At 40.0% G+C, this 72089-nt stretch overlaps 1 protein-coding gene across 2 annotated transcripts; it reads right to left on the reverse strand.

The window, feature by feature from the left end:
- Positions 1-3984: 3984 nt before the first annotated feature.
- Positions 3985-22233, reverse strand: mtpn (myotrophin). Of its 2 annotated transcripts, XM_041977734.1 has the most exons (5): positions 21863-22233; positions 14896-15009; positions 14491-14574; positions 5210-5319; positions 3985-4274 (listed from the first exon to the last, which is right to left on the reverse strand). In XM_041977734.1, the coding sequence occupies exons 1-4, from the start codon at positions 21932-21934 to the stop codon at positions 5233-5235; spliced, it is 357 nt and encodes a 118-aa protein (XP_041833668.1). In that variant the 5' UTR covers positions 21935-22233; the 3' UTR covers positions 3985-4274; positions 5210-5232. The 2 variants fall into 2 exon arrangements, with proteins under 2 accessions (XP_041833668.1, XP_041833667.1); XM_041977733.1 differs by having other exon boundaries at positions 3985-5319; positions 21863-22231.
- Between the last annotated feature and the right edge of the window lie 49856 nt (positions 22234-72089).

Raw genomic sequence — 72089 nt, forward strand, 5'->3', positions numbered from 1 at the left:
ATTTAGAAAATTGATAGTTGGATATAAAACGACACCCCAGCACGTAAAGACGCACAATCACTTATCTGGCACTGCTGGAGACCAGCAAGACTTACTGCATGGCTCATGAGCCGGTTCTGACTGCCATGTGCTGTGCTCTTGGACCTCAGTGATGCTTTCGGAGCTCTGTGGATGGTCTGGGACCTCTGTGATGGTCTTAGATCTCTGTGATGCTCTTGAACCTCTGTGATGCTTTGGGCCTGGTGCTACAGAGACCACCAGGAGGAACCACACTGCCAGTCCCTCTGCAAGTGCTGACAACACTGGGTTTCTGGCAACAGGCACCTTCCAGAGGGAACCGGCTGACAGGTTGGGGAGATCACAGCCAACCTTCAGACGTGCTGGACGACACCATTGGTTCGTCCCAACGTTGCATTAACTTTCCTACAAGGGGGAGAACAGGCAAACAGAACAATGCAGTTTGCAGCAAAGTCCAGTTTCTCCGATGGAATCGCTGCTGTTGATGCACTAAAGCTGCAATAAGTATTGTGGCTCATCGGCCTGGGTCCACTAACTGAGGAGACCACTAAATACCGCTAAATAAACTGTTACCAAAGTCAGTTGTATCTGTACATGTTCATTTTAAAAATGAAAACAAAGGAATAAATGATCTGCATCCTCCTCTCTGGCGTGTCTTCCCTCTGACGGCGTTGACAGACAGGGTGAACATCACCCTGGAACTACTTTTTACACCGTACTGAACATCACCCTGGAACTACTTTTTACACCGTGCCGAACATCACCCTGGAACTACTTTTTACACCATGCTGAACATCACCCTGGAACTACTTTTTACACCGTACTGAACATCACCCTGGAACTACTTTTTACACCATGCTGAACATCACCCTGGAACTACTTTTTCCACCATGCTGAACATCACCCTGGAACTACTTTTTACACCATGCTGAACATCACCCTGGAACTACTTTTTACACCGTGCAGAACATCACCCTGGAACTACTTTTTACACCATGCTCAACATCACCCTGGAACTACTTTTTACACCATGCTGAACATCACCCTGGAACTACTTTTTACACCGTGCAGAACATCACCCTGGAACTACTTTTTACACCGTGCTGAACATCACCCTGGAACTACTTTTTACACCGTACTGAACATCACCCTGGAACTACTTTTTACACCGTGCCGAACATCACCCTGGAACTACTTTTTACACCGTGCTGAACATCACCCTGGAACTACTTTTTACACCATGCTGAACATCACCCTGGAACTACTTTTTCCACCGTGCCGAACATCACCCTGGAACTACTTTTTACACCGTGCAGAACATCACCCTGGAACTACTTTTTACACCGTGCTGAACATCATCCTGGAACTACTTTTTACACCATGCTCAACATCACCCTGGAACTACTTTTTACACCATGCTGAACATCACCCTGGAACTACTTTTTACACCGTGCTGAACATCACCCTGGAACTACTTTTTACACCGTGCTGAACATCACCCTGGAACTACTTTTTACACCGTGCTGAACATCACCCTGGAACTACTTTTTACACCATGCTCAACATCACCCTGGAACTACTTTTTACACCATGCTCAACATCACCCTGGAACTACTTTTTACACCATGCTGAACATCACCCTGGAACTACTTTTTACACCGTGCTGAACATCACCCTGGAACTACTTTTTACACCGTGCTGAACATCACCCTGGAACTACTTTTTACACCGTGCTGAACATCACCCTGGAACTACTTTTTACACCGTGCTGAACATCACCCTGGAACTACTTTTTACACCATGCTGAACATCACCCTGGAACTACTTTTTACACCACGCTGAACATCACCCTGGAACTACTTTTTCCACCGTACTGAACATCACCCTGGAACTACTTTTTACACCGTGCTGAACATCACCCTGGAACTACTTTTTACACCATGCTGAACATCACCCTGGAACTACTTTTTACACCACGCTGAACATCACCCTGGAACTACTTTTTCCACCGTACTGAACATCACCCTGGAACTACTTTTTACACCATGCTGAACATCACCCTGGAACTACTTTTTCCACCGTACTGAACATCACCCTGGAACTACTTTTTACACCATGCTGAACATCACCCTGGAACCACTTTTTACACCGTGCTGAACATCACCCTGGAACTACTTTTTACACCGTGCTCAACATCACCCTGGAACTACTTTTTACACCGTGCTCAACATCACCCTGGAACTACTTTTTACAGATGTTAGGTTCTTTTGGGAATAAATTTAAAAATGAGTTGATGAGATGTGGAAATAATTGCATTGTTTCATTGATATTGTAGAGTCTCAACCTTTTGGAATTGGGGATGTAGATTACTTTGAAAAGAATGTAAAATCTTTTACATTTTAGATAGTTTTACGGTCATAGTTGAAGGTCCCAAGTCATGTTATCTTTACTCCAGAATCATGACTGGCAAGTTTTCCTCCTGCATTACAAATCAACATAAAGAAATTCTCTTTTGTACCCCGACTTTCCTGGTGGCCCCTCCATTTCATAAGCAGCTAACAAAGCCATGTCCGATTCATCATTTCAATTTTTCTTCTTCTGTGAGCAGCAAATAGTGACTGAATAAGTAATTTGCTGCTTATTCAGTCACCACAACCTTATCCCTGCATGGCTGAGTGTCCCCCCCCCAAACCGTTACGCTCTGGAAGAGAAAGATGTCCACCTGCAAAAATAACATCTACATTTAATTCCCAAGACTGTAACCAGAATCAGGCTAAAAATGGGCACTTTGTTGTGGAGAAAGAACTAAATTAGATGGAATAAAGAGAATGTTTTACTTTAATATCTTATTGGCTCATCGGGTTGGGAAAGGATGATTCTCATATCTCTTGTGTTTTTCATGAAGGCCGATCAACTCACCCGTCATATCCATGTGAGAAATTCAACAGTAGTTCATGATTACGTCCCATAATTTCAGATATTTTCTAATCAATGTACCATTTTGGTACAATCGCACGGCTGCACCTCTGTTATCATGAAAGATGAGTTTCATTTGTAATGCAGCACTCACACAAAATGATTGAACTGCCCGTGACAAGCGTCTGTGTGATTGCCATCGTTTCTCTTGGGCGTTGCACCACCGACTGGCTTATGACATGAAGCTTATTTGAGGCTGGTGAGATCTTCTTGGAGTTCAAGTCAGTTTTTGATTCATAATCTCAGTCTGAGGCAGATTGAGAGGTTTTTTCTCCATATTTGGAAAATAGTTGCTCAAGTTCACACATGGTGATTAGATTTCTCAGGGCTATAAAAATAAAAAGTAGAAAATTGTCAGCCAGCCAGATGCTCCTTGTACTAGAAAATAACCATTTCTGCTTTTTTTTTTAAAAGCCATGGAAACCAAAGTAGTGTAGAATAAATGAGGTGGAAAATGGGAAACTTACACTATCCTCTACAATCTCTGGCTGTATGTTCTGATCCTGTTTTTTCTTTTAAACCACCTTCGAGACTAAGCTGACTTTAGCTTGCAGACTGACAACCTGATGAGCTTTACACTAAAACGTCTGGGAATCAGGCCCACGGCAGGCAGGTTGCCATCATCCTGCCGCTAAGCTGGACTCATGTGCTTCACCTCACCCAACAATTCGATAAAACAGGAGAGAAAGACCCTGCAAACAAGTCAGGAGCTAATGACAGTGCTGTGTTCAGGATTAAACTCATTTGGGGGACTGCATCACAGGTAATCCTGTAATAATTGATCTGTCACTTCTGATGTACTCGGATCATTTCTGTTAAGATGGTGGTACGTGTATCGTTCATTAAAATGGTATTAAGATCATACTTAAAAACATTTGAACAAGCAGCCAAATGATGTCAGTAAACCCATCAAGGTACATCGCTGTAATTCAGGTAAAAGAAGCATAATAAAGTCTTAGTATGAATAAATGTTAATAATAGATAATAATACATTTTTTATTGACATTTTTATTGGTTTTTACAGACTTTTGTCACAACAAAGTCAGTGAGAGCATCTTTTTGTCTGTTACATAGTAGTAATTCATTTGAAAGCAAACAAGAGGACAGTGACCATTTTCTAGCATAAAAGCAGAGGCAGTTTTAACATGCAGCAAAACAGGCAGGGTGTCGAACCAAATCCAAGGCAAGCAGAATATCAGCAGTCCCCGCGATCAAGGTTCCAACTCCAGTTTCCCACTTACAACGCCATGAACCCACCCGTTACAAATCACTGACAGAAGCTGCAGCAAAAGAAATTTATTAAAATTAATAAAGAAAAAAAAGTTTTTTGCTCCGAAAATTCACTCTAGGGGGCGTGGGTTGAAAAAACAAATTTCTAGAAGTCCTAATCCTATTATGTGCCGTTAGCATCGCTTTCAAAGGGATTCAGTAACATTTTAAAAAGCAACATTCAAGTCTTTCTAGTCAGCCAGCATGGTGATTGGTCAAAGAAACACAACAGGTTTAAATGTGTTAATGATATGTGAGTGATAACAGGGCCAAGAAGAAAGAAAACCCGACCTCTTGATCGCTCCGACCCAATATTTCCAAAGTTCCAAGATGGGACATGAGGAACAGTTTGGGCTATGTAAAAAAAAAAGAAAAAAGCAAACAAGGAAGAGGCCACGCAGAATGAAAGGTTTATATACGGAAACTTCACAACTTTTCCTTTTATTCTACCAGTACAGCACAGTGCACCGACTGGTCATGAGATCAAACCCTGGCCGCGCAATGCTTGTACTGAAGTTGTAAAAAATATTAACACAGCTGATTTTTAACCATTTGATTACTTTACAGTTCCAAAAGACTGAAAAACGTTGTGTAATTAAGTGCTAAGCTGGCATTAAGGTCAGAGACTGATTTCTAGTCTGAACAGTGTTTTAGGATCCAAGTTGAACAGCTCTCCCTCAGTATTTGGTCCCTAAGGGACACTTTATAAGTCCTTAGTTAAATGGCTACAGACAGAGGCCAAATGAAGAGGAAATCCTATCCCAAAACTCGGAGAGAAGGGAACATAGAGGAAAAAAAAGGTAAAGGAAAAATCACCAGACAGACTAAATGAACCTCCAACAAACAGACAAAAGCAGTTTTAAGACAGAGGTTGATAGGGTAAAATAGGTGAGTCCGTCTTCTGTCTTCTGGACCACTGCGTCCATCTGTGTGCCCGTTCACCCACCTGTCCAGCCACACTGTTTTGTCTCACTTGAGCAGAGCCTTTATGGCATCACTCTCAGCAGCTTCAAAGGCACTGATGCCGTCCGGTCCTTTCCGGTCTTTGTCAGCTCCCTGTGGAGGAGGAGAAGGGACATGAATATTAAAAATGCTTAATAGGCGTCAGCTCCTACTCACATCTGGTCAGAGGACACAGTGAAGAGCAGAAACCTGTAACCATCTCTGAGACCTGTATTCAACCATTCCCACATATTAAAACCAGCCACAGAACCAATCTGAACTAAAATATTTATTCTGTGTTTTCTGGTTTTCTCATTCCACCACAGCAGGAACTTATCTGAGATTAAAAAACAAAGATCCGGGTTTCCAACACGCATTAAGGTGCATTAGCTTAGCTCTTCTTCAAGGAAAGGGATGCATACCTGTAGTAAGCTGCTTCTTGGCAATGGAAATACTTCTTTTAAACCAGCTCTTTATGTAGAGCATCAATGAACCTTTGGGTCTGAAGTTCAATTTACTGCAGAACCACTTCTGGTCTAGACTCTGGATTTAGAAGCCTCTCATTCTGGCTCTACCTGTACTGCCTCTAACTCTGATTACAGCACACCTCTGCTGTGGCATCGCTTTGAAAAAGCTTGTTTCATACTCTGGAAGAAGCGAGAGCTTTGTTCTTGTTCTTGAGGCCAGAAGAACAGGAAGTTTTCATTGGTCCGGTCATCTCAAACCCCACGAGCAGCTTCGTCCGCGATGGGGCGGGGTTACTGCAGAGGAGATGTCTGTGTTTGTGCAACGAACAGCTGACCGGGTTATTTCATACTTAGTGAGAAACTTCGCCCGTGGCAGGGCGGGGCTGTACACGCGGCGGTGTCCGTGTCTTTAAACCCCACGGGTTGAACACTGTTACGGATGCCTGTCAGTTTTCCTAATGACTCCCTCTTATTTTGCATGCAAATGTCTGTGTGGAGATTGGCTCTGCTCGACACACCTTTGCTTCCTGCCTGCTGAGGATTGGCCAGTACTGACACGCCTTCACCTCCTCCCTCCTGATTGGATATCGGCCGGTCCAATCCCTGCTTCTGCTGTCACCCAACAGGGAATAAAGGACTGCTGCACTGCTGCACCTACTCATTCATTGGCAGCTCTTTCCACAAACAGTCTGTCCTTGGCTTGGAACTTGATTGTTAGGTGTGCTTTGACTGGTGGTGGATGTGAGTAGCAGGATTAGTTTGCTTTGAGTTCCTCCTTTTTGCTGATAGTCTGGCTTTTCTTTCTCTTATGTTTGGTAAGAAGTAAAACATTTTTGGCTTCTCTGGGTTGTAATTCGTTAGGCTATAGTTAAATGTTAAAATGTTTGTATTTTGTAAATAGTATTTCTGGTTAAATAAGTTTAGTTACTGGAGCTGCTTCACTTTTTGTTTTGTTTTTTTGTACTGGTACATGTTATAAACAACATGTTAAACTGTGTTTTGATTTAAGCAGCTTCGCCAACCTCAACACGTGGTCCACCACGCTTGTGTATTGTTCCACATTTGCTACATGACAATAAATTTCAACAGCTCCGTTTTTACTTGTCTGCATTACTCTGTGTCACGTCGCATATCTCCCAGCAGCGCTGGGTCATAACGCACGTTTACGTACTTTCTCACCACCTCGATCAGCTGCTCATTAAAACTATCCGTTCAGCCTCGCTTCAGGGGAAACGCAGAAGCAACAACTTTCTGCTGAGTGTGTGATGGATGGAAAAACCTCCTCACTGGGTATAACACCCCTAACCGAGATGGCGCGGTTAAACACAGCTAACAGTGCCACTCAGGGGCAGGAAACAAAAGTTCTTGGCCTGTAAACCTGCTGATTGTTGGCACAGCAGTCTATAAATAATGTAAAAAAAGGCCCCTGTTATTCTACAAAGGCAACAAACACAAACTTTCCCTTTTAATGTTCTCTGACTCAGTCTCTTAGGGCTCACCAGTCCAGAACAACACATGCAAAACACAGTGAAAGACGCCACGGCGCAAAACCATTTCAACTCCGAGGGATCCAGAATCGATGTGAAGGAGTTGTGAGCACACACAATCATTTGGTTACTGAGGACAGCAAACTCCCTCCTCAACAGACAAGGCAATACAAGAGCGGGAATGAAAAGTCGCCGCATTGAATGCGCTTGCAGTGACAACAGATTTAACAGGCGACAGGACTGAAGGGGCGTGCAGCGGAGAGACGTCCTTTTGTTTGAGCTGCCAGCTTCAGCCTCTTTGCTTGGAGCTTTCAGAGCCAAGGCAGAGAGAGTTTATTGTTGCGTGGAGAAGCAGGGCATCGACAACAACGTGACCCAGTTCAAGTCCCCAACAGCATGACGCAGTGTGGTTCAACTCGTTTCTCTGGCTCCAATTTCCATGCTACAGGAGCAAGAGAGCATTTCCCGGGCAAGGAGGATTTACCAGGGCCCAGTAACCTGTCAGATCCACATCTGTAATTGGAAAGGAGATGAAAGACAAAGTAGGAGAGACTTTCCTCAATTCATAACATGCCTCTCATTTCTTGGAAGCATGCATCTGTCAACACTCCAGCTCCGTTCGAGCCCTGTCATGCAGCTGTGAAGCGTGATGACTGGTGGGCCCTTGTCCCATTCAGCTCTGAATAAACCCAGAAACATTAAACATTATTCATACAGATGGTTTCAAGGTTCAACGAGTCTTTGTCGTCCCTGTGGGGTACTTTGCTATGCAGCAAGCAGTAAAACAATTATCTGTGCATAATCACACAGAAAAAATGAATAAATAAAAAACAGAAAATTAAGCTACTACAGAGAAATATGGAGAACTAACTATTAAAAGTTTGAGATTTATAATAAAGAAAACTTGTTAAAGCTGCAGGTGCTTCAGAGTAATTCATCTTTTAAGACTGTGAATAAATTCACTCTGATAATGTTTCCTGATACGAGCTGTTGCTTCAGCTAAAACACTGAACCACAGTAAACACTGCCATAAGGGGTTTCCAGAGTCAGTAAACATTTCTTACAGCTGCTCCACATCAGATACCTGCTAACTAATCACTGTACTCTACTCCGCCGAGGGAAGGTGAGACCAACACAAAGCTCCATTTCTTTCTTTTTCCTCCAGCTCTGGGGAAGTCATTAGTTTGTGTTCTCTATGTTATGTATGTTGCTAAGAAATCTAACAGTAACGTCCAATCAGGAGCAGCCAAAGATCAACCAGTGAGCAGAAAGTTCTATGTGTGTGTGAAAAGAAGAAAAATAATGCTCCTCTATGGCTGGAATAAAGCCAAGAAGACGTTTCTGATGCACGGTGGCGCCACAAAGCAGCTGAGCTGGAGTTGGTTTAGTGAGGATAGCAGGTAAATAGTAGCAGGAATAACTGGAAATGAGGAAAAAGTGGAAACATGGAAATAGTTTCTGTTGTGTGTTTGTTTCAATAACAATATTTTTTCTCCTGAAAGCCAAGACTTGAGAGAACGATGAGATGAGAAAAGGCTTGGTCACTGTTGGTCTGTGTGTTATTTCTACAAAGTTCTGTTAGTAATAAATTCTGCTTTCTTCTTCTGGTCGACCTTTATGCTGCTAAATCTATTCATACATTCATTTTACATCATTTTACCTCCCAATCTGACAGCTGAGAAACATCATGTCTGATGCTGGCTGCAGTTAAAAGGGTTGAGCTCATACGTGCATTTTTACATTGGAAAAAAGGAAAAAATAGGCAAACAAAAAACAGCACAAAATGACAGTTTTAAGGGTTAAAAGAGAATCCTGAAGACCTACGACAAATTCCATATTCATACCACATGTAGGCATCAGTAAAAGTCTAAATAATGATTCTGTCATATTTGTGTTACTGTTTCTCGGGATACACCACGCACACCGCCCTGCTCAGTCACACACTCCTGACACCACTTACAGTAATGAGCTTTCCTCAAGTTGAATAATGACCCCTCATGAACACCTCACTGTCCAAACATTACCCAGTCAGAGAGAAGCTGGTGGCCACCGACACACAGCCTAATGAATAAGAATAGACTCCCAGGGTGTCCGCAGTCAAACTGAGATGCATCATCATCATCCTGGATTATGGAGCCATACAAAGCAGCACAGGGTCAGTAACGTAATGCTACTGACCTGCCAAAGTGTCCATTAAGTTTTCATTATGCCACTGCTGAACAGAACTGAAAGGTCTCTCAGGTATACGCTCAAATGTTGGCCATGAGCTTCGGTCAGAAGGTATTTGCAATGCAACACTTACAACACTTACTGACCTTTTCCACCGTCCAGCAAAAAGGGAAGATCAATATGTGTATTGAGTAGATTGTCAGATAGGCTCTGCATGAGACACAGCTTTAGTAATACATCTCTAAAGCTGCACCAAATGAATAAAAGAGTGAATAAATAATGTGCAGACATGCGGTCAGTGTGAGAGGGAGAGCCTTATTACGCTGAGGTTTTCCAGTCATAATGGGATGATAGCTGCTGTGTACAGGGTCGCCGCCCTCTTTATCTGATCAACTGTTGTGTGCCGAGATCGTCCGTCACAGTTACACCGTGTACGTGTGGGAGGCCGAAGTTTACTTGGCTGTTCTGGACACAATCAAAAATAAATGATGTGACCTGCTCCCTGCTGTGTGTTCAGGAAGCGACGCAAAAAGGCAAGACAACTTTAAAATGAAAAGATAAGGACAGGAATTGGCTTGATGTAATAATACCACGTTTCTTCCCACTCATGCAGAGTTCCTCATAGAAGAAAAGGATGTTTGTGTAATCATGGGTGTGTCCAGACTTAGATTTAGCTGGCTGGAATCTGCAGACTGTGGTCCGTATTCACAGCCAGGATCTTACAGCTGGGTCACCTTTTGGGTTAGAAAAGGAAGAAAAAAAAAAAAGCTCTTGTGTAATTCATTACCACCACCAACAGCACACCGTGCAGTTGGTGGTGGCAGGTGTCAGCTCCCATGATGCACTAGAAAACCAAGCGATTTTTATCTGCCAACTCAACAGTCACAACCGGGTATTCTCAGGGGGCTCCTTTTATTTACTGCAGTGTGGTGGCTGCAGCCGTGGACACAGCGGCACGGACAATGCTGTGGCTCAGGACAGTCTACAAGCTACACTAGATGCATTAAGATCTGGTCCCTGTGGGGACATTTTGGCTGCATCTGGGTGTTAATTCTTGTTGGTGCTTAGGCAAGAATTTCGAGAAAAGCACTACAGCAGGTCTACTCAATGCGGTCCTACGAGGGCTACAATCCAGCAGGTTTTCCATGTATCCCTGCTTCAACACACCTGAATCAAACTGACCTCTTGAACCCTAGGGCTTTTGGAGGTGTAGTTCGCCTGAACAGACCTATCCAAATGAAATAAGCAATAACTCTGTAATATTCAGGTCAATATACATAACCTTGGTCTCAATGGATGGGTAAGACCCTATGGAATATAAATCCAGTGTCAGAAACATTGTGAATGTTAATATGTCTGTGCAAATTGTGATCAACCATAGGTAAAAATAAAAAAATGATCCTCGCCTAATTATTTATTTATTTTTTTTTACACAGATGAAAACATCATGATAGAAATCATTCTGTGCATAAAGATACCACTCAGCAACTCCTTGACTACAACTGTACAAAGTTTCATGAGAACAGAACAAAGCTCGTAGCTTTTATGCAGGTTTTAGTGTGGATAGGACCAGTGCTGTGTCTGTATTTCCTCCAGAGCTTCTAACACGGTGTATTTGGTTTTTTGTAATTTCTTGGACATGTTTATGGCTTTTATCCTTCGTTCTAAATGGATAAAAAGTCAAAATGAAGCAAAGAAATGAACGCTGTTCGATTTTCGCTCTTTCCGGTGCGCCCACGTGCGTAACTGCAGCAAAATGGCAACGATGCTCCTTTGTTTCCACACAAGTATTTATACCTGACAGATAAAGTGTCGTTCATGTGTAAGATATCGTTGGAAAGCTCGTAAGATGTAGAATTTGACCAAACTTTATTTACACTGCCAAGACCCACAACAAGACAACAAAATGGCTGTGAATGGGTGCATATGACATGTTAGCGCATGACGCAGTTTTACGATTATAAATTACTACGCTGTGAGTTTTGGTCGAAGAAACGTGTGGATAGACTGAAAATGACCACAAAAAGGTAAGAAAATAAAACATATCGCTGTTTGTGAGAGTATCTTTGGGGTTTGGTGTATTTGGTGATAAACATGCTGTCTGATAAGGCTGCTGTGATATGCGACGGTTAGCTTTGTGTTTGTTTTGAGACTGACGTGAGGTGCTTGGTGAATATCTTTTCATGCTTGGTATCATATGAAAGTGCAGCTTTTCTAGTTTCATTTGACACCCAACATGTTGGGGTGGAGTAAACGGATCACGTGTTGTGTTGCATTTTGTTTCGGGTGTTACTCGTTATGGTGGCGCTGTTGTTTGTGGCATACGTATTTTAAAGTTATTAAACAAATACTTTGTTGACTAAATGCACTTGGAGAGTTGATTTAGTGGCATTAGGTTTTCTTCTTTCAGACACATTATAAATAAAATATCCTTATATCACTAAAGTAACTTTTTTACACACATGAACTTGTGTTTACACCTGTTGGACCCACCGGTGGGTCCGTCGGGCTTAACAGGTTAATAAGTCATTGTGCAGAACTTGATAGGCTGTTGCCCCCGTAGGAGAACTTGAGTAGCCCTGCACTACCCATTACCCAAACCCATTAGTTCACTTCAATCCTGTTCTCCACTATAATCCCAGGTCAGATGAGTGATGGCGTCAACTCATTTCTTAAGCCACTACTGGCTTTTTAAGGTCTACCAAGAGTCTTTCGTTCGCACAGAAGATGCGGTTTTTGTAAAGCTGCCCATCCAGCATGCAGAACTGCTTCTAACCTTTAGGATAATGATGGGTGGACACTAAACATGTGACTGGTAGCAAGGAGTAGTATTCAGGTTTTAAACTCAAATACCTTAGTGAAACGTGGAAGTGTGGCAAGATCCAAACTTAAACCAAATCATGTACAATATCAAATTTCAAGAAATTCACAGACTACATTTCAGAGCAAAAAGTTTTTTTCCTTTTACTGCTATACTCTGAAGTGGTCACCTTAGGCACCGATACCCCCTCCCATTCCTCCTGGACATGGGAATGCTCTCTGGATGTCACATTCTGACCACTTGCATTTTCAATTTTGCCAGATGAAACATTGAGAAGACAATTTTCTCTGACATTCACAGGGTCATGTGCCATGAATTCACCCTGCAGGATGAGACTGTTGGAACCATGAGTTATGGTAATATTGTCAGAAACCTTAGGGGATAACATTTGGAACAAGTGAACTGTGGTACATGTCACTGTGTGCTCACAAAAACTATTAAAAAATGTACAGGTTTTCTGGCCTGTTTGCTAGATCTGCCTCCTTATGATTCTTCCTCATCCCCAAAATGAAAAATCAGCTGGAGGTGTCATCACTTCATACCCTGAAGGTGATCCAGAAACAGTTGCAGATGTGTGTCATGTTGCCTCATGAAACTGAGTTAAAAAAGGTTACTGGTATAAATACCCCAGCACAGAATGGGACACCCTTTCATTTAAACAGATGCTGCCATGCTAAGATTTATTATGCATGACCTACAAGCTTTTCTTTAGCAATTTTCAGCAGCAACATTGGAACCTCAGTGTGAGGTAAATGATAAACTGCAATGGCTGCAAACCATTACATAATTGTCTGATGGCAGTAATCTAAGATGGTCACAATTATTGCTTAATCATTTTGATTAACCTGTGCAGAAACAGTTAAAACAAAGATGTATATTTACACATTTTCTTTTATCAGATACAGCAGATTGGCACACTTTCAATAATGTCATCTCTATGTGCCCATCTTCTGCTGCTCGTAAGGTTTTGCTGCTAAACTGAAACACAGGGATTGTTTTAGCTTTTTACAGATCCAGCTGCTAAGCTTTTGGATTGTGGCATGTTTTTTCCTACCCAGAGATCACTCAGAATACTGAATCTTAGACAATATGACAGCCAAACAACCAGATTACAACTTTGTGTGCACACATGCAAGTCAGCGTAGTATCAGCATCTCTTCCTGCTTGCCAACACTGTGTTAGCAACTTCTACAGAAAATAATTCGGAGTGTTGAACTGCTGTCTGCTTTTTCCAGTTCATCTTTGAGCTAACAGTACTGATGGCCGGCTCAGAGCAGCTGCCATCTGCATGCTGATTGCTTGAAAGATTTTCCTGGCTTATCACTACAAGCGCTTCCTGGGACTGTGGCGGTGTTTGTAAAAGAAAAAATAAATAAAAATGGGGGCTTGATGCAGCTGACTGGTTAGAAGAATAATGCCTGCAGCAGGAACTTAACTTACCGATGACGAATAAGCCGGAGTTATGTTTTCCTAACCCGAGACTGAACTTGTGAAAGCCCACTTCCTCACTTCTTTGTAAATGTTGTCAAACTAAATTAAAGCTAGACTGAGACAGCTATTTAAGGAACCTTTCATTTACACATGCAGCTGCTCAGTTATTCTTAGAAGATCTAGACCTTTAAGAGCTAAGTTTTCTCTTCAGTTTAAGTACAGTGAGTAAAAGGTCCCACTGAAATATCATGTATGTTAAATGGCAGAGAAAACTTAGACACACAAGACAAATGGCTACTCTGACACGGTCCACAGAGACAACTTCCTTGCAGTTAGGCCCATCTAAACTTGGCAAAGAAGAGCACCAGCAGCCCACATGAGCAGATTTTTTTTTACAGTTTCCTCTTATTACGCATCAACTTGAGTCATTTAGTCAGGTAAGAAGCATCAGTGAGTCTGGAAGAGAAAGTTTCGCCTGTAATAAAACCAGCACGGTGGAAATCTGTTTTCCATGGCTGGATAATGCTGGCTGGATTGGACCAGCTGTGCCTGGCTCTCTCCTCACAGCTGGCTTTGATCATGTGACTGTATCTCTGAATGTGGTGGGGTTTGAAAGTGTTCTAGAGCTTAACACCTGAGGAAGGTTTAAAAGATGGTGCAGATGGCTGTGCGCTCATGAATGACGTGGTTACACAAAAACAAGTGAACAGCAGCAAGACTGTGTCGCACTCTATGAACATTCCAGCACAGCCTCCATAGGACCGCGGTAAAGGGCCTTTTGTCCAGCGACTTACCTCATCAGCACTTATGAAGCATCTGACACATCAACATGCGCTGATGAGTGAAAGACACCACAGACCGCGGGTGTGCAGATGCATGAGTGAATGCATGTGCCAATTAGCGTACAAACCTTTTCTAGCAGGATCTTGACACATGAGAGGTGGCCCTCAAAACAGGCAGAGATCAGAGGAGTGAGCCCATGTTTGTCTGGAGCCTGCAAGGACAGCATGTAGGAAGAGTTAAGAAAAAAGCACTTCCTTAAAAATTTTCTCTTTAATTTATATGAGGAGGTAATGAGTACAAACCATTACATGGAATGGCTACAGGTCCACCTGTAGCTAAAACACTAAAATCTATTACAACTAAATGTGGAGTCTAGAAAATTCTTACACTTCTTCAGTCGTCATGTCATAAGGTGTAATTTCAAACATTTGAACAATGAGATAACACAAGAAAGGGAAACAGCAAAGTTCTGTTATTTTTGTGGTCAAAGCAAAAGCAGTCAGTATGCAAATGAGACTGCTGTGTCCCTTACGTTGACATCTGCTCCCTTAGAAATGAGGAACTGCACCACATCCACCTGACCAAAGTCTGCAGCGTAATGAAGAGGCTTCCTCCCACCATCCAGGGTCCGATTTACATCCTCGGCCTGGAAAAGAGAAAAGCAGGATATGCTTACAAGGACCATAATGAGCAAACATTAAACCACCACTCTTAAAGGTGGACCCTCACTAATCTGACATGTTCACAATGTAAATTAATGCCATCCGTACGTTTCCCTTCATTTATTACATTCAACATTCAAACAGACGCATATTCACCATCCTTTCTCCATCCCCATAACACAAACCACACACAGACGAGCACCAGGAGACGCTCAAGTGATGAGACCTGTTGGAAGGCAATCAGCCTTTTAGTTTTGACTTTTCCCAAAACATTGCAGTATTCATTCATGATCTCCATAAAATCAAGCTGAAACATGTATTATTCGAGATGTTTGGTCTCCAAAGGAGAATTCAGAAGCAGAGGGACAGAGAGGTTTTTGTTTCTTGTTACACTAAAGCTTTATATTAAAAAAAAAAAAAACAAAACACCTGAGCATAGGATGACAGAGCTAGCTTGACTTTGTTATCCTGCAGCAGCTACGAGCAAATCTAATAACGCTGGATGCCAATAAAAAGGAAGGAATGAGCTAATAATAGCACGGAGAAAAAGTATACGCTGCTAGAATAACGCTAATATATTACATACACCCTGGACTTTAATCATAAAATCATGAGGTGGTGTCCTTACCTGGCCCTGATTCATATTTTATAGTTTCATGATAAAAATTTCTTATCTACTCTGAGTGAAATGAACACTGTAATTTTCAAGCTGCTACAGCTCCATCGGTGGGACTTGATCAGAGCAGACACACTTTATGTCGTTAATGTCTTTAAACTTGCACATAACAGCCCTGATTTAAATGACCTTGATATTGTGGATGCTTCCTCACGGAAAATGCTTTGTTTGTTTGTGACAACCATCTAATACAAAACAATAACATCAACCACCGTGCACCAACATCATCTGCTCACCTTTATCACAACCTCCACAGGAGGTCAAGTTCAACATAATGAAGACAATTTCTCATTTTTTATCCTCTCGCCCTGAACCCATCAGCAGGGACACAGTTCGAGCTGCAGCCTCTTCTAATAGCAGCTAAATGTTACCTTTAATGGCCAAAATCAAATTTTGTTTCATTTTCATGATTTTAGGAGAGAGGGAGAGAAAACAGACCTGTGTTAGAAAAAGAAATAAAATGAAAAATACTTTATTAACCCCAGGGGAAATTACAAAAAGCAATTTGAAATAAAAGACTTAGTTTGAGTTACAATGGACACGTCAGAAATAAGCCAAGCCAACTTTCTAAAGCAGTGTACACAGCTACCGAACAAAGCGGTAAACAGAAAATAACTAAAAGACCAAAAAGACAAACACTCCTTCCATGACTTCAATGCTTTGTTCATATACTTTAAAGCCAGATAAAACCAGATTGGTTTTGTGCTGCACGTCTAGACTGCACCAATTAGCATTTTACAAGCCTGGATATACTGAAGTGGATCTACATCAAAATCATTTTCACACGTCCTGTAGATCTTAAAATTTACTGTAAAGGAATTTTGTCTCAAGAGGAAGCCAGAGAGCACAGTAAAGGCTTCACTGTTTAACCAGCCAGCTCCCTTGCATTATGTTTGGATGTCTTCATAAGATCCAAGTTTCTTCACAGCAAGTGTTTAAATTTCACAAATGAAACACTGACTTACTTTACAATATTGATAATTAACCAAACAGTCATCATTACAGATGAATTGGCAGCTTCAATGAACAAATTCAACTTGCAGTAACCACACTGCCATTTCTGCAGAACTCTTTCTGCATCACGTTCTGCCTGCTGGTACTTTATCTACATATACTTCCGAGTATGTATGCAAACGATCAAGAGCATTTGCAGCCATGTCTCTGGGCTCTTAAGTTAGCTTTACACCGTTTTAGCCATTTAACAAGCCCCACTGTGCCACAGGCGCCTGATAATCTTGCTAAAACATCATGATTAATATGTAGATACTGTAAAACGACGCTACCTGCTGAATAGTGACTGATGTGGAACACAGATCTTAATCATCACACAAACTTAAAGAGGGTTAAACTCGGGCCGAATGATTAATCGTTTTAAAATCAAAATTTAAAACGCTGCAATTAGTAAATCAAAACAAGTGCGGTTAATTTACGTGTAGCATGGTGCCTGATCCTGGTTTCAAACTTCAAAACAGCGTCCACAGTTTAACAAATCCACCCGCTTCAGAGGTCATTCCTGTTTAACAGCAGGGTAACCAAACGTCCTCTTTTAGCGAGACGTTTCCTCTTTTTGAGATTAAAAACAGTGTCCAGCCAGGATTTCAATATTGTCAGATTTTTCGCTCTCAGCCTCAAAAATGTTTACATCAGATTTACCCACACTTACATTTTATTATGCTCCCTCTCACAGCTGCTCCGCATGGCAGAGCTGAGCAGAATAGCCGACATGAGAAGGAAAAAGGGAAGAAAAAACAAAAAACCTAAGAATGAGGACAAGGACAGCAACTGTCGAAATTGTGCAGGTTTCTGAGGAAAAACTATGTGTGTTTAGGGCATGTTGAGCGGTTGGAAACAAGTTCATAGCGATGCTTTACCACCGCCAACTGCTGTCTAAACCCGACGTTGGCTGGGAGTGAACTCTGAACTTAGCCCTGCCCACTCGTGCAGGAATTGACTTAACAACCACGGCAAAGTAAAAGACGCACGGAAGTATGAGGACGGCAATGTATGACAATGTTTGAAATGGATGGCACTATTTAAAGATGTAAGGGAACATAAATGGGCCTTAACTGGGCGTTTGTGCGAAACTGTGGAGAAAGTTTGGTTTACTCTCCTTCCTCATCCAACGTTTCCCAGCGAGAAGGTTCTACACCTTATAAACACGAAGCTAAGCTACATTAAAATGTGATGGCTACACGCAGCTGAGAACTTACGTCACATTTTCAGACCTCATTACAGATTAATTTTCATAAATGACTGAAAGACAGAAAACACCAAGAACAGAAAACTGTCCAACTTCTGAAATGTCCCGATGAAGTGAATAAAGATGTTTTACTGAGGGGAGAACCTCTTACAGATAATGTGTTGACAATGATTAAACCTACGAAGTATACTGGATCGATTTTAAGCTTAACACAATTAAAAAATGACTACAATGATCGTAGATTCAGCTGGTTCAAGGGTTTTCAAAAATATTTGTTTCTCAGAACTAATGGATTCTAAAATTTTGTATTTAGTCAGATATTAATTAGCACGCGTAACGAAACTTAAATGACACTTTGGTTTCTGCTGGTTCACCCATCTCTACCCATTTTAAACAGGCACTGCAGCTACAGCATCTCCCTGGAGGACCCATTGTTTACTGTGTTGCCAACTTAGCAACTTGTCGCTGTAATTAGAGCATTTAAAACATCTACAGTGACTCTTAAAGAAAAAAGGAACTAGTGACAACTTTAGAGACTTTTTCTGGTGTTACTGGAGATTTTGAAACTTCTGTGAAAACACTTAGCGCTTCGTTCTCTTCTCAATAAGTCGCGGTTGCTACCGTGGGCCCAACCCCGTCCAGAAGCGCTCACAAGAGGATCGTCCTCAAGCTGCAGCAAGAACAGGAGATGGAAAAGAAGGAGACTTCGCTCCATCACCAGCCTGAAAATGAAGTTAAGCTGAAGTTAAGCTGCTACCGACTGATTACGTCCTGCCTTAAAGTTAAAAATGCTCATCTGTTTAAATGCTTAATAGGTTTTAAAAAGTAGATAATCTTAACTAGTTTCTTTGTTCTATCGTTTACTTGATCTTGTCCCAAGTATTGTGAAGACACATTTAACTATCGTGACAACCCAAGCTGGTTCAGCTGCATCTCCCTGATGGACATGAAGTTCTCAGCAGAATCAGCCCCTGGGAGAGTTAAAAAAAACAGGATTTCTGTTTGATTTTCAGGTGGCTGAAGCATCATATTTTCCAACATGCGTTCTCTGCTGGTCTGTGTGAACACCTGCATGTGCAGACAGGTGTGTGTGTGGCATGGGATGTGTGTGTGTGAAACTCAGCTGTGTGCAGAACAGAAATTATGTAGAGTTGTGATGCAATCAAATAACAGACTAGTTTTTACAACAAGAACAATGTATGAACCTGTTCGAGAGGAAATGTAACCTTCAGGTTTCAGTATTTGGTCGCTGGTGCGTATCTCAGCTTTGCATCCTTGTGTAGAAATATAGAGCAGTTATAGTCACATATATGAAATATATTCCTGCATGAACACTTAACAGAACTGGTCAGAAAAAATTGCAATTACATTTTTCCCATAACTTTTAGGCCAAGTTGGAACATTTTTTTCTTTTACTTGGTCTTGTTTAAATTTCAAAATTTATGTTTAGATTCCATCCAAACTATTCAGGCGGTTTGGTTTTCACACCACAGTGTGATCAACATGTTGATCAGCACACCCCTTCATGCTACGCTCCTATTAGCCGATTAGTAGATGTGGGTTATAAAACCACACACGGTGAAATGGCCATCCTAAAAATACCTGACACTGTTAGAAAATTATTACAAGCTAATTTTGGTTGCAGGATCATCGCAGCCCAAATTTGAAACTCCCAAATAATAAGATGCAAGGGCAAGACCAATGAAACTGTCATGACTGTCTCATAATGGTCATCTTTTGTCCAGGACGAGCAAATCCTGCAGTGCATACCTGGCCACCAATCTGTAAAGAAGCGGTGCTAACTAGGGCTGCAACTAATGACTATTCTGATGGTCGATTAGTCACCGACTATTAAAACGACTAGCCGACCAATCGGATTATGTATCTCATGATTATTATATATGGATCTTATTTCACTTTCAGCTTTGAAATCTTGCATGAGGTTGTTAAGTAAGTCCGACATGCCTCCTCTTTAAATGTTCGAGCATTGCAGACGTACTTCTGTGGTACACAAGGTCCGCTTTACAAACCTCACATGTATTTAATTTATTTTGTAAGTTTAACGTGAAGTTATCCCAGACTTTTAACGTTCTCTGCTGCCGTTTTCCTCCCTGGACTGCCAACATATTTTTCCCTTGGCGGACTTTATTGCGCATGTGCAACTCTCAGCAGAGATAGGATTAGAAGACGATGTCTCACTCTATAGTTTTTTTTTTCCGACAATAGTCGACGGCTAAATTCGTTGTCGACTATTTTTATTGTCGACAACGTCGACTAATCGTTGCAGCCCTAGTGCTAACAAGGTCGCCCTTCTTCATCTCCTTATATTGTCAACATTTGAAAAAGAATAAGAGCACTTGACACACCACAAAGAAAACTTCTGTCATCTAAGATTACAATCTGCATCTGTTCAAGAAAACCTAGATAACCAGTTGAGTATGTGGTGGAACAAACCTTACACAATAAGACAAAGAAGAAGACTGTAGATAATAAACTTAAACAGCTGTTCATGACTTTTTGAGTCCACATGGCCATATTGTTGTCAATAGTGTTGCTCGTTTAGGAAAAAATAAAGCTGTCGTTTTCCATCATCACTACACCTCACCTTCTCATGAACTCACTCAAAATGCTGAACAACCAAAACAGAAAGCGCTCTCTGACAGACACAATGCCATTTAAACAGCCCAAAGGGCAAATAGCAAAAGACCTGAAGGAATCCAACAATGGCAACGCAGACAAAAGTTTCAGTCCACCAACTGTTGGCTTGAACTATTAAACTCCTCACCCTGATGTGTGTGAAAGCACAACATCAAACAAGTTCTGAGGCCGTACATTTAATTTTAGTTATACAATGCCAGTTCACAGGAAAAAGCCAATTCAAGCACTTTGCACAGATTTCCAAAGTACAAGAAAAAAATACATCTGAAAACAAACGGGGGAGCTCAGCAATTAACTGAATGTCTTCCACTGACAAGACAAAGGCACATGGGTGTAAATAAGGGGGAATTTGGTAATTTTATAATTTTACAGCACAAGACCTGAGTAAGAATTTCCCCTCTTCAGAAAATATCGAGTTCTCCGTTGACTGATTTTTCAATGCAAACAATGAAACATTATACAACCGTGGTTAACGAGTGACACCTAACTATTTTAATTTTAGAACAAACGTCTGCTAGCTAGCAAGGGCTGTGCTGGTGGGTTCTGCAGCGGACGAGCCCCCATCTGAAAGGCGGCAGCTGAGACCCCCGCCCACCTCTGCCGAGGCTAGTTACACTTCAGGGTCCTGTGGCCTGTCTGGTGTGTTAGCCTGCTAGCTGTTAGCCTAACACAACTAACCGCACATTCACAATCTATCCTTCTACCGACTTATCACATCAATTCTCCAATAACGTATATACTACCTAAACATATCCTGTTGTTGCTGGGGCGGAAATGACTAAATAATTATTTTTTTTAAAAAAAGAAGAAGATGGTGGGTATTATTACTGAGTAGTAGCTATTGTTGGTTAGCTTACCAACAGGTTACTTCAAACGCAAAGTCCTATTAGGTGCATTAGCCGAATTAAATATCACAAACACCCAAAGCCTAATCTGCACCCTTTTTAATGGTTAATTAATATTATAGGGTCGTGATTAAAGAAGCAAGTTAAACAATGACCCACTGTCTATGTGCCATGTAACCGTAGCACGGCGTGTCGCTAACCTAGACTTGTGTTATAAGTCTTTTCTGAACAATGGGGGATAGGATGTTCACAAACAAAACAGTCTAATGCCAATAAATTACAGTTAATCCATAAACCCCAAACAGTTTCCTATTTCTGCATTACCCAATTTACCGTTACCCAACTCTAGCCAACGTTAGCTAGCTAGCTGGCATGTCTACTCACTACCTTAGCTAAGCTGCCACCTGTCAGAATATTAATGCGCACAACTGCCCATCCTGGAATAAAAGTAATTTTACCGTTACTAGTTTGGCTTTGACCTCATCCAGGTCCCCAGTCTTCAATGCCCACATCAGTTCTTTATCTGCCATCTTGCTGTGTTTGGTCCGGTGTTGCACCTTCCCAGTTGTGTTGCAGGGCAGGGAACAAGTTAAATGCGTTAAAAGTTAGCTAGCTATGGCTACAGGGGAAAAACTCCTTCTCGTCAATGCGTCCGTAAAGCTCGACTGGATACAGGGCTGATTTAATACACCAAATAGCCGTTTTTGTTTGATTTAGCAACTCTTCGCGGAGTGACAAGTAGAAAACAGTTCAACAGAAGTTCTAAAAGACAAAGTGGCAAAGAGGGATCCGCCTTTCAGCACACCAGAAACGTTTCCGCCGCAGTTACCCGGAAGTTAACGTTGAACTGGAAGTTTGATGTTACCTTTAAGTACTTGTGTTGAAGAGATTAATCCACACTGTCTTATTATACAAAACACGTTTAAATATTTATAATGTTTATAAGGCATTCAGGATGTAGATAAAAAGTATTCTGTTTAACTCAGAAAACTTACTAAGCCACGGATTAATAACTAAATATAATATCTTTTACCTTTACCATATGATGTTAAAAAATGGACTGAACACCCGCGAATGTATCATTTCGGGTGCTGTTCGCTCCATGCAACTGCTCAGGATTAAACTAATCTGATATTTTATTGATTTCTTTGTCATATCAAGATTCTGCTTCTCTCTATAAAGCACAGCCTGTAAAACAGTAGAAGTGTTTTATTTCTTTTGCCAATCTTTATTCATTTTCAGAAGCATAACCCACAGTAAAGTAAAAAATAAAGGCAATCCCCACTGGAATTAGAAAACAAATTCTACAAAACTACAAAAAATAATATCAAGTTAGAAGATAATCTCAGTGCACGAGTCTGTATAGTCAGGCAGAAACAAGCCTTTTAAGACCAAACATTTCACACTGGCAGTTAAACCACAGTCCCCTTTCTTTAAATAGCTGTGGCCATTCACATGAGATCGTGTCACGCGCTTTCTTTTTAAAAAAAACCATACTACATAATGTGCCATGCTACTTTTTTAAAAACTGTTTAGTGTTAAATCTATATCTGTACATACATATAATATATATATATATATATATATATATATATATATATATATATATATATATATATATATATATATATATATATATATATATATATATATATGTATATATATATATAGTTTACTTATTTATAGTTTTACTTTATAAAAAAAGATTAAATATTTAAATGACTGGGACCACAGAAACTCAACAAACATATTAAATGAAACCAATCCAGATGGCAAGATTTGCCCCAAAACCCTTATTTATCATTTAGCATTAATGGTGTCTTCACAGACGTGTGACTTACCCAAGCTTGTGTGCTAATGTATCCCCATGCTGCCATGGATGCAAACTTAAAATTGAGTGCTGATAAGAAGCTGGATGGCTTCTCTCCTCTTTAGCCTGGAGGAAGCCACGTCCATGCTTTCCAAACAACAGTTTGAGTTTTATTTTATTTTGGTTATTTTTTTAGGAACTCCTGATGAGCTTAGTTTACCTAAGCAAATTTGTTCAGCACAACAATATATAGCACTTTTCCTGTCAGCTTGACCACTCAAAGTGCTTTACACTGCATATCACATTAACACACACATTCATACCCCGATAGACACATCGGGAGGCTCGGGGTTCAGTGTCTTGCACAAGCACACTTAGGCATGCAGTCAGCTAAGTCTGGACTCGATCCACTGCTCTTCCTCCTGAGCTACAGCCTCCTCGATGCATTTTAGTTGTCTGTGTGCAAGAGCCTGAAGAAGAAACAGCATTTAATTCCTGATATCTGGTCTTGCTTCTTTATTTAAAAAGTTCCGGTATTATTTATGTGTGGACAAGCAGTTATTCTGATGGAGGGCAGCTGGAAGTCAATGCCAGCTAGATGATTTTCTTGGGTTTCTAAATTCTTTACTCACTTTTAAAAGAAATGTTCAGAATCCTTATTATAATGTAGTTTCCAAAAAGAAGCTTCTCAAGTCGAGATATTGGTCCCATATCCTTAACAATCTGTTTTCTCTAATAGAAATCCAGAGATACTATGTAGGATTTATTTATAGTTTACCAAGCAGAGCAAATTTAGTTGGAATGAAACTTCCTGGTTATTTGACTTTGTTGCTGTATTATTTTATTATGCTGGCATCAAAAGATATAAATAAATAACACAAAAAGACCTATAATGAGTGTTCATGTGATTTTACACATTTATAGTGATGGGAAAACAACAACAGAGGCCCCTTGAGGAAGGGCCTTAACTGCTCCCTGGGCGCCAAAACATGGCAGCCGACTGCTCCCTAGTACATCTAGAGATGGGTCAAATACAGAGCCGAATTTCCCAATCGAGACTAATAAAGTAAAATTATTATTATCATGACAATCGTAAAGTTGTGATTATTTCTTTGACAATAAAGATACCAAGAAAATCTATAACTGTAACATCCCTGATGCTAAGACAGTTTACAGAGTTGAACTTCTTCCAAGGTTTAGCATCTCTAGGATTTCTCTACACTCAATCATGTTACTCTGACTAATCTGAATCATTGTAAAATGATTCATCCCGCCTTTTTTTCTTTTAGAGATGCTGACATCAAATGCAAAATGATCATATATCTTTAAAAAATTGTATGCAACTGGCTAGTTTCAACTTCTAACATATTAATTTTGAACTGTTTCTAATAATATCTATGGTGTACTAAATCACTGAATTGAGTTTTCTTTTTATTTATTTGTTTTACCTTATATCAGCTATTCCAAATTTTTCAGAGGAATTGTTACAACCCTGCATGGCTTAAGAAAGGAGGAAGTAACATAAACGAAAGTTGCCCAGATGGAAGGTGGAGCAGTAGGGAATTTATTGTCCCAGGTGGCTGGCGGTGCTGCCCAAAATAGTAAGTCTAACTAATGTTCAAATTAAAGAAACAACCCTAAATGACTGCACTGAATGCAACAGCAAGACACAACCAGAAGCAGCGCCGCTAACTAATAAAATAACAAACAAAAACTAAAAGTAGACAAATCTAACTGGCCTAATCTCTAAAGTTGTTTTCAACTTCCAACACGTCCTAAACATTCGCATATAGTCTTTCTTCAAAAGCTTGCATAATTTATACTGTTTTTGTGCTCGTCTTCATTCTTCTTCTGCTTTTCTGTTCACTTCCTGATTCTCTTCTTCTTCTCTGGTTTGTTTTTTTTGCTGGTAGCATGTCAGCTATTCTGCTCAGCACTGCCCCTACAGTTTCTGGTGGTATTGCTCCATCTTCTGCGTCAAGTGACAGCTAAGCTCCCTGAAAACAAACCAAATTACACACACATAGCAACCGTCCAGCATCAACACTAGTGATGGGAGGTACTGCACCAAGTCTTCGGAGCGTGTGTCGGGTAATCCTGGAAGTATTTTCACTGAAACGCGTATCAGGGCTTGTGTCATTTCTGAGGAGTGACGTCATTGATTACATCTGAAGCCTCGTTTTCTGGCTGCACCATGTGACTGGTCTGGAAAGTGGCTCAGATCTTGCCACCAGCCGCATCTGTTTTTAAAGGCTGGAGAAGCTGTCCCTCCCCCACAAAACAGAGAAATAAATCAACTAAATTCAAACACAGTTGAAAAAAAATTTTTTTCTTAATAAAAATGAATAAAATCTCCCCTGAACTGTAGATCATTGTGATGGTTTGAACCAGAACTTTCTTTAGAACTGCTTTATAAGGCTTCATCCAGCCATCCCTACCCAATACTAGATCTCAATAAAGTCTAAAAGGTCACAAACAAACTAAGCAGCTTCTCAACAAGCGGAAAAGCTGTCAAAAAGAACAACGCAGCTGCTGCTAAATGAGGAGAGGCCGCACCCTTTTATCCTGGGAATGTGGCAGCTCCAGCAATGGCTGGCCCAGACGGCAGCGAACCAGGGAGCAGGTGAAGCAGACGTGGTGACAAGGAGCCAATCCCTGCCAGGTGATGAAACTGGGTGATTTGCATACAAGATAAGAGGGGTAGTTTTACAAAGAGGGATGACAGCTGTAAAAGGAATGTTAAAAAAAATAAAAAATTGTAAAATCATCATAAAATTGACAGAATTTAAATCGTGTGACAGGCATCTCCACCTGCTGCCCTCCTCCTCCTTTCTGACCCTGGCGATGACCACACCTTCCCCACCACATAAAACCTGTTCTAGTTTTTAAGTGTCGTCCATCAGGATCTCAGTCTCACATTCTGAAAATATCTGCTTCTTCCCTTTTTTCCCCTGCTGAGCCATCATGGAAATGATGTGATGAATATGTATTACAGGCGTTCACCTGACCTTTTATAGCCACCATGTGGGCGGGACAAGGCGCTCCCTCATGTGACCCAACTTTAGAGTTGATTCTGATTTATAGACAGAATCAGGTGTGGGACGTGCGTCCGCACACGTTTATAAAATTCTAAGTTTGTGTGCGTCGCATTTTCTTTTTTCCCTTCGGACGCCACCTGTAGTCTACTTTGCTATGCTCGGTTTTATAAATGAGGACCCTGGACTGTACAGTACGGACCTGTGTTTGGTAGAGAGAGACAGAAACAGCCTCATAAAGCCGGTGATTCTTATGAATGATAATGTTTCAGCCGAGCATGGCTTGTGCACCATAACCTTTATGGCGCTAGTGGAACCAACGCACTGAATGCAGCACATGATCGTGTGATTGCCCTCAGGGTCATAGCCATTGTCAGATGTCATTCAAAGAACTGTTCAATCAGTCTCTAATAAATCTTCTGCAGAAAGCATCGAAGCAAAAGGGGGAGGAAGAAACAATCACTGCTTCACCTTCAGGAGTAAAGGACCAAGGGCAGAGCTCTATGCAACACAACCGTCTTTCTGCGGTATGCTTCAATGGTACCACTGTTTACCTGTTTACATCCTCTCTCCAGCCTCTATTTGAGAAATAAAAGTGATGAGAAAAGTCTTATTGTGCTATCATAACACATCAACAGCTCCTTGGAAAAACCAATTGGTCCAGTAGCTGATGAGGACAGTAAAGGACACCATTCTGAGGAAAAAAAAATCAATACAGCAATATGAAGAGAATAAAAATGCAACTAATGAGATTCAAAAGCTTCCCCGTCCTCATATAGTTCCCCCTTAACAACTTTTCTCTCCCGAGACGCCTCTCCCCTCATTCACATGTACACACGTCTGACACAGAGGTATTAAAACTCCTTTATGTGATAGTAATATACCTTCCTGCTTGTATATACAGTAGATGTTTTACATCCAAATGCTTGTAAGGGCAAAACTGATTACTGCAGCTTGTTATGCTAATGTGACACATATGACCGCACAGCAGCATGGGTACACAGGAGTTTATGAGAGGATTAAACGTCAAATGCAACTCGGCATTTCTATAAAAAAAAAGACATCTCCATTTCATCATGTCCTCAAATCTTCATTTAAGAGCACATAGTCAAAAATCCTGAGATTTAATTAAAAGAATATAGCTGATTATTAGTAGTAAAATGTGCAGAGTTTTTACTCTGACAGAAGTAAACTGAATCTGTGTGAGTAAAGTGCAGCATCTTTTTTAATGTATACGCCTGAGAGAAATTTTCCAGCTGAGAGAAATGTTTAAGTGATTGTATCCAACATGACAGCATTGCACCTCCATTTTTCAGTCTATTAGCAGCACCCAGGCAGCAGAACTACACTAATCAACTGTGTCCATTAAAAAGTCCAGAAGGAACGTCACTAAAACTCTCTTTCTCCTCTCACGCTATTCAAAGCTGTCTTGAGGATAATGCTCCATTGACAGTGCAGATGGGCTTCTGCATAGCCCAAAATGAAAGCAATAAAACTGATATAATTACTGCATATATTCCTCAATTTACTCAGAAATCAGATGGTGTGTTTGCCTTGATGAGGGAGATACGTGAGCGGGATCCTGTACAAACAGAAATAACTAAAATCTTAAAATGGTAAAGCAAGGCAACTTCACTTCAAAGTCTTGCAGCTTTCATAAAATTGTTGGATTTCACTGCATTCAGAAGGCTTTCTGCTAAAACCTTGACAAGACACATGCAAAATGCATTAAGCATTAAATGGATATACAATAGAGTAAATAAGCTCTATAATTTCCCTTGTAGGCTAATTCCCATATTTTCTCTGAAGTATCTTAACTGGAGTTGGGCCGATATCCAGACTAGCATCGGAAATACTCGCCAGTCCTTCCAAAGTAATAGGCTGTTAGATCCATTTAGTTTGACTGTAGTGTGTTGAAGCAGGAATACATTGAAAACCTGCTGGATTTCAGTTCTTGTAGGACTGAACTGAGTAGCCCTGCCTTAAATGCACAGCAGTAAGTGTACATCAACACAACTACAGATGGCAGGCACAGAATATGAATTTAATTTAATTTAAGATTTTTTATTAACTGCTTCATTTGTGTTTTATTTGTGTTGTTCTTGTTTATTTCCATTCATATTTTCATACCTGTAGAGACAATAACTTGGGATTCATTTTTGTGTAGAATGGGGAGGGGCTATAACAAGAAGGGGAGGGGTGTACATGCACTTTGTGGGTGTGTGCATGCATAATGTTTTAATATATACTACCTTTCAGACATACATAAACATGCAGAACTCTGACTATTTTTTGTTGACATTGTTTAAGAATCCATCTCATCATAGTTTGATTTCTTTCTACAGTTGCTGTTCATCAATATGTTCTTTTCAAAACATTTGCATGAATTTTGACACTTGGATACTGCAAAAGAAACAAGATTCAGAGGATTCCTGTGCTCAAACTACGGGGCTGAAAACCAGGGCTGAGCAGCTCGTGGACTTTGGGTGCTCAGGCTGACATGCATGAGCGCAGGAATAAAAGCTCATTCCAGATGGACTGAGGCAAAGTGGAAAACAGCCCTGTGGTCTGACAAACCAAAATTTGAAATTGGTTTTGGACATAATTTTCTCCATGCTCACCAGAGGGGGACTGTCCAGCTTGCTAACAGAGCACACTGTAAAAGCCAGCACTGCATACGTGCACATGGCACAGGAAACAAGCACCTAAATGCTGGACGATGATAAAACCAGTCTTTTTTCCAATCCTTTATGTCTGATGTCTGGTTGTCCTCATGTGGAGGTCTTTACCTTTTGTTTTGTCATACATGAGTAAACACAGTCAAATGAGAGTTCCAGCATGAATGTTATGAATTTTGTGAAGCTCCACCACAGTCTTTTTCTAAATCCAAACTTTAGAATCAAGCCAACACAACATGCTGCCCAAAACCAAAAGATTGTAAGAACCGGATAAGTTATGAGCTTATATCTCAGCCTAGCCTCACTTTAACAACTTTGTTTATCTCCATTTTGCAAGGACATCTTTAAGGTAAGGATCAGTTAAGGCAGCAATCCCCAACCCTGGAACTCCAAGCCCACTATCCTGCAGGTATTAGATGTTTCCCTGCAGCAACACATCTGATTCAAATAACAGGGATTTCTGATAAGCTCTGCACAACTCTGCTACTGCGTCATTATTTGAGCCAAGTGTGCTGAATCAGGGAAACACTGAAAGTCTGCAGGACAGTGGGCCTTGAGGACCTGAATTAAGAGGAAGTGTGAAGTACTGGTTTTCAACAGTAAAATCATAATGATATGGTGGATTTATGCTTTGAATGCTGGACTGACGCTATGAGGCTCAGTGTCTTTAAACTGACCATGACTGACTCCTAATGCAAACCACGTATTTAAGAAATGCAGAAACCTAACCAGCAAAATGTGCTACTAAGTGAAAAATGCACATTAACAAATTCTGCCACGATTTTGATTTGATTCAGGGTTGCTATGAGTTACCACATGATGACTGAGCACAATCACTTCCATTCATATCAAATCATATTAAATGTAGGTTTGTATTGGTAAACCGTAGACATCTGGTTTCAAACTAGAGTGCTGTGTTTGACGGTCTTCTGACGGTCTCAACTTCATTACCACCCACCTAATTAGGACCTTGATGCCTGTTCATATGTAAACATTCAAAAATAATGTTTTATGTCAATGTTTAATAGTGCCGGTTCTGTTACTGTGTTGGCTGAGAGATCCTATTTAAGACTACACAAATGTCGTGGTAGAGGTTTAATTTAGGATTATCGATTAATGTTTATGGTTTGTTCCTGAATCAGCTGACTTCCTTCCTGAATAATGCAGACCAAACTTTTAAGTTCATTTTTTTCCTCAAGCTGGCGACTTGTTGGTTTCCTCAAAATAACATTTACACTTACCCTCCATCTGTCTGTCATATAAATCTTCCTGCACCTGTTCGAGCTGTTTTCTATTACTGGTGCAGGGGCATTAAAATGTGCAAACACAGCAAAATGAACAGACATGTCATAATAACAGTTTTATAATGGCTAACTTAGAAAGTTTGAGACATGTTTGCCAAAGAAAGTTTTATCTCCTCCTGCTGTGATCTGCTCCTCTGTGGTGTTTCTCCAGACCATTCTCATCGAGTTGATTAGTGGACTGAGGGGTAATCCATACTTGCTAAATTGGTTTAATCCATCTATCTCAGTTGTACACTGTCTTGTCTTTGTCACGGGCAAATGTAATGTGATTAGTGAGGCCTGCTGTGGCTGTCAGAGAAACTCAAGGTAGCAATACTTTGCAGCCTTAGCACAATCCAGGGGACGCACTGAGAGTTGCCTAAATGTCAGATCTGTTAGCAAAGACAGCTCTTAGCTACCTGCTTCACCAAGAATGTTTGATCCTTTATGGTTGAAAGCTCTCACAAATTTAACCTATGATAAATAACTTTCTATAGTTATCTTTTTCTTAACAAATTTGCCCTCAGTGGCCTGAACCTTTAAAGTAGGCGTCAGGTTTCTTTAGTGGAAATGAACTGTACTCATATGAGCTGAAGTATATATAGAGACAAGAGGCTTGCTGAGATGGAAATACTGCAGATAGCAGCAACTAATGTTTAATAGTGAGACACTGATTTTTTTAACCAGAAATATATTTGCTCAGCATTGCTAGAATGTACAACCTGCAAAATAAAAGGGACGGGGTGAACTTCTATAGTTTACAATCATCATTGTGACTTCTCAGCACACCTGAGGCCCAGAGTATACAAACATGTTTTACTAAAGCAACAGCTTAATGCTGAACTGAGAAAATATGTTTATATGGTACAGACATTACAACTATCAGGCACGAAGGGTGTAGAAGCACATCATCAGTCTACATCAGTATTGTGATCCAAAGATCAATGAGCCAATAGCATCAATGCAAAATGAAAACACAGATCAGACATTGATGCCTGGATGATCCGTATGATTTAAACAGTCTTTAACTCTTTAAACCCTGAGGGAAGAAATAATGGATGGAAAATTCTATTTTTAAGTGAATTCCTTTATGTGAAGTAAAAAAAAAAACAAAAGACAAAAACAAAACAACAACAACAACAAAAAAAAAACAACAACAAAAAAACAAAAAAGTGAAAAAACAAAACACTGTTGAACATATTTATTACAGTTTGCCTTCCAAACAACGCGGAACGTTTGTCCGTGCACGATTTCCTGGTACACCGATTACACTGATGCACACGTAGAGCTCAGCTAACACAGTCTTGCCAACTTAGCAACTTTGGGTATTGTCACTAACTGCACACACACACACACACACACACACACACACACACACACACACACACACACACACACACACACACACACACACACACACACACACATATGTATATATTTCCCGTAGGCCAAGGGTTGCCGGTTATGATCCTGGCCCAGAAAGCTCATGTCGAGATGTCCATGAGAAAGACACCGAAACCCAAATTGCTCCTGATGGGTCGTGGTTGAACGCCTTGCCTGGCAGCTTCCACAATCAGTGTGTGAATGTGTGTGTGATGTAAAGCGCTTTGGATAAAAGCACTATATAAGTAGACCATTTACCTATTTTATATATATATATATATATATATATATGACCTTCATATCATCTCCAAATTTTATGAATCAGTGTTGGACTAAAAAGATTTTAATAGATTCAAATCGACTAATCAAAATTTTTAAACCGGAGTTTTCACACCGATCTAGTGACTCGATTTGAAAAAGGATCTAGTGGCTTTTTCTGGTGTTATTGGAGACTTTTGCAGACCGATGTGAAAGCATGTTTACTTCTTCTCAGTGACCACTGTTTTGAATAGAAATGCAATTAAATGCATTTTTTAAGACATTACTGGAGCTTGAGTTTAAAATATTAAAGTCTGTGTCTATTATTTGATTCAGTCATCCTCTAAAATCTATTTAAATAAAAAAAAAATGCTGCTTTTTGTGGTAAATATTGTCATGCGCTTAAAATGTAACTAATTAATACGAATTATGTGGCAAGGTCACAAAAAAAAGATGCCAAAAGAAAGTTTATTAGCAGGCTGGTCCTGGTGGTCATATATTCCCTGTTTCTTGTAAGGTAAAGATAACGTCTTTATCCAAAATTAGACGTTACTACAGAAAAACACATGAAATAAAAATAAATGAACAATTATTATTACAATTATTAACAATTGCTATTCAGTTGTTATTTTTATGCTTTTATTTAATGTATCTGTTGTTCAGCACTTTGTTTAGCTGTGGCTAGTGTTAAAGCGCTTTATAAAGAAAGTGATTGATGATGATGATGATAATGATGATGATGAATTCTTCATTGTATATATAAGCTCATTCAACAAAGCTTTATCATAGTTTTGTTTTGCATTCATCTTATTTCTTGAACATCTGTGTAGCAGATTTAATGCAAAAAGCAGCATCACCGGATTTGAGATGAAAGCCATTTCCCCTTTTCTCACCGTAATATGGCAGCCATGATTGATTTAGACCTGCAGCCTCCATCACAGCCTGCCTGTTGTTCTCAGATGTTACAAATGGGGCAAATTTAGTTCCTGAACTGTGAACGTATTCTGACAAAAAGAAGCAGCATCATCTGGTTTTACAGCTTCTTCATTTGAAAACTTTTGATAAATTTGTAGATTGGGAAAGAAAACAAATAGTTTCTGGTGGTGAAGGCAGAAGAAACAGAAGTTGTAAATTATTTTCCATCCATTAGATCTTTAAACTATGGATTATAGTCTCAATAGAAATGTAAGTTAAAAACAAAAACCCTCAAAAAGCTTCAGAAGGTAAAAGGCACCAGGCTAAATGGTTAACATAATTACTGAACAGGGCAGCTGTGGAAACATCTGCACAATGAAAAGCAGCATTCCTGTCTCTTAAAAAAAAAAAAAACTTTAAAAGCCTGCTCTGAAAAGAAGCACCAAAGCTGCAAGTGAATGATCGAAAGACCTGAGGATAAGAAGCTCGTAAAGTCCTTTCACCAACGGAGCGCTGGTAGATAATTCTCTAAATACCTCATTTGGTCTGATGCATCTTTATCCGACTCAAATTTGTCTGAGGAAACATTGGATGTGGCCTCTGTGGGCATTCATGTGCAGCCTCCTTCAGTTCCACGCACCAGAGGTCAGGCCATGGATGCTGCCTTCTGTAATGGGAGTGTGGGCACGAGGAAATGATGAAGGCAGGGGACAGGACCTGTCTTCAAGCCGAGGCACACTGACATGAACCCCATTCATACCTGTAACAGTCACAGTGAGCGTGGGTTTCAAGGCACGGAGGTGTGAAGACTGCAGTATGTGTTCCTCTCCAAAAATGTACTTTTCATAGACTCCAAGAGACCAAGATTATTTCTTGGATGTTTACAACCCATAATAAATTGAGTAGAAACACCCATGGCGGTTCATTGTTCAGCTGTTTCTTCCTACATCAACTGGCGCCCACTTCCATCAGCAGAGCTTCATCCCATCATCCATCACTCTAAAGTGTTGTCCACTATTGGCTGCCCTTGATCACCCCTGACTAGCCTTGACTGGGGGCCTGTGCTATCTGTTGTAGATGTGAGTCCTGATAGGATGTGACAACTTTATTAGGCACAAATCAGGCGGCTGCATTTTCATTCTGTGCTGGACGTGTGAGCGATGTACGCCCCAAGCCGTGGTTTTCATCAGGGGTGGAACTCTTTCTCTTATCTCTAACTTTTAATTCAAAGCCCTCAGGTCTTTGACATTATCACTCCCTCTCCTCGACTATTCACTACACGAGCCTTCAGGGGACATAAACTGGCTTGGACTGTTGCACCCTGCCATTGCTGCACAGTATCAAGCCCATCACAAAAACAACCACACTTATCATGTGTGACCATTGTAAACCTACTCTTACATCCAGTCACATGACATAACTAACATCATGACATACTATGTCATGTTTTGTTTTGTCTGTGAGAATCCTCATTTTAATAAACTAGAATTTTGAGATATTTAAACATGTATTACATTAATAAGGATCTGTTAATGCAACCTAAAGTAGTTTAGTCAAACATCACCAAATCCAACTAATTAATCTGCCTTGTTCTAAGAACCAAAACACCAAAACACCAAAACACGTAAAATCTACATCTCAACATGAACCTGAGAGCCGTGTTGTCTGGGACATTAGCCAGTAGTAGAGTCTACCAAGGCAATCTGGTCTCAGAAAAAGGGTCAGGCTAAAGGCCCACTTATGGTTGATACAGTAGTGCTGGCCGGATTGAACCAAATATCCACAGTATCGATACCAAGGCTAGTATCAGTATCGTTCGATACCAGTAGGTTAGTAGGTTTTGCTTTTGTTTACCTAATTTGCACTTTTGACTTTATTTTTCTCAAACAATTGTATGATGAAATAACTGAGTTATTTTTATCATTTTGTTACATTTTATGTTATTTTATGATTTACCAAAAAAAAAAAAAAAAAAAAAAAAATTCTCAGTTCTGCCATTAAGTTTTTGAAATGAAAAAGGTTTTATTTGACAAAAATCTTTGTACAGTGTTTGAATATGATCATAATCATGATTAATAATTAAAGGCTAAATCATTACATATTGTGATATTAAAAGGAAATGAGATCAGCAAAAGGAACAATCCAGTAAAGAAGCAGAGGAACAGGAAGAACATGTAGTGGAATAAAGATGACAAGGGTAACAGTTGTGGAGATGGAGGGTCGCCATATGGCGGGAGCTTTTGAAGAAAGGCTGTATGGATGTGGACGGTTGCAAACAACTTTAATGCCACCAACTGTTGTCTGACGCCATAAAGTGAACTCTGAACTCTGCACTGCCCACTAGTGGATGAATTGACTCAACCATGACAACATAAAAGATGCATGGAGGTAAAAGGGTGGGGACGTATGACAACGCTTGAAACTATTTACATACGCAAGGGAGCATAAATAGGCCTTAAGAGTGATTTAAAGACCTCAATAGAGAAACACTCCTGGAAACAAGGGGAAACTAGGGCACCTGGCTTCCTGGGGTCAAACCTGGAGGGGTAACTTACCAGTGAGCACCTGATGGATGTGGTGAATTGGGCATGCCAGTAAACTGGTTCTTGGGATGTGGAAACCTCAGGAAAACCTCGAACATGATAAATATCCCTTCTGATCTGGGAATGCCTTGGAAAGTGTCTGGGAAGAATAATGTCTGGGTTTTCCTCCTGGACCTGTTGCCTCCACAACATCCACAACCTCAGTTTGGATAAGCAGAAAAAAATTAATGAATAGAAGAACAGTGAATAGAAGGAGTAAATAAAGAAATCTGAAAACAAATGTGAGCTACATAAAAGTACTGAGTTGAATAAGAGTGAGATTAATGGGCTTGAGTTGTCATTGTTACAAAGATGTCTCTATTCTAACCTGGTTATATCGCCACGGTAACACGCTGAACAAATAACCTCCTCCTGAGGAGACTCTAGGATTATAATCATGTGTAAAAAATGCAAACCTTTCACATTTTTTAATTCATGGTGACATCTCAGACAGCAAAGTAGCTGAAATCAGCATTTAAATGTCATATGACAGAAGTGTTGAACCTACTGAATACATGAGACAAGATTATTAACCATAATTAAATCAATAGTCAGCTGTCATTAATCAGGTTGGTCCTTTTATCAGATATAGATTATTGTTGGTCAAATACTGACACCTTAACCTCAAATTTAATAATGCATTGTTGACCTTTTAAACATTTCTGCCATATCCACAAAAACACAGCTATTTGCAAAACAGGATTTTTCTTTCCCATTTCCCCCACCAAAAAATCACATCCACAATGCATCATGTACAAAATGTACAGACCCAATTTTTACCCGTCTGGAGTCCAGCCAAACGGTGCAAATACACACTGACCTCTGAACCCCTGCTGTCCAATCACAGCATAAAAAATGTCTGCTTCTGAAAAAGAAAAAGATGTTTTAACAAGCTGTCTCCTTAATGAGACGGTGTGACGCCTTCATTCTTCCGTGCATTCAGCTCCTAACTGTATATTTAATAATTAAAAGTATAAAAAGTTCTGTTAATTAGATTAGCACCAGCACAATCTGTGCCAAGTCTGCTGCTGCCATGTAAACAAAGGAGCTAACAGCACATTTTAGACACAAGTCACGCAACTCACAATCTGACAGTTAGACAAAAACACCCGTTATCCTGTCCACACGTAAATGGGAAACTGAGGTAGATGTGGATTTATTAAATTGTATGTTATGCAACCCATAAAGTTTTGCAGTTACAGCAGCACATGCAGTTCAAATTACTGCCAATATTGCATGTACAATAAAAGATAAAAAATGAGCAAGGGTTATTATTTAATAAATAAAATAGCTTTTAAGGTTATGCAGAGCCAGTTAACACAAAATAAGCCTCATAGCTGGGCTTTGTTCAACTATCATGTAGACTTTTTTCATCTCCTTAAACAGTGTTCACGCACTACAAAAAGCCATAAAATAAAATTACAAATCAATAGATCATGTTTTGTGACTGTGTTAGGATCTTATGGTTCTGCACACATGCCTAAATCCTTTGGCCTGTCATGAATCAGCAATAAATTTGAACCCACTGAAAACCTGATTGGGTTCAGAAGGAATAATAAAGCACAAGGATAAATAATGATTTCTTGTAAACCTTTTACGTCAGGTGAGATGATGTACTTTAGTACTACAGAGAAAGGAGAAATCCCCTTGTCAGTATGTGCTGCAGGGTTAAACAGAGGGAATCCTGAAGAGATTAACACAGGCATGTTTGCAAAGCTCCTCACTCGACAGCAAAATGAAAATCATCCAATTTCTCTGATGCAAATTGAACAGCATTATGGGCGGAGAGGGAAGCCAAAAAGGATTTGGTGCATAAACATTTTCTCTGCACCTTAGCAGCATTCACTCAGACTTTAACAGCTGAACTCGTCAAGGGGAGATCAGGAAAGAAAGACAGAAGGCATGAGTCCTCTTCTACATTCAAGTGAAAGTGTAGTCAGAAAACAGCCAAAGTAGTAACTCCTTTTTACAGTTAAGGTGCTGGAATATATGTTAGCACAGATGGTTTACCACCAAAAAAAGAAGGAAAAACTGTTCTAAGGGGTAAAATCATCACCCAAGTATCTCATTAGATTCAAAATCTCAAGCCAATCTTGTAGGAGAGATTTATTGTGTATGATCAGGATTTACAGTGCTGCTCTATGAAATTCTAGCAATGAACCTCTCAAAAGAAATACTAAGAAAAGCACCTCATACAAAAAACACAGCTCATTGTGCTTCACAGTCAGTTCATCCAGGTTTCCACTTTGCCTCAGACCATTTTAAATGAGCTTTGGTTCCAGAGACGACGGAAGAAGCTGGTTCACATCCAGCTTCTTCTCTGCATGATGGAGCTTTAACCTGCGTTTGTGGGTTTCAGGGTGAACTGTGTTCACAGACAGTGGTTTCTGGAAGTCTTCCTGAGTCCATGCAGTGGTTTCCAGTAGAGAATCATGTCTGCTTTTAATGCAGTGCTGCCTGAGGAGTCCAAGATCACCAGCATCCAGTTTAGACCTTCAACCTTGTCCCATGCACACAGAGATTCCTTCAGATTTTTTGGATTTTGTTTTATGGTGCTGTATTATATACTGTAGTCTTCATAATTGTCTGTAAAGGATCATTTTTCTTATATTATTCCACAAATTTTAGACCCAGTTTGTCTCAGATTGGTGAACCTCTGTCCATCTTTACATCTGAGAGACTCTGCCTCTCTGAAATGCTCCTTTTATACCCAGTCTATTGCTTATTGACCTGATTAGTTGTCAAATGCTCCTCCATTTGTTTTTTATTTGTACCAGTTACTTTTACAGCCTGTTCTTGTCCCTGTTCCAACTTTTTACAGACGTGTTACTTACATTAGATTTAAAATGAGCTCATATTTTCTGTGAAATGGTAAAATGTCCCAGTTTCAAAATCTGATAAGTTTTTACGTTCTACTGGGAATAAAACATGGGTTTATGAGATTGGAAATTGGCACAGATGTGAGCAGCACCTGAACTGATGCACAGTCTGAGCTGATATCAGCAGCTTGGTAGGACAACATTCAGGGACAACACAGCTTGATTACTAGCAGAAATTAAAGTTGTAACCACAAATCATTTAACTTTTACGGTCCTTGCAATAAAACAGTTCCCTCCGTATCGATATTTTAGTCCTTTCTCACTGATCAATCACAACATATTTGGTGTTAATGGATTCCTTGTAATTTCAGGATTGTGAAGAATCTGAATGCACCAGACAAATGATTTACCATCATTTCTTATAATTAATTAATTCAAACAGGAGGATAATTTTAGAAGTTTAAGGCCACAATGAATGATGAATAAGTTGAGTCAGATTTAATATCTTGTAAAAAGATTGAACCTGGAAAAAGGTCTGTCCTTATTACTTATTATTACTGAATTACTTTATTCAGTTTATTAACTAGAAAATAAGTCAGTGTCATGAGTAAAAAAGCTGTCCAGCCTGTTTATTATAAGATATGGAGCAGAAGAAATTTGCAGTCAGACAGGAGGCACAACACAAAACATGACTCGTGTGTTTGCTGGTGTAGCCTAGCAAACGGTTTTTTGTACAGTCGTATTTACTGAACCTTATCGTATGTTAAGCTAAAAGCAGGTTAAAAACTCTTGTATCTATCTAGCTTGTGTGGGGTCTATCCTGCTTGTAGCAGAGAGATGTAGAAGATGCAAAAGAAGAGCAAAGAGGTGAAGGTTTCTCTGAAAGCAGTGAGGAGGGGAAACAGAGGAACAGAAAGACAGTGACTATGAACCAGGACTATGACCAGAGAAGCCAATTTGCCATCTAGAAGTTAAACTAATATCATATTTATTATCTTTGTATAACATGATGAGAAAAGTATGCGTGATAATTATTGATCAAATCCACATAGGGGCCCACCAAGATGGTTTGTACATAGGGCCTAGATGTTTATGCTAAATCCCCAAGAAATTAGCAGTAGATGATTGCAGGTATAACATCACAAAGAGAGCTTTAAATGAAAAGGCTTTAAAATCAAGACACAGAAAGAAACAGGAAGCCGGTGTGGAGCTGGACCGATTTGCTCTCTTTTCTTGTTTCTGCTTTGTAGCCTGGCAACAGAGTTATAAATAAGTTGAAGTATTGCAAGTGTTTTTAGCTTTAAATGATCAGATTTTTGTTATATTTCTAAGACGAAAGGTTTTGTAACCATCATTTTTTATTTGCACCCTAAAGCTTAAATATAAGTCTTAAATAAAACAGGCTTCAGACCTCAGATTTGACCCCTTATATTCTACATTTTTAGATTCCACTACACAGACAAATACAGAAGGTACAGTGGAATTCACAATGAAAAAGATTAGATAAGGATCTGTATTTCACCAAAAAAAAAAAAAAAAAGAAAAAAACGTAATTGGAGAGTGCATCTTATTAGATATAAAACACCTTCCCTTCTTGCAGCTCATCTGCAATAATTAGATTACACAGCAGTTCATTAACAAATTGTGGTGTGTACTTTCTTTTATCTTACAGTGCAGATATCATCATTTGTGTGTTGTGTATAAATGCTCAATGTACAATCAAACACAAGGTTGTAAAGTGAGGATGGGCCGAGTGCTTGTACGTTCAGTGCACAAATGTGCATGCATGCGGTAAAGGTGGGACACAAAACAGCCGACTGTGGACAGATGAAACCCTGCAGCTGGAAGCAGCAGCAAATCCAAGCAGGCGGCGTTGTGGCTCCAAGGAGATGCCCACGCTCTAAATTAAATTAGCAGGGGATGGGCTCATTAGCACCGGGCTGGTTGCTCAGGGAGCCTGCCGGCATATCGTATGAGCTATAAGTGATACAGGCTGTCAGAAAGCAATATTGTCAGCTACATGGCACATTATGTAGATGGAAATGTAGGCTGTGAGGCTTTAAGTGGGACTACAGCAGCAGAGATCTGAATAGAGAAAAAAGGTATTCGAGGTCAAAATGATTTATTTTAGATAGCTTAGCTGATTTCATGTACTTAAAAATCTACAATAAATTACAATTACTGTTTAAAATGATCCTATGAATATTAAAGTGTCTATTTGACCAGAAAATGAATTCACAATTTGCCTTGTTTTTGTTGTTAAATAGGCCTTGGTGAATCTTCTGGAACAATCCAGCTGTGCAACCATATATGAACCCTGTTGTCAGCCAGAGCACAAAAGAAATATACACTAATTACTGCATCACAAAAACTGAAATCTAACTGAAATCCAATTATATTTAAAGTAATATATATTTCCAATCAAGACTAAATTTGCTTGTTATGCTTCCCAGGACATTTTTATTTCACAGCAGTTACCTTTGATAAAGAACGGCATAGCTTTTCAAATTTTTTTTTATAAAAAATTCATAAAAATATGTCTCTACAAGAACAAAATACAATACTCAAAAGGAGAGGAGGCATAGATGGAAGCAGGTGGTGGAAACCTTCCTCAGAGGTTTTCTCCATATTGACATGACAGCATCACACAGTTGCTGCAGGTTTGTCGGCTGCATCCATGATGAGAATCTCCCGTTCCACCACATCCCAAAGCTGCTCTACTGGACTGAGATCTGGTGGCTGTGGAGGCCGTTGGAGTCCAGTGAACTCATCGTCATGTTCTAGAAAGCAGGTGGAGATGATCTGAGCTTTGTGACATGGAGCATTATCCTGCTGGAAGTAGCATCAGAAGATGCTCCACTGTGGTCATAAAGGGATGGACATGGTCAGCAACAATACTCAGGTAGGCTGTGCTGGTTAAACCAGGCCACGTTGGTACTAAGGGACCCAAAGTGGGACAAGAAAATCTCCCCCCACCATTACACCAGCAGCAGCCTGAAGCGTTGATCCAAGGCAGGATGGATCCATGTTTTCATGATGTTTCCAGCAGATTCTGAGCCGAGCATCTGAATGTGGAGCTGAAATGGAGACTCATCAGACCAGCAACGTTTCTCCATCTTCTATTGTCCAGTGTTGGTGAGTGTGTGTGAATTGTAGCCTCAGTTTCCTGTTCTTAGCTGGCAGGAGGACCCGGTGTGTCTTCTGCTGCTGGAGCCCATCTGCTTCAAGGCTGGACGTGTTGTGTGTTCAGAGATGCTGTTCTGCAGACCTTGGTTGGAACCAGTGCTTACTGGACTTCCTGTTGTCTTTCTATCATCTCCAACCAGTCTGTCCATTCTCCTCTGACCTCTGACATCAACTAGACACCCTGGTCCAGACAAACTGCGGCTCGCTGGATATTTTCTCTACTTCAGACCATCTCTGGAAACCCTGGAGATGGTTGTGGGTAAACATCCCAGTAAAGACCAACAACCATACCATGTTCAAAGTCTCTTAAATCCCCTTTCTTCCTCATTCTGATGCTCAGTTTGAACTCCAGCAAGTCGTCTTTACCACGTCTCCATCACTACATGCTGCCGTGTGATTGGCTGATTAAATATTTGTATTGACAAGAAACTGAACAGGTGAACCGGAACATGTGTACATTCTGCACCACTGAAAAGGTTATCAATTAATATCCGATCTTCTGACTGTCGAGGCAGGGGTGCTCAGCATGTTGGGTAGGGACAGTGAAACAGTCTCAAACAGGAATGTTTCAACGCCTTGTCTTTGAATTAGTTTCCCATCATTCTGGAAACCTGGCTACTGATTTTTGTCTTTGCTAATATAAAATTGAAAAAGGAACAAGTTTTGCCTTTTGGGTAATCACAGAGCAAAATCTTTGCATGTATCTGTTGCCAGGTTTTATTTTTGGGCCTGTTAGAGGAACATCAAACCTCTGTAGATGGGCTGTCATTGGCTCGCCTTGTTCTGTTTAATACTGCAAAATTGGCAGTTTGGCTTTTGTGTTCATGTCTCATTTTTCCAGCATGATCAGTAACACCACTGCAGCTCACCTGTCTGCAACTTACTTTGCCCACTAATGAGTTAAAGAAAACATCCTTTCGTTACCGCGCCTCATAAGGTTTCACTTTAAATCTCAGCTCTTACAGCTTTCTCTTTTTCCTTCTTACCCCCGCCATCCTTTCAGTCTCCCACCAAAGCAATCTTGCAGTCTGATGCTGGAACAAGAGTGAAACGATTGCAGAGACTTCAGGGAGTGATTCCCTTTACAAAGACCTGTGATTTTATCCATATGTGTCTGTCCATTTTGTTTATTTCAGTGAAATGATGAATAACCTGCCTCGCTGGGCACATTACCATGATAATGCTTGTATATCTGCTCCTGCATGTATTTAAACATACAGATGAACCAGCGTGAGGTTTCCAGTTTGTGGATGTGGCTTTGCTTTTGTTCCAGGGCCCCGACTATGTGCTTCATTTACATAATTGTAATTACCTGTGTGGGCTGAAGACCGGCTGCTGCCCCAGGTAACTATAAGACGAGGCCTGTTTTTTTTCTCCCGTCTTGCTTGTTCTGCTGTGAATCATTTAAATTGGCCGGTTTAAACACTTTGCAGAATCTGAGCAACTAACAGCTTTCGAGTCCCTGCTTTCCTTAATGAGACATTTTGCTGAGAGCTGCCTTAACTGTTCTTCTTCTTTTCTTTTTTCTGTTCTTCTTTTTGGAGGGTGAGGGAATCAACGAATGTTTTACTTCCTGACCAAACACTTTTCCATTGACTTAATGAAACACTTTAGGTTATCCTCCAAAATGTTCTGCTGTCCACTGGTGCAACTATGCAGCAATAATTCAGTCATGATGACTAATACAAAATATTAATTATTATAGATCAACTTCATTTGTACATCATAAATAGTGGTTAAATTGGATTTGCTGTGTGTCTGTTTGATACAGTGATATGATTTTTTTTTTTGTGACAAGAATTTAAATTATACAGACGACATAAATCCTCCAAAAATCTGACAAAATATTAGTCTGTTATTTTTATTTTTTTATGAAGAGGATGTCATGGTTATAAAACCGGCAGATGTGATGACTCTCCACGGTTAAACGGTCAACAGTCCTAAAGAAACACAGCGTAAATATTTAATGTGGTAGAAAGCATTATCAATGTAGTATAAGTATTTGTGGTATTCAAAGCAGGATCAACCTAAGTAAACAATTTGCTTATGAAAATTGGCTCTTTCTTTTTAGAAATTCTGCTTAGTGGTTTTAAAGTGGAAGTCGCCACCAGGGAGTATTAGGGGGGGGGCTCAGAAAATTACAGGAAAACTAAGAAAACAAAAGCAAATAAATAAATAAATGAATAAAAATAAAATAAATAAAGTTAGCATGACCACTTTATAGTGTGTGTAGATCTGGCGGTTATCAGGCTGCTCTGCTCCTCAAGCTAGCATGTAGCTAGCTAGCACAAAATGAACAGATTATTTACAGCAAATAGACCAAAGGAGCAGATCAACAGCCCCGTCGTGGAGGACTCTGCTGCAAAAGAACCTAAGAACTCCTGGCCGGCTAAAATCCTTAAATATGATGCAGCATTAGGTATGGCTTAACAGCCATACGGAAAAATCACCCTGATTGGCCAAGATGTCTGTAGACTCTAGTGTCCCACTTAGTGTGCCTCTAGAGAGAGAGTGGCGCCACCGGAAGCTCAAAACGCTTGCTGATCACGTGGTCCATGTAGCCTCCAAAAGTTCCAGGAAGTGCTTGGCGGCCAATACAAAATAATAAGAAAACTACGATAATCGGTAAATAATGATCAATGAAGGCTTTGCTTTGCAATATTTTTATAGTTGTGTTCATTGATATGAATCATGCTAAGTTTACTAAACCTGTTTGACATCAACAGCAATGTAAATCGTAATATTTTCTGTTTTTTTAACTTTATCTTTCAGACTTGACTGAGGCATACCAACAGGTGACGACAATGATTTACCAAGTGACTACACAATAAATCTAGGCTCACAGCATAATGATAACGGTTCTTACAGGAAATCTATATCCAATAAATAAAATTTAGATCCCAATTCATTTCAAATAAATGGGTTATCTATTCTTACTTATTAGTATCTACTTGTGTGAATTGCTTTTAAGTCTTAAGACTTATTTTGACTGAGGCAGACTGATAACTACACAAGTCTGGACTCACAATATAATGTGTTCTTACAGAAAATCCATGGCAAATAAATAAAATTTTGAATTCAATTCATGGAAAATACATGGCTTTCTATCACTATTTGTTAACTATCCCAAGACTTACTCCCTACATATACATAATAAATCAGACAAACACCCTTTGTTTTCCAAATGCATTTAATACCTAAAAGAATTCCTTTACAATAAAACTCGACTAGATCAGCATATCTAGCCATTTCTTTTCTCTGCTATCCTTGAATACAGTCTTCACCATGGTATGTTGTGCTGCATGGGGATGCTCCAATCGCTCAGAGAAAGGCGTGCGTATGTATGGCTTCCCCAAAGACAGGGACAGAAGGAAAATATGGATGGCCAAAGTCAGCAGGATACATTTGACCACCATCAGGGACTGTAAAAACAAAAAAATATGTGAGGTAATCATATTAAAACAATGCATTTACACATTTTCAAAGACCATATCATTGGGAAGTTTAATATTTTTAAAATAAACACCGAGAACACATCACAGAGAGATTTATATGGTTGAGGTTGCAGAATGTAGAAAAAAAGACAGGAAACACTTAAAAGTGGCCAAACCAGGAAGGTGAAGAAGAACAGTATCCCAGTTAACAGCAGACAACCCCAGAACAGCTGAAAGTTCTTCAGGACAATGCTGCACTAGGGAAGAGTGTTATACTTCCCTTAAGCATCTCTCTGCTTCTCTGCTCTCATCCTGCACACTGAGTGCTGAGTGCTGTCTAGTGCAGCAAATGCATTCAAGTACAATCAGCCACTTATTTTGTATTTGTATATTTTGTTAAGTTCTTAAGGTTAACATGTTTGTAACATTTAACAGGTTTTATAGTTGCAAATATTGTAAACATATATACTAAGAGTATTGTGCTATCTAATACTGTGTATTCATTTTCATATCTTTGTCCATAATTCCACAGCCTTATAAATACATTAAAATTAAATAAAAATGTAACTACAATCGCTCTCCCTACACATTAACGTCGCTATCAACGGCGTTGGATCAATTTATATTGACGAACAGAATTTACATTCATCAGCCTGTGGCATCTGCTGCTATCAGTGTGCTAGCATAAACTTTTATCGGTTTATAATCTCTAAATATATTAATCTAGACGGTGACAATCCGTCAACATATTTATTTACTCCTGTCAAGTTGATTTCGATGCACTACTGATATGGAAATATGACTATTAAAACATCTTACCTTGAAGAAGTGTAGCTCCGACAATCTGCTCCATTGAAATACATTGACCGTCGCTTAGCTTTTGCTAACTTCCGGGAACTTTTGAGGGGCTCCATACGCCGCCATTGCTGTGAAAAAACTGAACCATTGCAGTGAACGGAGATGGCGCCACTCTCTCTCTAGAGGCACACTAGTCCCACTCAAAGACTGTATAGATGGGCGGAGCCTCTGTGACGTCACCCATAGGTTTTTGAACAGCTGAATTGAAGCTCACCGGGCGGTTCCCACCGCTGCCATCATGGCAGCGTCTCGCGTTTCGTCGTTCCAGCAAAATCCAAAAATAGGCAAAAAGGTGGAGATGAAAGGGGGACTGAGAAGGTGGGACACAAACAGCGTTACGGTCTCGTCCCGTCTCCCAAACAACAGGTTTCCAGCTTTTGCTGCAAAGCTGCAAAAACGTCACACATGCTACTGCTGTGCATCACATGCTACTGCAAGCTGCAGCCATTAACAAAGCCAGGGAGTAAGCATGGCAGAAACATCCTAACACACAAAAGCATTGTGTGTGTCAGTAATCCATGTTTCATCCTGTGGGATTGATGTGGAAGAGTGGTGGGCTGCTGGTTATACAGGGTCTAACTTGGGTGTCAGTCCCCCCAGCTGCCCAGGAGAAATCTGGAAACGGCGTCCACAACTTTCCCTTAAGGTGTCAGTTTCTTAAATGATTCTGCTAACATGCTGCTGTCTTCAGCGAGAGAAGTACCAGCCTACAGTTGGATTTCTTTTTCTTATATATGTTTACACTTGTTGCATACAGTCTTTGAAATGAGCAGTTTTAAGGTTTTTATTTACTTTAGAAACAATTCAATTGCTGTTATGTGATTTTAATATATTTTAAAATCTTATAACATGACGTGAGCAGCGTGAGGGTGGAGTTTATCTGGAGGAACCATCTTTTGGGAGTTCTATTTAGACCCAGCAGACATTCTCTGAGACAAGTCCTAAATAAGATAGACAGTTATTCTGGTCTTGTACACCAGCACTAGTTACCATGGTAACTCAGCTGGATAGTTATTCTGGTCAGAACAGACTTGTACACCAGCACTTGTTACCATGGTAACTCAGCTGGATAGTTATTCTGGTCGGAACAAACCTATACACCAGCACTAGTTACCATGGTAACTCAGCTGGATAGTTATTCTGGTCGGAACAGACTTGTACACCAGCACTAGTTACCATGGTAACTCAGCTGGATAGTTATTCTGGTCTGGAACAGACTTGTACACCAGCACTAGTTACCATGGTAACTCAGCTGGATAGTTATTCTGGTCAGAACAGACTTGTACACCAGCACTAGTTACCATGGTAACTCAGCTGGATAGTTATTCTGGTCTGGAACAGACTTGTACACCAGCACTAGTTACCATGGTAACTCAGCTGGATAGTTATTCTGGTCGGAACAAACCTGTACACCAGCACTAGTTACCATGGTAACTCAGCTGGATAGTTATTCTGGTCTGGAACAGACTTGTACACCAGCACTAGTTACCATGGTAACTCAGCTGGATAGCTATTCTGGTCTGGAACAGACTTGTACACCAGCACTAGTTACCATGGTAACTCGGCTGTGGCTCATTTAAGCCATGATGATGGAGTGGAGCTCTCACTTTGATGAGCCAGACAATAGCAAAACCCTTAATCCTGCTTCATGGAATGCTGCTCTGTTTAAGATATTGTCACATGCTTGCTGTTATTTTCCTGTTTTTCCTGTTAGTGACTGAGACTGACTGGAGAGAGACCAGTACATCAGTGCGGCGCTCCAGAATCTTTGATCATAAAGTTCTGATCAGAGCTCTAATAGACATGAGACACGATATCTGGAATTTTGTGGCAGAAAAACTAACCATAAAGTAGTTTCATTGTCTTAATTGTTAAAAATATTCTTTTAACCAAACATCATGAGAAAGTCTTGTTTCTTAAGATGCAGCATTGACATGCACATATCTAACCCCTATTCATTAATAATACTCAATAACACACACACACACATATATATATATATATATATATATATATATATATATATATATATATATATATATATATAAAAGTATGTGGCACAAAGGAGCTTTTTCTTCTCACAATTAAACTCTTATTATATCAGGATGAAATGTGCTGTTTGCCAGTAAATACCTGCCATAAAGACCTGCACTTCATTATTAACAGCTCTTTCACTTCATTTCTTTGTGCAAAATCATCCCACTGCAGAATCATCAAAGCTCACTGTAAAAATCTGATAAGATATGACTTTATATCTAAAATTTAAATCAGAAAGTTTTAATGTGAATTCTGTTAGATTAGAGAGCAAGCGTGCCCATCGTGCAGAGGATCCCCGACAATGAAGATGAATCTTAGGATTTTTCTCTTTTCCCTTCCATATTACACCACTTAAAACGAGAGAATGATTCATTTGGATGAAGAAAATCTCAAATATTTGCCATGCTCTGTGGCGAAACCGATACCTGGAGATGGGAGAGGATGAGATGTGAAACGGGGACTCATGGGAAGATAAATATGCAGTTACAGATTTCCTCTTGAGGCTCAGGGAAATCTTATCGGGGAGAGCTTGCTGCTATCACAAACCTGAACTAAACCACAATGTTTTACATAACAGCTTCAGAACCTTCAAAGTCCTACTAAGAGGAGCTGAAGTCTTTGATTTTACTTTATGCTCGAGTCTTTGTAAGTGTTGTGTATGCTGGCTCCGCAGGCTATGAAGTTTACTGTCTTTGCAAGAAGGCTGTCATCACGGGTGTTGCTTCACCTGCTAAATTTAGCCGGACGAGAACACCCAGTATCTCCATCTGCACATACAGTACATGTGCTGCTTCTCTGTGGGAATAGAGCACTCTACTCCCAAGCAATCAATATTGGATGCACCTACAGGGACTAACCAAGCAAATGGCTCGAGGCTAGACCCAAACCATTCCTACCCATTTTCTATATATAAAACTGGCCTGGCATATAATGAAAAACATTACCTGCCACCAGAGCACATAACTCTACTGGCAGCAAGCGAAGGCGTTATGAAAGGAAGGCCAAACAATGATCCAATTACACAAATAGTAATTTTGCTATGGAGGACCATTTATCACGGCACACTATAGAGATAAATCATTGCACTTCTTTTACTTCAAATAAAAATTCTCAGAAATCATTTGTTAATTAGAGATACGTAGCAAAAAATGGCTTCATCTCTGGATTTTTTTATGTTTGTTTGCATTTGTCAGAAGTGTGGGTCAGCCTGAAGAACATGTGCAGGTATGCGGTTTGTAAAGCAGCAGATCTGCATGCCCCCCACCCCCCACGAGATAAAGTGTAGGCTTTCAGCTCAGTCAGTCTCTGGAGAGGATGGGTCTCTCTCCTGTGGTGCTGCCTTGTTCTTGATAAACAAACACATATGACAGATGTCAACACGTTATCAGCCAGCTCTGCTGTGCGTCTGCTTCTTGTTGGCATCCTGCTCATTTTCAGTCTCTACAGAGCAGGGAATCTCAGCACGGCCATTTACATTGTAAAGATACATGGTCCACACAGTAGAAACTTGCAGAGCTAGAAACATTGAAAAACAATAGTTTTTGACACCCTGAATGATATTTTTTCTGGTTTTTCTTATTATTACATTAGAATTGTGGTGTGCTTTGACATCATACAGAAGAAGAAGGAATGAAGGTGAAAAGAAATGTCAACATAAGCCAAAAATATCTAAAAAAAAAGGACATATTTTTAATAATTTTGATGACATCCTTAATACAGCCTTATAGTTCTGTCCCATAAAACACCACTCCTACAAGCAGCATGAGGTAATTAAACATCATGTGAGCATTGCCACAGTGGAATAGACATCATTATGTCTAATCTATTGTTTAGCAAGCCATGATGTTCTCATAAAGAGGAGCAAGACAGCGAGACAAATATACATTCTGTTACTCGCTGGACGATGTGTTACATGTCCATCTTCAGAGCTGCTGGACAGTGTGATGGGTCATCAACCAGCAAACTAGGTATATGGTGGATTGACTACACACTGGAATCAAACCCGAATGTCACTGCATGATAATCATGTTGCTTGGCAACCAATTAAAACTTTGGTAGGTTAGATTTATCGAACCTCATATTGACATCCTAACATCTGACAAAATATGCTCAATCACCTGTAATTATATTTTATTTTAGAAAATGTAGGTTAAAATGGAGTCTGATGACTTAACCATCAGCTTTTAAAGTCTATCTTTTTTCTTGATGTTTACTTTTGTGGAGTAAAAACCTTCTACTTTGGTTCTGTTTAAACTGGTGTGGATGCGGGCTGGTTTGCCAGAAAGCACCAAGGTTCTAAAGCTCTGTTTCTACCAAGGGTGCTGGCTAAGGATGGGTCAATTTGGTTCTGTGATGACTCTTTCCACCAATCAGTGGATTGCATTGTGTCAAGCTCTACCCTTAAGGGTTGGATCTGTACAATTCCGACCCTAGCTGTCACGGCCTGTCCTGCTAATCCTCCGTCAGCACTCCCCTGACCCTCAACACCTGTCCCTGATCCTCACACTCCAATCAAGCCAACCTGTCACACCTGTCTCCCATTGACTCATCAGCCCTTATCTACACCAGCACCACAGTCACACCTTGTCGGACCATAACCCATGCACATACTGGACTCATCCTTTTTCCTTTCCGGGCTCACTGTTTCCGGTCTCTCCAGTCTACTCCTGCAGAATCTGTAAGACCATTTCCTTGCATTCTTGGTCCATTAATAAAGTCTGTTAATCTGTCATCTGTCTCCGTGGGGTCCATGCGTAACACTAGCAGAGAGGTCAGAAAAAAGCAGAATAGGTCAGATCAGATCTTTTGGTTCCCCTCCCAGTCTTTGCCTATGAATACACAAAAAAATGCATACCAACCAAGCGGCACCCTCCGACGATAAAATGTGAAGCCTATGCGGAAGTGCAGAAAATTGCAGTTCCCTCCTCATCCACTAGGGGCTGGCTCCAAAACAGAGCAAATCCACATAGACTCCCATGTTAAAAAGACCAACTTAGGTAACAATACCAACAATAGGTCAAGTTTACCGTCATAACAACTGTGAGGGGGGGTGGATTTTTTTTTCTAAATCATCAGTTTGGATCTTATTTTGTCTTGAAATTCTGCATAATTAGGTGCGTGTCCTTTTGATTGACAGGTATCCAATATCCACGGCAAGAAGAGAGAGGGTAGCACAAACATGGTTTTAGGCCAGCTAACAGCGTGCCTTAGCTTTAGCCCACCTACCTCTGTTAGCTGGTTAGCTACCTTGACTTCCGTGTTAGCTCGTTAGCTCTTAGGTTAGCTTAGGCAGCTCGGAGTTTGATGGGTGTCAATCATCCACCCCCACCTTCACAGTCTCCCTCTCAGCTCCACCTCTTTGCCCATTTTTGGATTTTCTGAGAATAACGACACGTGTGATGCTGCCAAGATGGCAACGGTAGGAACCACCCAATGAGCTTCAATTCAGCAGTTCAAAAACCTGAGAGTGACGTCACCGAGGATCTGTCCATCTTTTATATACCGACCCGTACCGTACTGAGCCAGACTGAAGCCAGAACCAGGACCAGTTTGTCCTAAAGCACAATGAGAGACTCACCTCTTATATTTTCTGTCATCATTTTCTTTAAAACATTTGAACTGAACCAACATTTTTCTCTGATGTATCAGATCTTGATTTGCATTTAACTGTGGACTCTGACAGTAACAGTGGTGCAGCAAATACAATCATTTCCTAAGAGAAACACCTATTTAGCTGTTTTCACACTTTTATCACTAAGCAGGAAAGTAAGGCTGATGACGATATTGCTGGTGAGAAACTGATATTATATAACGTTTAATTGTGAGGTTTTATTTACTTTTACATAATAATACTGAATTTAGAGGCTAAAAATCAAAGCAGAGTGGAGTGTGAGACATAATCCATATTCTCTACTTTCATAAGAAAATGCAGAAGCCATCTGAAATCATTAGAATATTATTGACCTTCTTTAGAAAATCTGACCACAATTCCCTCGAGGAGGCAATAATCACGGCCATGTTTGCCTCAGTTAATGCATGTGAGGTATGTCTAATAGCCACGTCATGTGTCTAATACACACGTGGCTAATTGAGACCTTTGACCACCAAATGCTTAAGTTATGCACTAATCAATGTAAACTCAATACACTGGGAAGAGCTCTCCTCTGTTTCATAATAATCTGGGAACAGAGCCAGCTGTAATGGATCCTTTTTTTTTTAATGGCTGAAAGAAATGAGGGATTTTGTACTCTTCTTAACATTTGAGTCAAATCCACCTTTCTTTTGTTAGCTCTTCAGGGCAGCTCTGTCTCAGCATCTTGTTGCTACTGCAAGTGCTACTCTTGACAGGAAGCAAGCACCCAGTGCTGAGTTATGATCACGTCTCTATAATAAGCCGGTAACTCAAATCCCGCTGAACACACATCGTTCTGCAGCCATGGTGAGGAGGACGAGGAATGAGTGGTGGGGAGGAGGGTTAAATATTCCACGGCGACGTCCAATCTTGCCAGGCTTCACAGAGTAATGAAGCAGCTCTACAGATCCTCCACATACGGCCCTATCGCTCCGCCTAATGAAGGAATGAGCTGCACCTCAGTGAAAAATGAGCAGGCTCAGTGCAGACCCTTAAGAGGAAGAAAATAGGAGTTCCACCTACTTCACGTCACCCCACCCTCCCAGCTCTGATTTCAGAGGGGATGATTGATTAAACTCAAACCCGCATCACCCCAACCCCAGACCTCTCCACTGCTGCATCTCTAACTAATCAGGTTTGTGCTGTTGCAGCGGGACGTGTCACCTGCAGCAACATTTACGCAACCAGTGCAACACAGCAAATCAAGTATTCACCTGTGGCATTAATGACATCAAAATACAGCCAAAAGTTAATTTCTGACTCAGTATATGTGGAGTAAAGCGTATACTGAGTCATCAGAATGTTTCCTGATTGTACTTTGCCCGGTGCCTTTGAGGTTACTGGTAAGTTATTTTGATAATGCTGAAGAGAAAGTATATAAAGCTGTAAATAGTACAGCAGGAATTAAAGTTTAATATGGCCACATCTTTAAAAGTCAATAGATGCAATCCCTGCAGGATCAGACAGTGTAAAGACACCTTATATATTAAGGTAGTGGCATGTCCTTTCTCTAGCTGGTGTGTTACATCTTACTCAACCTGGCTCATGTGCTGCCAACCAACTGTGCCAAACAATGTACAGTTTGACTAAGCTTTCCAAAACAGATAGAAAAACCTAAGCTAGTCAACCTGAAAATGGTCGTTAGCTTTCATGTCAGCCATCTAAAGCTTCGGCTGACCCCTCTGCTTGGAAGAACATCAGTCTCTTTTCTCCCTCCTGCTCAGAGTCTGAGTCATAATATCCAATGAGTCAAGTGATGTTATAAACTGGATGGAGCATCTGATTAGCTGGAGGGACCACTTGCTCAGGAAAACAACAATAAACAAAGCAAAGTGGAAAATCAAAAAACCTGCTCCATCAGCAAAATGAACATCTTTTTAAGCAAAGTGATAGTTGTTATTTTACATCTGAATGTAAATGAAACATGAATTAGATTTGTTTGCTGAGACAAAAAAGTTTGAATTGCTTAAAGTGATGAGATTGCTTTGAAAATCCAATAGTAGAATAATTTTTTTATCAAGGCACCTTAGGCTTTTTTAATAACCTGTGCTTGAACAAAAATCTGCATCATACTAACATTCTCACCGCCCCACCAAAGCTGCTGCTCATGTCGTCTCGGGTCCAAACAACAGCATCATTTTTGATGTATCTGGGCCAAACAATTTAGCTCAGTGTAAAAAAAAAATCATTACAGAACTATAACAGGACCGTTCTGTTCTGAGTGTGTTTTAACACAGATGCCTGCACAGTAAATACTTTAATAACAGGTAATATTTGACCTTAACATGCTGATTTGAAGGATCAATATCGTTGCATTTATACATTAATTTTGACAGTTGTAATAGAATCCTAAACTTATTTGATAAATGATCTGGCAACCCCCTGAAATTGTCTTAGGACCCCTACTTTGAGAACCACTGTGTTAGAGAATGGAAACATCTAAAAACTGCGGGGCAGGCAAACACTGGTTTCAATCGCTGTCAGGGACCAAGCAGTAAAGCAACAAGGAAGTAATTTCAATACTGGGTTTTATTTGACCCGAAATGACTACAAAAATATAAATATAACAATACTCAAAAGTGTAACAAAGAAATCAAACTTAAATGAAGGAAACTGACCTAACACAATAAAACATGAGGGTAACTTACACAGTGGTTGGCCAAACCAAATAACACACAGAGAAAAACAATATGGATTACAATAACTAGACAAAGACTCAAAACTAACCAAACTGCTCACATCATGACCCAGCAGCACATGGTAGAGCCTGACAAGCCGGTGCCCAGATTTAAGGCTCCTCAGCCCTTTGCCACGCCTTTCCTCAACCAGGAAAAGATGCTTGCACCACCACAGTAACTCAAAACACAAGAAACATCTTAAAAGAAATACATAACCTTCTATTGTTGATAAGTCTGAGCTCCAAACCACCAATGCAAGGTAAATACGAAAATACATAAACAATGTTTAATACTTGTCTGCATAGAAATGCATCGTGTAAAGCAAATGTGACCAACATCACCATTCTGGGGCTTGAGCCAACACAATCACTGATAACCATCTCAGACAGGTTTAATCTTTAGTTTCCAGGTGAGCTTCACATTTGCAATGGGCTGAAAAATAGATATCTAATTTTCAAACAGTTTTATTCACTAATGAAAGCCATTCTAGACTGCATGGACTGAAATGCTATAAATCTAAACATGTAAAATATTACAACAATGTCACCTTCTCAATGTCGGGTTGTAGTGGTTTAACAAACATATTCCTTTCCAGCTCTGTGTAGAAAATTATGAGGCACAGGGGTTTCTAGTCTTATTGTTCTCTAACTTCTTTCCAAATCTTTACAGAACCAGGACAGAAAATTACACTTTTCATAAAACCTTTGTCTAAAGATGAGATGTGTTGTAACAGATTTAATTTTACATTCTTTCAGTGTGTTTAGTTTCTGACATGCAGACCTACATGACTAATTGTGGCTAGCGGTGGACCCAAAGAGTAGACTCAGGCCACAGGAAAACTAAAGGAGGGTTTAGGTCTCTGGAACTCCCTGCTTCACCTAGGAATTTTACAAGAAAGGACATTCAGAGTTAGAATGAGTCCAAGCAGAGAGTCACGGCTTGCAGGAGGATTTTGATCCTAGAAGTGAAATCCTGGAGGGAGTTTGGGGCAGCCAGCGTAAATCCAGGAGCAGGTGCTGGCAGGTGGAGAGTTGGCAAGTCTCCAGATGTGACAGGGGAGTAAAACTCTAGACAAAAAAAGATCTGGTTCCAAAAGTGATCTGAACAGACGACATGTGAAATAGATGGCCAGATAATGACCTGCCAGGGAGCTGCTGCGACTACCAGCCTGATAAACCCAGTTCCTGACTGGATGCCAAGGCAGGTGAAGAGGGGATGGCTTGACCTGCAGAGGCGCCACCTAACAGCAGATCCCACCAGGACAACCCACCCAGAATTCCACCAGATATATATACTAAGTTTAAAGGTAAAAAGAAACTGACTTCTAGCCCAGCCAGCTGCTCCATGACACATAGTAGTTGAAAAACCTAAAACTGCATGTTTGATAAGTCTGAATGCAACAGCATGGACTTAATAATCAAAACTTGTTTTCTGAAAATATTTATCTGATGATGAATCACCTTGAAAGCAATCAAGCTTTCAATCCAAAATTCATGATTCCACTGAAATATGCATGTACATCCACGAAACAAGCCTTAATTTCTTCCAGAAGCACTTGAAATGTTGCAAAGAGGCTTCAGAAGCATGTTCAAACAGTAAATCAGTGCATAAATATGCATGCACATGTGTCACCAGACACTTTCATCTGCAGTGGACATTGTTGTGGTTCCCCTTTTAACATTTTTTAAACTCTGTTTTTATGGTACAAAGTTGTAGAGCCATTCTCTTTATTTATTTCCTGCAAATCAATGAATCACACCAGCACTTAACTACATATTAAATACACATAACTACATATAACAAGATGCACTTAATCCTCATACAGACTTTTGATAATCTAGTAAATGTGTAGTGACTCCTCACTGCCAGCTCATCACATACAGATGTTTAGTCATGACCCTTCTTCTGAGAGTTTCACCTTTTATCGGCGTTTTCAAACCACAGAGCACTGCTTTCCAGCCACGCGTCTCCAGGTGTTCCTCTGTCAGCTACAATAGCAAGTGCTGACAGAAACAGCTGACAATTTATTTTCACAGTGCAGCAGCTTTCTGAGAACAGACATTCTTGTTAAATACATTTTAACACCAGCAGACTTTGCAAATTTTTTGACATTGCCACGGTTACAAATCCCCTGTAGTTATGTCACTTAAGAGCTTTGCTCAGGGACCAACTGTCAGCTTGTGATGAGCTGGGAGTGTGTCATGGGTCAATAGGAAAACATGCTGCCATTTAACATTTGTCTACATCCTCTATGCTGGTGTTTTCAGTTTTTTTTTTTTTTTGTACATTTGGGACCAATGCACAAACAGCTTTAGGGTCACACATTAGCATCATTGCTATTGACCAACAAATGGGGTCTAATTAGTAGAGATGTTGAGGTGGTGGATGCCTCTGATGCACTTTCAGCTGACAAACCCTTCCTTCAATCAAGCTGAAAACCTTTCCGCTCTAATTTTAACACTGATTTCACAGTTTCAACATGTAGTAAATCGTCTCTTTTCTTTGGTTTTAAACTTGTAACAAAGCAACTGAATAAAGTACTCAGCTAAGATTGAAAAATGTAAATCTTGGAGTTTAAAGGGGGATTCAAAGTCCATACCTGCATGTCCTGGGTCTTCTACATGGCATCCTCCTGGTGGGACGTACCCAGAACACCTCACCAAGGATGTATCCAGGAAGCATGCTAACCAGATGAGCCACCTCATTTGGCTCCTCTTGATGGGGAGGAATAGCGGCTCTACTCTGAGCCCCTCCTGGATGACCTGCAGAGGAAACTCATTTTGGCCGCTTGTATTCATGATCTTCTTTCGTTAACACAGTTCATAGCCATAGATGAGGGTAGGAACATAGACCAATCATCAAATTAAGAACTTTACCTTTTGGCTCAGCTCCTTCACCCCAACAGAAACTGCATCACTAGGGATCTCGCACGGATCCCCCTGTTCATCTCCCACTTCATTCTTTCAACACTCATGAAAAAGATCCTGATATAAATTATCGACTCCATTTGGGGCAGGATCTCATTCCTAAACCGGGATCCAGTCCACCAAATCAGACCTTCTTAACAGCCTGGTTGTACCTAGAAATTCTGTCTATAAAAGTTATGAACGGAATCGGTGACAAAGATTCCATCCTTCACTGGAAATGGATCTGACTTACTGCAGACATTAAGTACAACCAGTAGCAGTTACCTGCTGTACAGGTACTAAATGTCAGATGCTCTGGTACCCCATACTCCTGAAGATCTCACCACAGGCCAGAAGTCTTCTCCATTTTAAAAGTAGACAGGTTGGCTTCCATTAACCCTCCAGGACCCTGCTGAGAGTGTGGCAACAAAGGACAGGACTGCTAGAAAATTGCATACCCATCATGAGTATATCTCTGCAACCACAAGGCCTGTTTGTGTATAAATATCAGTAATGTGTTAGTGGTGACGAATGAATGAAGATGATACAGCACAAAATAAGTTTCAGGCTTACCTTAAAAAAACTATTTCATGATGGATATGAGTTTTGGAATGATGCAGATGTGTCACCAAACCTCAATCAGATAATAGAACAATATTATCTCTGAAAAGCACAACTCTGATGAAATGAAGCAGAACAACATTAGAGAGGTTTTAGTATAGAAAGTTCCAGAGAGGTGTCCAAAATGGACATTTTGGTGCAGTTAGGCCATTTGCTCTCAACATCCCTCAATGGGGCGACCTCTCAGGTGTGTTGGAGCAGGGAAACATTGAAAACCTGCAGGCTTTAGCCCTTCTTTAGAAGGTTTAGGAAAAGTGCTTAAATCTTGTTACATACTCCACGAGAAGTTAGAAGTTTTTGTTTTTGTTCTTAATGCCACAAGAACAAGAAAAAAGTTGTTTTGGTCCAGTTAACTACAGGGCTGGATCACTGCAGAGGTGTTATGTGCCATGAACAATTGACCTGGTTATTTCATACTTCATGAGAAACAGTTTGGTGCACGGTGGGGTGGTGCAAGTGGCGGTGTTTTAATACTTTCCCACAACCTTGATCAGCTGTTCATTAAAACTATCTGTTGTACCTCGCATCAGAGGAAATGTGACAAATTTCCGCTTCACGCTTTTGTGCTTTACCTCAAATGTCCGACCAAATACACAATATTTCCCAGAGCCTCACAAAAACAAAGTTCAACTCTGCTGATGTGTCGAGAACAAGCTGCAAGAACTCCCAAACCAGGGCCACATTTTGTTTTCTCGTGGTCTCGAGAACAAGAACAAAGCTCTCGCTTCTCGTGAGTATGCAAAAATGAATATAAAGTTGAATCTGCTTGAGAAGATTTGTGCAAAATTTCATGAAAGAACATCTTTCTAACAGTAAAGCACAGAAGAGAACTTATCATAGTCTGGGCCTGTGTTACGTTCAGTGGCATTGGGACACATCAGTGGCAGAGAGAAGAATGGATGCCTTGAATTTTTATTTTGCTTGGGACGCCCAAACTTGTGCATACTGCTGTAATGTTGCCAGTGAAATGGTCACAGTTTTTAATTTTTCAACATTTTCGGACTCTCAGGTCTATCTTTGCAGGGTAAGATTTTCATCAGTTACAGGTTCAGCTGTAATGGTTCAGCACAAGTTTTCATGGAAACCTAACAAGAAGTTACTCCTTTTTTAGTATCACTATAAAATGCACATGAACTGGAACAGTCCATACCTTTGCTAAGCTTCGTATTGTAGGAAATAAACAAGACCAGCTGGTATCATAAAACCTTCAGTGGGTCAGTAAATGTCCAGCGAAATACAGCTGTACCTTTTCTAACAAGTATCTGTCTCTTTCCATCTCAGCTGTGTGAAGGCATGAGGATGTTTTTTTTCTGTAAACGAGTCTGAGAAGTGAGTGCAGGTCACAAGTGAAGAAGATAAGGCTGTGCACAGATGAAGCCATTTTTCATCTGAATTATAGAAAACCTCTTCAGTGTCAGAGTGCCAAGTGACTGCTAGCGGATTTCAGCTCCATGTCATTCTTTGTATTTGTCAGTTGGTGTGGAATCTTTTATCACATTCACACGTTTGCACGATACAATCAATAACTCAGATTTCACCTAAAAAGCTGTGATTTTGTTCAACAGACTCACCAATAAACTTATAATGAATTTCTGTTCTCCCAAAAAATATATTGTAGAAAAACGTAGAAGAAAAGTAAATTTTCTGCCTTAAGTTTATAAAAGTTTACATACACTGTAGTGAAGGCAACCTTGTGGAGAGGACACAGATGTCCAATATCCTAGTATCCAAACTTAACCTCCAGCTTTACTGTACGGCTGATGCATTTATATGGCAGCCGTATTCATAGTGGTCTATAAGGGTCTTAGCTGAGAGGATGTACTAGTGACACGCTTATCTGTGCCTTGGCAGCCCTTCTCAGCAATACAATCACACTCCAATACACCCTGAACTACTTTGAACAAAACAAATGGCATTTACTATTCCAGGAGATAAGCAAAGGGGGCATGTGTGAAATAGACAAACAAACAAAAAGGGATAGACACAGCAGTGGAGTTAATCTTGGTCTGGGGCCGGATTAACGGACGTGCCTGCATTTTCTTGGAGAATAATCGAAGAGGTCCTGGTTTTATGAATAACTCCATCCAAAACAGGGGGCACTTCTGGCAATGAAAGCTGCACAGACTCAATGAAGAGAGTAATCACTAAGAAGAAAAAGGACAGGATTTATATGGCTGAGACCATATTTCATTCAGGGGTCTGTGGGGGCAGCTGTGGGCCTGGGAGACAACGAACAAACTGATTTCCCACTGTGACTTTACTTCTAACAGCCTTTTATCTGCCATTCATTTGGATGCACATATTCATTTGTGTTGCTATTTTATTCCACTGCTGCCAGAAACTCTGTTTTGTTTCTGAACAACTGAGCTGGGTTCAGATTTAACCTGCTATCATCTGTCCACCTCTTGTGTTTCTATTGTTTCCTCCAGAAATGTAGGAAGCCATCATGTCTGTGAGACAGAAGATGGCTAAAGAAGGAGAAGAAGAAGCAAACTTTTTATGGAATTCTTGCTAATCTTCTTTTTTCTCACTTTAGTTATAAAATCCAAAGACCAGGATTTAGAAAGTTATGATGAATTATTTACTATTTATGAAGGATCTATAGAGATGTATCACCATGGTGATACTTGTATTAGGGCTATCAAAATGTATGTGCTAATGGAAAAGGATTAATCTGTGGAATTAATTAGTTAATTCTGAAACACATTAATAAATAGAAAACAAAGTTATTACTTAAAATCCAGATATGTTGATTTCTTGGTGAGAGAAGCTGATTTTAGGCATGCAGCAGCTGCATTGAACCAAATCCACCAAAAACCACTTTATTTATGAAGATTCTCAAATTTTTCAGACCTGACATTTAGTATTTTTTATCATGACTAGAAACTACCTTTTTTTACGGCTGCTACTTTAAAAATCCATTTTGGCCGTATCTCTGCGAGAGAAGCTTATTTTTACATTTACAGGATGGCTGAAAGATGACCCGCTCAGTAGATAACATAATAAACCACTCGGTCATTGTGGATAACATCTCGGGGTCATGGCTCAGAAAGTTTGGGAACGACTTTGTTAGATAGCAGTTGTTTAAAAAAAACTAAAAAGGCACAAAATAGTTCGTACTGGATTTTTTCGTTGGACTATTAAACAGATTTTTATTGATTTCTTGGTCTGAAATAATGGTTAAAATGTCCAGTGCAACATGTATTTAAGATGCATCTTCTTCTTGGAAATACATCTTTCCTGGGAGTCAGAGTTTGTAGAACTCTGCTTAATTAAATCCCAGGAACGAACAGAAGAAAAACTGGATTCATTTGTAGAGGGTGGAGTTGAAGCACAGCACTGCAGGTGGCGAAATGACCACAGCTCGAGCAAGAGCTGTGTCAGATCACTAATCACGTTTTCAAAGGATGTCTTTAATTTCTTACTAAACGACTAAATCCTAAAACTGGTTATTTTACACAGGTATTAGGATGAATGCTATTACTGGGAAACAGTTTGAGATCTGAGTTTATCTTTTCCACCCAGTTTTAGCTGTGAGGAAGTCCCAGTACCAATTCACACACTATGCTACTTAACCAGCTCTAGCTATTCTTGAATTTAGAAGAATCACTTCGCTCATTTGCTCTTGTTTTAGGTTTCTTTTCTCTAAAAGTGAGAAACACTACCAAAAGACTTAATGAAGGACTTGGAATTAGTTATTTTTTAGACATTTCTCACTTGTTTAAGGTGCTAATGTTTTTTCTTATTTCGGGAAATTTTACCAAGTTCCGCTATCCTGCTGAACTAGCAGGATGTTTCAGTTCACTTCATATGGTGTTTCCCTTATTTACAATAACAGTGTGGATCCATTTTGTAAACAGCCAGCATCACAGTGTTTTCCACAATCTGAGAAAGATTTAATGTTTGCAGTCAGTAGATGCTCAGTTAGTTGATTTTGTTCAGATCTGCAATAATAAAGAGTTGAGGATCATAACCAACACCTGCCTCATTTTACACCCCATAGTTTTACAAACTTTTACCAAAGATGCCTGAGATCAACGGCTCAACTGATACACAGCCGCAAAATGAATTAACATTAAATTTAAACACAAGTTTCATAACTTCATCAATGTCACCCGAAGATGCTGGGACAGCTTGTAGCTGCATGTGAAGCTAGTCCTTAAAAGGCCATGATCCTCAAAAAAAAGTTTAAGCATCTCAGTGTCACCGTCTTTTGGCATAATCATCTAGGGAGGCTGGCTGCACTGGACGCCTTTCATACAGGCTGCTGAATAAAGTGTTTTCACACGAAGTGGGACCCTAACCTGAGCAGCTTAAAGGTTAGAGCGGGATGGGCCCTGAGATCTTCGAGAGGTCTATCTGTCAACATGAAGAGAGGAATAGTTTAAGACTCACATAGTAAATGGCAGCTTCTGTGTGTTTGTAGGTTTTTTTTAAATTATTATTTAATAATTAAGTTTTCCTTTTTATTTTTTAACTTTCCTTTATTTTTTTCCTTTATTGTTATGCTAAAGCATTTTTTGCCTGACAGTATCTGTCCAATGGACGGTGGTGTCTTGAAAAATTTAATAAAATGTTAATCATAAAAGAGTGTGTGAGCATACTGGTTGGTTCAGAAAAAGAAATCAGGAAAATTTTCTGTCATTTCATCATTGGTAGTTTGATTCATTAAAATTCAGATTATTATAACCTGATATAATATTTGATTATTAAAATGTCTTAAGTGTCATTTGCATTGATAATTTAGGAGAAACTAACAAAAACAGCAAATTCAGAATTTACTCCTAAATGAGGCATTCCTCTGTGCAAAGCGAGTTTAAGGAGAGTTTCTTTATTCACAGATATTTGAATATATTCTCTATATAGAGTATATTCTGTTCCAGTTTTATTCGCTTCCATGCAGCAAATGCAGGAGAAATTAATCAAGCAATGAACCCTCCTTTCACCCTTTAGTCCTTTCAAAATGATGGAAAACAGAAGGAAAACAGTCTTGTGTCTCTTAGTATTGCTGGCATAAATCAAAACAGGTGCCATGTCATGCAGCTGTCATGCAGGTCCAGTGTAGTAATTAACACACTCACCTCCTGCTTTCATACACACCGATCCTATTGTGTACACATTCAGAGCTAATTAGACATTACATTTTTGTGATGAATTACAATGCTAACATATTATTCAGCTTAGCATGAATAATGGTGATTTGGATAAACAAACTCGTCCTAATTGTTGGGCAGTTACGTTCCTTTCTCTGTAAATGATTTTAGGGTTGTAATACATAAGTCTCAAATCTAGAAACCACTCTGTGAAAGTGCACTGTGTGGAGAAAACTGAAAGCTTTGGGGAGAAGCACGAGACAGCAAAGTAGAGCTGAGCCAATGAACATGAATTCTGCTCCCTGAAGAACTTAATTCTGTCCAGTATGTACAGAAATATCCAGCGTCAGAGATGAAAAGCCTTGTGGTCTCAACTTTGACAGATGATCTGATCTTCTTTTTTTCTTTGTTTTTTTTCTTCCTGCATTCCCACATTCCTCTTTTTAAAAAGGTTTAATGCCCATCAGCTCAAAGTCAAACTCAGACCTCCCTGCAGCAGAGAACAAGGACCTTACGCTGGCCAACCTGCTTTCTACGATCACCCTTATATCACTAATTATGAATATTGTAATATAATGAGTAGATGAAATAAGAGAATTACAGTTCATCACTAATGAGTTCACCTAATTAGCCTGCTCATTACCTCCAGAAGAGGCACATTAAAGAAGGGGGACATTGCTGCACATAGGAAGTATAAGCATGAAGTAGAAATGAATGTCTTCTGGTTTCGACCCTGTTGTCATCAGAAAGTCCAATCAGCGTCCAGTCATTCATTCTTTTAATCTCAGTCTTCATTATTAAGCCACTGCCTTCGATTTGCATGCACAAAACAAGGAGTTGCAATTCAGATTATGCTGTAAGTGAACAACATGTGCAGAGGGTTAGGGTGCCTTTTCAGTTTTTTTTTTTCTTTTACAACCAGTGTTCAGTTATGTGACATGAAAAAACTTATCTGTAAGTATAGTACGAGGAATATGAAGGAAAACCAAACGTGTTAAGCTCAAATTGTTCAGCTGGGTGTCAGTAACTTGTCCGACTCCATCAAAAATTACTCATGAAGCTTGTGAACAATTCAGCTGACCTAATAAAAGTATCAACAATTTGCAGACTGAATTCACATTAACACCATTTTTATGTTAATATGAATTAACATAACTACACACACACACACACACACACAAACACACACAGCTCCTGTACAAGGCTAGATACGATTTGAGAAACGGATATTGCCTGAAGGGTCAGCCCTGTTCCACACGCCGTGCACCATTAACCCTTCCTTTAATTAAACCACAGAAAAAGTTAATTAAGTGATCAATGTAGAGAACATGGAGCTGTAAAGAAGACAAGGGAAGCCCATTAATGGACAGACCAGCTGCTGACCCTCTCTCTTCACTCGAGAGCTGGAGCTTTTAGAAGACGAGTGTTCAGGGCAGCTTGGTGGGAGTCTGATGGTTAAATTTTTACCGCGAGCCCCGGCTGATTCAGTGTTTGTGCTGTGGAGGTGTCTACCTGTCTTTGATGTGCCAGCAGAGCTCAGTATCCAAACACATCTTAACACTGGTCCGGTGCTTCTCTGTCACGGCTTCCAGTGTGGCTTTCATTCTCCTCCAGCCTGCTTTGTTCATTTATTTATTCTTTTTTATTACTCTTTTCAAAGTTAGCTACTTCACATAAAATACTGGAAAATAATAGATAAAAATAAGTCAAAAGACAATGTCAGTGTCAGAAACTTTAAAAACTGTTTTAATACTTTTTTTTTTTTTTTTTTTTTTTTTACAGTCTGAATAATTTCCTGTTAATTATCTTTTTTTTTTCTTTTTTTTTACTTTTGGTCACAATGTGTAGATGTGTAAATTCCAATTATGGTGGTTACATGACTTGCCATCCGAAAGCCTAATTATGTCCCCTAAAACAAGGAGCATTACTTTGCTGTCAGCCTTGCACCAAGTGTGTTTTCTTTTTACCCACAGTTCTTCTTCTGCAGCAACTCTGACTCCGTCTGGAGCTGGAATGGAAAAATCTAGTAGCAGAAACAAGGAAGCTTATTTATGAAGACAAGCAGCAGGGTTTTTTTTTTTTTTTTTTTTTGTTTGTTAGTCCAAAGTTGGTAAAGAGCACGTGTAGAGGATACGGTGCCTAGCGTGTAAACATGCCAGCATTGCTTCAGCATACTCCACATAGCTTTGTTCCATTTTTAAATACCTTATTTGGGTTCAAGTGTTGAGAAATTGCTATTCACGTGGCAGATTTTCAAAGGAGGTTTCTATTGGATTGAAAAAGGAATATTGCTGTCCAAGTGCAGTTTGGTTAACTTTATGAAACATTTCCTATAGTCTTTGTTTATTATGGAGATTATAGGTTTAGAATAAAACAGACTTTCCATCCACCCATCCGTTTTCAGCCCAGCAGCATGAAACTCATTCAGAGCTGCAAATGTCACGAGACCTTTTAAAAACAGACAGCTTATAATTTTTGATAATTATCTACTATAGAACATTTGTTGTCAATTTTAAAGAATCACATTTTTTATTTCTATTTTAAGGTTTTGAAACAAAAAAAATAAAAAATAAAATAAATAAATTAAAAAAAAATATATATATATATTACTGGTACCTTTAATGTCATTATGTTGTGGGAATTCAATGCAAGTATTTCATAAAAAAAAAAGAAAAATTCTCAAAAACATGCATTTGCTATTGTGATGGACGGAGCTAATGAAGGAACACAGGTTGCTTAAAAAAAGACGAGTTTTATTAACCCAAACAAGCGTCTAACAAAAACGTATCCGGCACAGTCCCATTTTCTTTTGCTGCCACGTTTCTCTTCCCTGAAACTCATAACGTTACGTAACGCCCACATGGTTCAAGCAAGCACAGAAACAACATGCACCACAAATGATCGAAATAAGCGTTTACATGCTTATTTTTTCCTGCTGATCCGAACGAACAAGGTTTAAACCCCCCCTCTACTACTGAAACAGACTCAGAGCTCACAGATGAGCGAGGGCTGAAAGAAGCTCTCGAACCACTAAGAACTGCTCGTAAATGAAAATTCATATAAAAAAAATCTTGAACCATGAGCACCAGAAGGTAGGAACGCATAGTTTATCCTAATGTGAACAAACTCTTAATGGTGGCAATTTAAAAACACATGAAAATTGCCCATAGGTCTGAGAATCCAGGTTTCTGTAGAATGGGGGTCAATGGGAGGAAAAAGTAGACTTTGTGATGCTTGGAGCAATGCAACTCAAAATCTGTAAGTCCCAGTTCTTTTGCAGCCGCGGTTAATTTGAAGTCAAGTTAAATTCTTCTGTTTTGATATATAAGTTGTGTATGTTCAGGAAAAACTCTGCGAGTCACACTTGTTTGAGAAGTTTTCAGATAAATCTTTAATGTCATATGTTACAGTGGAGAGGGATTTCGGGTTGTTTTCAGATTTTTCCTAAAACATAACCTATGATTGTATCAAAACCATAAAAGATATAAAAATGTCCTTTTAGTTCATCAAAGTTTGATCTTTCATAACTAGTTTCAACTTTGAATGATGTTTCTATGTGAAAGTATTGGGACTGTGCGTTTTTACTTGTCTAACGATTCGATTCGATTATGATTATCTTGTCAACGATTCGATTCGATTATGATTATCTTGTCAACGATTCGATTCGATTATGATTATCTTGTAAACGATTCGATTCGATTCAGCGATGTATCACGATGTGTTGCATCCTCAGTTTTCTTTATCATTTCACATTGCAATTTTTCATCAGTAAATACAAGCAGTCAGATAATTATGAACTTCTTGTTCATTGATAATTATTTCAGAAATCATTCTGAATGTCCTGGTGTTGACAGAAATCATTCACATGTAAACAAACTTGTTATTTTAAGTTTTATTATTGAACTTTGAACATTGTTACATTGCCAGAGAATCAAGAAACATTACTTTCTTGTAGTAAAGCAATGTGTTTTGTCCCTTCAGTCGTTCCATGGTCAGTTCAGACAGAATATGAATGTTTTTCATGTTCACCTTTATGGCCCGACATTGCCTTTTGGCAAATGGATTCAGCCCTGGATCTGCTGAGCGGCTGCAGCAGCTAGATGACACCACACATGCAACGGGCAGCAGAATATATACATTATATTATTATAACTGGTTATGTTATGTTGCTGCATCAATTCAGAATCGTCCACATCTGCATCACGATGCATCGTAGAAACTATTCAATTCAACACCCCTAGAAAGTATGGCTCATAATTAGGTTCCAAAGTGACCTGGGTTTTTGGTTCATTTGGGTCAACTCCCATTCATTTCTATGGGAAAAACTTACATTTGTTTGAGAATTTTGTAAACTTAGTAGGACTTAGATACAGAAAAAGTCAAAGCACACCATTTCCGATCAAGATACACGTTTTGATATAATTTCTGTGGGGGTTGAGTTGAAACCGTGGGTGGAGTTAGACGCAAGAGTTTCGAGATGGATGCGGGAAAAGTTTAATAAGATCGTGGAATAAACGCAGAATGATAATAATATGTGTGCCTTGATGCTTTTAGCATTGGTACCCATAAAAAGGCAATGCACAAAGATGAGACAAGGCAAGTTGTTTGTATACTACATTTAATGTACAAGACATTACAAATATTTTACATGAAACATTAAAAACATTGCAGATGGTGCAAAGAAAGCATTAACAGCTGCCCACAACCTACTATGGTTTTACAGAAACAGCAGTGGAATGATGTCTTGCTTGTTGCTTAGTTGACAACTGAATGTGATGTAACCAGCTTATGTATTTGCATGCAGAGTGAGCAACTAATATGTGATCCAAATGGCACAGAAGATGCAACAGCAGATGTGAACCCACATTTTTCACATAAGTGCTGTCCATTTATCAGTTAGAATGCATGATTATATCAGATCTGAACATGCTGATACTGCAACAACCTAACAGCTGTTCTACAGTTTTCTGTGGAAAGATCTTTTGAAAAGTAAAACTCTAATTCTGAAGAATGTTGGTACATTATGTAAAATATAAAAAAAAGGAAAGGATACAATGATTTGCAAATCTCATAAACCCATATTTCATTCTCCATTAACCATATGTTTAGCTTGATGTTCAGCACGGTGTAAAAAGTAGTTCCAGGGTGATGTTCAGCACGCTGTAAAAAGTAGTTCCAGGGTGATGTTCAGCACGGTGTAAAAAGTAGTTCCAGGGTGAAGTTCGGCACGGTGTAAAAAGTAGTTCCAGGGTGATGTTCAGCACGGTGTAAAAAGTAGTTCCAGGGTGACGTTCGGCGCGGTGTAAAAAGTAGTTCCGGGGTGATGTTCGGCACGGTGTAAAAAGTAGTTCCGGGGTGATGTTCGGCACGGTGTAAAAAGTAGTTCCAGGGTGAAGTTCGGCACGGTGTAAAAAGTAGTTCCAGGGTGAAGTTCAGCACGGTAGAAAAAGTAGTTCCAGGGTGACGTTCGGCACGGTGTAAAAAGTAGTTCCAGGGTGATGTTCGTCACGGTAGAAAAAGTAGTTCCAGGGTGATGTTCGGCATGGTGTAAAAAGTAGTTCCAGGGTGATGTTCAGCATGGTGTAAAAAGTAGTTCCAGGGTGGTGTTCAGCATGGTGTAAAAAGTAGTTCCAGGGTGATGTTCAGCATGGTGTAAAAAGTAGTTCCAGGGTGGTGTTCAGCATGGTGTAAAAAGTAGTTCCAGGGTGATGTTCAGCATGGTGTAAAAAGTAGTTCCAGGGTGGTGTTCAGCATGGTGTAAAAAGTAGTTCCAGGGTGATGTTCAGCATGGTGTAAAAAGTAGTTCCAGGGTGGTGTTCAGCATGGTGTAAAAAGTAGTTCCAGGGTGGTGTTCGGCATGGTGTAAAAAGTAGTTCCAGGGTGGTGTTCAGCATGGTGTAAAAAGTAGTTCCAGGGTGGTGTTCAGCATGGTGTAGCATCTCTCCTTCTAACATGTCTGGAAACGTCTGGGAAGTGAGGAGACCAGTTTCTGGAGTTTTAGGAGAGGAATGTTGTCCCATTCTGGTCTGATGCAGGATTCTAGCTGCTCTACAGTCCTGGACCTTGGTTGCTGGATTTCTGCTTCCATGATGCTCCAGATGTTGTGTACTGGTGAAAGGCCTGGACTGCAGGCAAGCCAGTTCAGCAGCTGGACTCTTCTCCTGTGAAGCCATGCTGCTGTGATGGATGCAGGATGTGGTTCAGCATCGTCTTGCTGAAATCTGCAAGGCCTTCCCTGAAAGAGACGTTGTCTGGATGGGAGCAGATGTTGCTCTAAAACCTCCATGTACTCTTCAGCATTGATGGAGCTTCACAGATGTGGAAGCTGCCCACGCCATAGACACTAATGCAGCCCCATCCCATCAGAGATGCAGCTTTTCACCTGTCCACTGATAACAAGCTGGATGCTCCCTCTCCTCTTTAGTCTGCAGGACACGCCGTCCATGCTTTCCACAAACTAGTTCACATCTTCATCCATCTGACAACAGAACAGTTTTACACTTTGCCAAAGTCCATGCAGTGGTTTCCAGTCGAAAGTCTTGTCTGGTTTTAATGCAGTGCTGCTTGAGAATCTGAATATTATGAGCATCCAGTTCTTACCTTTGACCTTGCCCCATACACAAAAATTCCTCCTTATTCCCTGAATCTTTTGATATTTTAAACTGTAGATGTTGGGATCTTCAGCTTTTTGTCAAAATTTTACATTGGCAACTTTTTGCAGAAATTCTTCCACAATGTTTTAGACCCATTTTATCTCAGACTGGTGAACCTCTGTCCATCTTTATACCTGAAATGCTCCTTTTATACCCAGTCATGTCCTGTCCTGTTGCTAATTAACTTAATTAGTTCCCAAATTCTCTTCCAGTTGTTTTTGGTTTGTGTCGATTACTTTTAGAGCATTTTGTTGCTTTTTACAGATGTGTTGCTGCCTTTAATTTCAAAATGAGATATTATTTTCCATGAAATGGTAAAATCTTTTAACATCTGATATGTTGTTTATGATGTTGTTTCATTCATATATATAATTATTCAGCTGCAGACATTCTGATGCTGACCAGTTGAAATATGGAAGGACATCCTTAGTATGCAAGTCCGTTTGATGATGCAGGAAACTGGAGCACCTACAGGGAATCCACTGCAACACATGAAGAATATATAAACTTGTACCGAAATGCCCCATTGGGACTGGGACACAGATCTTTAATGCTTTAAGGCACTGAGCCCTTAACTGCAAAGGGCATTCAGAGCACCAGCCAGTTTAACAAGAGCAAGCTGTTTCTGAGTTATTAAGGTTTATTTTTTCGGAGTACAAAACAACAAGTACAAAACAAGCTCAGTACTGGAATCTGGAATTAAAGCTGGAAGAGTCACCAGCTCATTTGAAGGATTTCTTAGATAATTTCCATATTTTTCCAGGTTTAAAGACATTAACGCACCCCCATATAATCCAAGATGTCGGCTTTTGAGCTGAGCACTGATCCCAAGCCAGTGCAAAGGATGTGGTGTTTGGTATTTTTGGATCATGGTCACATGAATGACAAAGCTTTAATCTGCATGTGTGAATGGAACTGTGAGCTATGTTGTGAATGAAGATATCTGGAGGTGTTTCTGAGGCCACATAGAGATTTTAGATAGATAGATAGATCAGTGTCTTCTCATGCACAGTTTGTTAATGGGATGTTGCAGATCCTGGTATCTCTTTCCCTTCTTTCTGTTTAAGAGTAAAGACAAGAAAATGGTTTGAAATTCTCTAACAAGATCAGGTTGATCATTCTATTGAATTTACTTCAGATCTGACATCTGTTCCTCAAATGGGACACCTTCCATAGTTATATGATGTTAAAATATTCCTCTAATGAGATCAATTAAAAAAATCTTGACTGCTTTTTTTCAGCAGACATCTTTGTGCTCCAGTTTCTCCTTGCTGATTTTTACTCTAACTTAAAAGAGTACACTTTGTCATTAATATGACCAAATATGTGTCTGAGCACCTGAACAGAGCCTCAAATCATCAGATCTTTGGTGCCTCCTGGGTGTTTCCATCAGAGCACTTTGCTCTTTTCTCTGCTTCCTCTGATGATAATGGTGCATTTTAATGTCAGGTGAAATGAGGGGATTAGGAGGAAATGCAGTCACAGGATCAGATGTGTAAAAGAGGAAAGTGGGTTGCTGGGAGCTTTTTGACAGGACACACATGGCGGCCTGGTGCCTGTCATCATAATGAAGCATCAAGAGAGAGAGGCTGCGGTGCCATTATATGGACAGATGTGAGAAATGGAGGGGGTGACACTCTGTAAGAATGAGTGTGCTTTGTGAACATGGGAGGAAGATGGGAGGTGGGGCTGTCGTCTGCCACAGAATGGAATCAAGCAACCAGTGTCAGAGTTGAAAGATACATCTGTTTCCAGTGTCAGTCATGCAGCCACATGGCTGAGTGTGGGAGGCCAAGGGTGGTGTTATTATGCTGTAATGAACTGCAAGACCACTGAAAATAGCTTTTCTGTAAAGAGAAATTAAGAACTTTGGACAAAATTTTGGTTACTTTAATCAACTGGTTATAAAAAAACAATCTTCAGTTTTAGCTCTTCTTGTGCAAGTGAAAGCATTACATGTCAAAACATCATCTTTTCTATCAGTTCTTCACCCCTCTTTCTCCAAACTTACCTGTCCTGATTTCTGTCAGAAAGTTCTATTTTACTTTTAACAGTCCTGAGTTTTGGTTTCTAAAGAGTGTAGGAAGCTGTTACCTGATCCACTTATAACTAAATCTTTTTCTAAAACTTTTTCCTACAAACATTAGAAGTTTCAGGTTGCAGAGGGATGGATGGACGGATGGATGAATGGATGGATGGATGGATGGACGGATGGATGGATGAATGGATGGATGGACGGACGGACGGATGGACGGACGGAGGGATGGATGGATGGATGGATGGATAGATGGGTGGATGGACGGACGGATGTGTATATGGGTGGATGGATGGATGGATGGATGGATGGACGGATGGATGGATGAATGGATGGATGGACGGACGGACGGAGGGACGGATGGATGGACGGAGGGATGGATGGATGGATGGATGGATGGATAGATGGGTGGATGGACGGACGGATGTGTATATGGGTGGATGGATGGATGGATGGATGGATGGATGGATGGATGGATGGATGGATGGACGGACAGAGGGACGGACGGATGGATGTGTATATGGATGGATGGATGGATGGATAGATGGGTCAATGGACGGACGGATGTGTATATGGGTGGATGGATGGATGGATGGATGGATGGACGGACGGATGTGTATATGGGTGGATGGATGGATGGATGGATGGACGGACGGACGGACAGATGGATGGACGGAGGGACGGACGGATGGATGTGTATATGGATGGATGGATGGATGATGGATGGATGGACGGACGGAGGGATGGATGGATGGATGGATGGATGGATGACGGATGGATAGACGGACGG

Source organism: Melanotaenia boesemani, chromosome 23, assembly GCF_017639745.1.
Source record: "Melanotaenia boesemani isolate fMelBoe1 chromosome 23, fMelBoe1.pri, whole genome shotgun sequence".
In the NCBI taxonomy this organism is placed as follows: domain Eukaryota; kingdom Metazoa; phylum Chordata; class Actinopteri; order Atheriniformes; family Melanotaeniidae; genus Melanotaenia; species Melanotaenia boesemani.

Coding starts and splice junctions, on each gene's coding strand:
- mtpn (XM_041977734.1), bottom strand. CDS start 21,934: ATGGCAGATAAAGAACTGATGTGGGCATTGAAGACTGGGGACCTGGAT. Junction 15,010..21,862: donor TCAAAGCCAAACTAGTAACG/GTAAAATTACTT, acceptor TCTCTTTTCCAG/GCCGAGGATGTAAATCGGAC. Junction 5,320..14,490: donor TCAAGATCCTGCTAGAAAAG/GTTTGTACGCTA, acceptor CCTCCTCCACAG/GGAGCTGACAAAGACCGGAA.